The sequence below is a fragment of the Rana temporaria genome, chromosome 10, assembly GCF_905171775.1.
Source record: "Rana temporaria chromosome 10, aRanTem1.1, whole genome shotgun sequence".
NCBI classification, from domain to species: Eukaryota; Metazoa; Chordata; class Amphibia; order Anura; family Ranidae; genus Rana; species Rana temporaria.
In genome coordinates, this window is record NC_053498.1 from 59,358,083 (window position 1) to 59,419,030 (window position 60,948).

The 60,948-nt window shown below is 45.0% G+C and overlaps 2 protein-coding genes across 2 annotated transcripts; both read left to right on the forward strand.

The window, feature by feature from the left end:
• The first annotated feature begins 25,632 nt into the window (after positions 1-25,632).
• Positions 25,633-30,877, forward strand: LOC120915113 (apolipoprotein A-IV-like). The gene is made up of 5 exons (XM_040325360.1): positions 25,633-25,734; positions 26,184-26,289; positions 27,115-27,241; positions 29,018-29,940; positions 30,435-30,877. Exons 2-4 carry the CDS (start codon positions 26,241-26,243, stop codon positions 29,937-29,939), a joined length of 1,098 nt encoding a protein of 365 aa, XP_040181294.1. The 5' UTR covers positions 25,633-25,734; positions 26,184-26,240; the 3' UTR covers position 29,940; positions 30,435-30,877.
• A 15,623-nt stretch (positions 30,878-46,500) lies between these two features.
• Positions 46,501-56,797, forward strand: LOC120915112 (apolipoprotein A-IV-like). Its single transcript, XM_040325359.1, has 4 exons — positions 46,501-46,602; positions 47,051-47,156; positions 49,150-49,276; positions 55,426-56,797. The coding sequence occupies exons 2-4, from the start codon at positions 47,108-47,110 to the stop codon at positions 56,351-56,353; spliced, it is 1,104 nt and encodes a 367-aa protein (XP_040181293.1). The 5' UTR covers positions 46,501-46,602; positions 47,051-47,107; the 3' UTR covers positions 56,354-56,797.
• Positions 56,798-60,948: the final 4,151 nt, after the last annotated feature.

The window sequence follows — 60,948 nt, forward strand, 5'->3', positions numbered from 1 at the left end:
AATAATTCAACACACAGCCATTAATGTCTAAACTGCTGGCAACAAAAGCGAGTACACCCCAAAGTGAAATGTTCATATTGGGCCCAATTAGTAATTTTCCCATACCAATGTCATGTGACTCGTTAGTGTTACAAGGTCACAGGTATGAATGGGAAGCAGGTGTGTTAAATTTGGTGTTATCGCTCTCACTCTCTCATACTGGTCACTGGAAGTTCAACATGTCACTTAATGGTAAAGAACTCTGAGGATCTAAAAAAAAGAATTGTTGTGCTACATAAAGATGGCCCTAGGCTATAAGAAGATTGCCAAGACTCTGAAACTGAGCTGCAGGACAGTGGCCAAGACTATACAGTGGTTTAACAGGAACAGGCCACACCATGGTTGACCAAAGAAGTCGAGTGCAGCATCATATCCAGAGGTTGTCTTTGGGAATTAGACGTATGAGTGCTGCCAGCATTGCTTCAGAGATTGAAGTGGTGAGCGGTCAACCTGTCAGTGCTCAGACTATACAGCGTACATTGCATCAAATTGGCCTGCATGGCTGTCATCCCAGAATGAAGCCTCTTCGAAAGATGATTTACAAGACAAGCCGACTAAGGACTAGTGTTGCTCACGAATATTCGCATTGCGAATATTCGACTCGAATATAGCATATTCGAGAAATCGCGCTATATTTCGAAATTCGCGGTGAATATTCGCAATTCCGAATATTCGATTTTTTACAATTTTTTTTTTGAATCAGATCACATCCTAGATATCTCCATCGACGTCTAAAAGCATTGCTGGTATCATTAGAGACCCTGGGCCGAGTAGCTGAAGCGTTCATTGAATTTTCCAGAAAGATCGCAATGCGATTATTCGGCAAACGCAATATCGCGCGATTATTTTCCTCGCCCCGATCTTCCGCATCAGAGCGATTTTTACAGTTTCATTTTTAAAACAGATCACATCCTAGTGATCTCCATAGACGTCTGAAAGCATTGCTGGTATGATTAGAGCCATTGGGCCGAGTAGCTGAAGCGATCATTTTATATTGCCGAATATTCGCAATGCGAATATTCGGCAATAGGAATATTGCGCGATTATTTGCTCCGCCCTTTTGCATCAGAGCCAATCAGAGTTCTCCTTCCACACTCGTCACAGGTTAGCAACCAATAGGAACCTGCCTGCATGGACATTATATAAGCTCACTCCCAGCACCATTTCATTGCAGATTCAGAAGCTTGCTATAGAGTGTGGAGGCTGTTTCTGTGTTCCTGGTTTCCTGGTTTCCTGTGTCTTTGTTCTTGATTGATTTAGATCATCACCAGCATTGCTATTTAGTGATTCCAGTGGATCTTTTCCAGTATATCAACTGCTTTTTTCAAAGCAATAGACCCAAGAGCTTTTTTCAAAGCTACGTTTTGTGCTGTTTTGTGCTGTTTTTTTCATTTGTGTTACTGTTTGATCCTGCAATCCTCCCTGTTCAGTTATATTTGCAAGAGATTTCAGAACACATATTGATCTGAGCTTTATAAAAGAGCTTTTCTAAAAGCTAAGTTTTGTTCATCTTGTGTTACTGTCAGATCTTGCAGGTTCACTGTTCAGTGATATTTGATAGGCATCTCAGTTCAAATTTTGTTTAGTTTTCCCTAAAGAGCTTTTATAAAAGCTAAGTTTTGTGTTCAGTTTAGTTAAATTTTGTGTAGTAAGTGTACACACTGTTAGTGTACATTTATTTCATCTAGCTTAGCTTAGTGTGTGTTTAGTGTCTGTGTTTTGTGTTTAAAAAAAAAAAAAAAAAAAAAAGTTAGTGTTTGTTTAGTGCTTTTTTTTTTTTTCTTTAATTTTGTAGTCCTTGTCTGGTGTACTACTTTTCTTATAGTTTAGTAGCTGTCTGTGTACGTCTTTGTCTGCGTGCCTGTCTTGTAAAAAAAACACAAAAACACATTTTGTTCACATTTTCCCCCCCAATAAAGTTTAACCCCCCCACACACATATCAGCAATTATGAGCGGCATCCGTGGCCGTGGCAGTAGGGGTAGGGGAGTTACTCCCAGTGCTGGATCGCTGCCAGCACGGGGTACCTCTCGTGCCCCTACTAGTGGTAGAGGATCGGGTGCAAGGGGAGTACGCCTGATCCGGGAGTTCTTCCCATCGGGCAGCCGCCCGATATTGCCATCTCAGGCTCAAGTAGTGGTGGACTACATGGGGCACAGCAGTGCCACTGAGTCGTCGGTCCCGACTCACAGTAGTACCACCATTACACCGTTGCCTGTACTACCCCCCCCCAGCCCCCAAGAGTCCAGCATCTTACTGTTCGACAGCGACAGTGATAGGGATCTCTTGGGGGAGGCCATGCATCAGGCAGACCTCCAGCTCTGTCCTGATGGTCAGGACCTTTTTGAAGGGATGGATGAGGAGGATGGGATACCTGCTGGCAGTATCCCAGAGACATCCCTTCAAACTGGTGCTGCTGTTTTGGTGCAGGAAACAGCAGCACCTAGTCAGACCCAGGCGTGGGTGAGGGGACAGCGGAGCCAGGCTAGAGGCTCCATGTCACGTGGTTCCCTCAGACCAACACATCTCAGCCCTTGGTCTGACATCTCTGGGGGCGAAGAGGGTGACCCATCATGGTTGCCATCTGACGCGTCGGCTCACTACGTCAGTGACGACGGGGAAGGTAGGCACCCTGGTGAAACGGTGCGCCAGGTCACCACCAGGGAGACCATCGTCAGGGTCTCCACTGGTGATGGCAGCAGGAGGTGTCAGGAGGAGGAGCAGCAGCAGCAGCAGCAGCAGCAGGCAGCTCCACCTGTGCGCACCGAATCCCAGCAGGTGCAAGTAAGCGTCACCCCATCTGACAGGAGGGCGGTGCTGAAGTCACCTGTCTGGAATTTCTTTACCCTGGTGGCAGACAACCCTACCGTGGCCATCTGCCGGATTTGTAAAGTGAGGGTGAAGAGAGGGAAGTGTTTGGCTCGGGTGGGTACCACAGCCCTGAACCAGCACCTCAGGATAAACCACTGGGCGTTGTATGAGGAGATGAAGCGTGGTGGTGGTAGCAGCGCCACCACCACAAGTGAGCAGGGTACAGCAGCCCCTGCCACATCTTCATCTGTTTCCAGCAGGTCATGCCCCCCCGCTCCCTCTAGTAGAGGTACTGGTACCGGCAGCCAGACCTCTACTTCCACAGCACCCTCCACGTCTGTGTCCCGCACTGCCGTCCGGCGCCAGGCGTCGATTTCAGACGCCTTTGACCGCACCACTCCCTTCCCCCCTGGAGACCGACGTGTGCGTTCCCTCAATGGGCTCCTGGCAAGGGTTATTGCCCAACATCTGCTGCCCTTCAACATAGTTGACAGCAACCCCTTCAGGCAGATGTTGGAGCAGGCCCAACCCCAATGGCGTGTCCCCAGCCGCCATTTCTTTGCCAGGACTGGTGTCCCTGCCCTACACCAGCACATTGTTCAGAATGTAACCCTGTCGCTGGATCACGCTGTCAGCGACAGGGTTCATCTGACAATGGATGGCTGGACCAGCAGGCATGGGCAGGGACGCTACATCAGCTTCACGGCCCATTGGGTTTCCCTCCGAGGCGTCGGTGAGGGATCGTCGGCAACCGATCTTGTGGTGCCGCCCCGGGGTGTCCAGGGGAGAACTGCTGGTCTCCCTCAAGCCACTGTCTCCGCAGCTGCTGAGCCTCCCAGCAAGCGCCCCCGTAGCTACTCAAGTGTGGGGCACGTGCGCTGTCAGGCCGTGCTCCAGCTTGTTAGTTTAGGGGACCGGAGACACACTGCAGAAGAAGTGCTGAAAGCACTTCAAGCTCAGGTCCAGAAGTGGCTGACACCCCGAAGGCTCCAGCCAGGTATGGTTGTCTGCGATAACGGCAGCAACCTACTCGCCGCCCTCCATGCTGGCAGTCTGACGCACGTGCCCTGTCTGGCACATGTCCTCAACCTGGTGGTGCAGAAGTTCCTGCGCACTTATCCAGGGTTGAGTGACATTGTGGCAAAGGCGCGTAGGATTGCCAGCCACTTCAGGCGCTCCCCAACCGCTACCGCGTCCCTGTCCAAATTGCAGCGGAAGTACAATCTGCCCCTTCACAGGCTGATTGTGGACAGTGTGACGCGGTGGAACTCCACCCTCCACATGCTGAAGAGGTTGTGGGAGCAGCAAAGGGCGGTGAGGGAGTACCTGATGGAACTAGGCACTCAGAGGGCTTCACCACAACTCCCTTTCATCGCCTGTGCGGAGTGGGGGCAGATAAACCAGGTCTGCCAAGTGTTGTCCTCCTTCGAGCAGGCGACCAAGATGGTCAGCAGTGAGCAAATTGGCCTCAATAGCGTGCTGCCAATACTGTTCATGCTGGAGAGGACACTAGATCGCCTGCTCGAGGCTGGGGAGAGTGCCTTGGTGGAGCAGGAGGAGTCAGCAATGCTCCACCGAGACCAGGGCCAGGACCAGGAGGAGGAGGAGGAGGAGGAGGATGATGATGAAGAGGAGGAGGAGGTGGTTGCTGGTGTCGTCCCGGAGTCAGGGCCTGGTCAGGAGGGAGAGCCGGTGTTGGGGGCACCGATAGTCCGGGGGTTGGGCATGTCTGAGTTTGACCAGCAGCGCCTCAGGGAAGAAGAGTCGCACCTCATTCACCTGGCCAGCATTGAGGAGTCACAGCGGGCTGTGCTCTTCCCCATGGCTGCCCACATGCTCAGATGCCTCAGGAGGGACCCCCGGGTTAAGACCATCAAGACGAGGGATGATTTCTGGATGGCCACCCTTTTGGATCCCAGGTGCAAGGGGAAACTGGAGCAGTTCATCCCAGCCAGCCGGAGGCAGCACCGGATGGAGGAACTGCAGGCAGCCATTGTCAGACGGTTGGAGCAGGCAACTCCCCGGCCTCCAGTTGTCCCCCCTCATCTCACCCAGCAGGTGGCTGCACCCAGCTGCAGCCGAGCAGGGGACCTAATGGAAGAGATGAGGATGTTCTTCCAAACCGAGCGACCCAGTACCACCACCAGCAGCAGCAGCAGCAGTCACCACCAGCGGCTGGCCCACATGGTGGCAGACTACATGGCGTCCGTCGGTGCTTCTGACAGTATGAGCACCGACGACCCCATGGAGTACTGGGTTGCCAGATTGGACACCTGCCGCGAGCTCGCTCAGTATGCGCTGGAGTTATTGTCTTGCCCCCCCTCCAGCGTACTATCTGAGCGGACATTCAGCGCGGCAGGTGGGGTGGTCACGGACAAGAGGACCCGTCTGTCCACAGAGTCCGTGGACAGACTCACATTCATAAAGATGAATGAGTCCTGGATCGGCGGTGACTTTCTGGCACCCGTCGTCGGTTCAGGGCGCTGAAGGGTCCCTTGCCATGCATTCCCTGATGAAGCCCCGGACCTGATGTATTTACAGTGCTGAATATAACTATTTCAACATCAGAGAAAATCAATGTTAATATTTGGTACAGTAGGCTTTCTTTGCAATTACAGCGGTCAAAAATTTCTTGTAGTTTTACACCAGCTTTGCACACACTGGAGGAGGGATTTTGGCCCACTCCTCCACACAGATCTTCTCTACATCAGTCATGTTTCTGGGCTATCGCTGAGAAACACGGAGTTTGAGCTCCCTCCAAAGATTCTCTATTGGGTTTAGGTCTGGAGACTGGCTAGGCCACGCCAGAACCTTGATATGCTCCTTACAGAGCCAATCCTTGGTTATCCTGGCTGTGTGCTTTGGGTCATTCTCATGTTGGAAGACCCAGCCTCGACCCATCTTCAAAGCTCTAACTCAGGGAAGGAGGTTGTTGCCCAAAATCTTGCAATACATGGCCCCGGTCATCCTCTCCTTAATACAGTGCAGTCACCCTGTCCCATGTGCAGAAAAACACCACCAAAGCATGATGCTACCACCCCCATGCTTCACATTAGGGATGGCGTTCTTGGCATGGTACTCATCATTATTCTTCCTCCGAACACGGTTAGTGAAATTATGATCAAAAAATTATATTATAGTCTCATCTGACCACATGATTTTCTCCCATGACTCCTTTGGATCAGTCAAGACAATTATGTCAGCAGTTATTTCACACCCTATATACTCTTATTAAGACTGCTGTACATCATGGCAACTCCTGCCCATGTGATATGACTCTGTATCAACTACTACTGTTAATACTACTACTGATGCTTCTGCTGCTGCTGCCGCCCAGTCAATACACCTATGTCAGCAGTTATTTCACACTCTATATACTCTTATTAAGACTGCTGTACATCATGGCAACTCCTGCCCATGTGATATGACTCTGTATCAACTACTACTGTTAATACTACTACTGCTGCTTCTGCTGCTGCTGCCGCCCAGTCAATACACCTATGTCAGCAGTTATTTCACACTCTATATACTCTTATTAAGACTGCTGTACATCATGGCAACTCCTGCCCATGTGATATGACTCTGTATCAACTACTACTGTTAATACTACTACTGCTGCTTCTGCTGCTGCTGCTGCCGCCCAGTCAATACACCTATGTCAGCAGTTATTTCACACTCTATATACTCTTATTAAGACTGCTGTACATCATGGCAACTCCTGCCCATGTGATATGACTCTGTATCAACTACTACTGTTAATACTACTACTGATGCTTCTGCTGCTGCTGCCGCCCAGTCAATACACCTATGTCAGCAGTTATTTCACACTCTATATACTCTTATTAAGACTGCTGTACATCATGGCAACTCCTGCCCATGTGATATGACTCTGTATCAACTACTACTGTTAATACTACTACTGCTGCTTCTGCTGCTGCTGCCGCCCAGTCAATACACCTATGTCAGCAGTTATTTCACACTCTATATACTCTTATTAAGACTGCTGTACATCATGGCAACTCCTGCCCATGTGATATGACTCTGTATCAACTACTACTGTTAATACTACTACTGATGCTTCTGCTGCTGCTGCCGCCCAGTCAATACACCTATGTCAGCAGTTATTTCACACTCTATATACTCTTATTAAGACTGCTGTACATCATGGCAACTCCTGCCCATGTGATATGACTCTGTATCAACTACTACTGTTAATACTACTACTGATGCTTCTGCTGCTGCTGCCGCCCAGTCAATACACCTATGTCAGCAGTTATTTCACACTCTATATACTCTTATTAAGACTGCTGTACATCATGGCAACTCCTGCCCATGTGATATGACTCTGTATCAACTACTACTGTTAATACTACTACTGATGCTTCTGCTGCTGCTGCCGCCCAGTCAATACACCTATGTCAGCAGTTATTTCACACTCTATATACTCTTATTAAGACTGCTGTACATCATGGCAACTCCTGCCCATGTGATATGACTCTGTATCAACTACTACTGTTAATACTACTACTGCTGCTTCTGCTGCTGCTGCTGCCGCCCAGTCAATACACCTATGTCAGCAGTTATTTCACACTCTATATACTCTTATTAAGACTGCTGTACATCATGGCAACTCCTGCCCATGTGATATGACTCTGTATCAACTACTACTGTTAATACTACTACTGATGCTTCTGCTGCTGCTGCCGCCCAGTCAATACACCTATGTCAGCAGTTATTTCACACTCTATATACTCTTATTAAGACTGCTGTACATCATGGCAACTCCTGCCCATGTGATATGACTCTGTATCAACTACTACTGTTAATACTACTACTGATGCTTCTGCTGCTGCTGCCGCCCAGTCAATACACCTATGTCAGCAGTTATTTCACACTCTATATACTCTTATTAAGACTGCTGTACATCATGGCAACTCCTGCCCATGTGATATGACTCTGTATCAACTACTACTGTTAATACTACTACTGCTGCTTCTGCTGCTGCTGCTGCCGCCCAGTCAATACACCTATGTCAGCAGTTATTTCACACTCTATATACTCTTATTAAGACTGCTGTACATCATGGCAACTCCTGCCCATGTGATATGACTCTGTATCAACTACTACTGTTAATACTACTACTGATGCTTCTGCTGCTGCTGCCGCCCAGTCAATACACCTATGTCAGCAGTTATTTCACACTCTATATACTCTTATTAAGACTGCTGTACATCATGGCAACTCCTGCCCATGTGATATGACTCTGTATCAACTACTACTGTTAATACTACTACTGCTGCTTCTGCTGTTGCTGCTGCCGCCCAGTCAATACACCTATGTCAGCAGTTGTTTCACACTCTATATACTCTTATTCCTACTGCTGTTCATCATGGCAACTCCTGCCCAAGTGATATGACTCTGTATCAACTACTACTGCTAATACTACTACTGCTGCTGCTGCTGCTGCTGCTGCTCAGTCAAGACAACTATGTCAAAAGTAATTTCCCACTCTATATACTCCTATTACCACTGCTGTTCATCATGGCACCTCCTGCCCAAGTGATATGACTCTGTATCTACTACTACTACTACTACTGCTGCTGCTGCTGCTCTGTCAAGACACCTATGTAAAAAGTTAATTCCCACTCTATATATACTCCTATTACCACTGCTGTTCACTGATACCACTGATAGTTAATTTATCCCTTAACTACCCCCATTTGTGAGGGTCGGGGTTTTCCTTTAAAGTCCCATGCAAATCAATGGAAAATGTATGTTCCCACATAACTTCTGTACGCCTGGAGATATTTCAATAATACCCGCTATACATATTACTTATATGCCAAATAAAAATATATAACAGTTAAATTAACCCTTACCAACACCCTTATATAAAAGATGGGTATATTTATATTACTATGATTTTCCTCCCCAAAAGGTTAAGATAGGAAGACCGGGCAACGCCGGGTATTCAGCTAGTAATAGTATAAAATGTTTTCGGTTATTATTAAGCTAGATGTGTTGATGTTGATGTTGATGTGTTAGATGTGAAGTTAGATGTGAAGTTAGATGTGTTTAAAAAACTAACAATTTCAATAAGAAATGAAACCTTTGCAAAATATAACATTTTTTATTAAAAAAAAAAAAAAAAAATTAGGACATTAACTTCTGAAGCTCTGTCACCTCATCCATGTTTTTCGCCAGTTGTTGCACCAGTTGTTGATTTTGGCGCATCAAAAACAGTATCTGCTGCTCATTTGCCATTACTCTCTTCGTGAGGTTTTTCATGGCAGCTTGCTTCACCTCTAGCTTTTTTAGAACTGTTAGGATATAAGAAAAAAACATTTGGATTTCAAAGACCGTTACGAAAGATTATTTTCAGCCATAAAAATAATAAAGTCTGACTTAAGAGACTCTATGAAAGAGGATCTGGCAGAGGCAATTCTCTTCCTTAGAACTCTACATTGCATTTATTTGCATTTGCTAAGCCTAGAACTACATTTCAAGATTAATATAAACCATTTCTAGGTTTTTCATATTTTTTTTTTTGGGTTCATTATAGATAAGCTTTGTTTTGGTTCTAAAACAGCCAAATAATGTGGTCTGTATTTTTGAACTGTTAAAGATCATGTTCCTGATGTTTAAGCCTGCTGCTACTATCCAGTCACTTGATTGTTTTCATTGTGTTTGTCTTTTGCTTAAACTGTGCAATACAGTAGACTGTTGGCTTCCCAGCCAGTAGTCCTGTGGTAGTTTGCGTTTCTTTCCCTCAAGGAATCTATAAAATACATTTGCATATTAATACAGAGGAGTCGGAGTCGGGGAGTCGGGGAGTCGGAGTCTGAAGTACATAAAACTGAGGAGTCGGAGTCGAAAAATTTATCTACCGACTCCACAGCCCTGCTTTAAATGCTGTCCATTTTTAGAGCTACATTTTATTGTTGAAATTTTATTAATATATGTGCACATATTTACCCTCCTGATTGACGGTATAATTAACCGTCTCATCCTGCTCCTCTTCCTCGTCACCCACTACTCCACCAGAAGTTTCGGGGGGGGGGTGCAGCTCCTCCTCTTGCTCCTCCACAGGAACTGGGGGTGGTGATGTGGATGGCCCTGGCTGCTCCTCCTCATCCCTCTCCTCCTCTTCCACATCCTCCTCCTGCTCCTCCTCTGCGGCCTGTCGCCTTGTGCGCTTGGGGCGCACAGTTGGTAGCGGAGCTCCTATAATAACACAATGTTCATATATTATAAAAATGTTTTCTAATGACGTATGCAAATTCTGTGTACTCTACTGTATTGTATATGAATACAAATTAATTTATATAGACAGTTAACCAATGGGACAATGTTATATTAAAGGGTCTTGTGGGCACTACAGGGGACTGAGCGTGAGCTGGGCTGCCACCATGGTAAAATGAGCTGTTTTTGTCTCCTTTGTTTTGTTCAGACGATCTCATGTTAAAAAAAAGTACTTGATGGAGTACACAGGATTACTATAACAACCCCACGCCTAACACAGGAATTTAGTGGGAATCTATATATATAAAACTCAACGTGTGTGTGCATGTATGTATGTATGTTCCACCATCACGTCCAAACGGCTAAAGATATTTACATGAAACTTGGCACACAGGTTACTTATATGTCAGCCACAAATATAGGATTGGTGGTTTAACCCATACCCACCCCCATTTGCCTTGGTCAGGGTTTTTCTTTAAAGTCCCATTCAACTCTATGGGAAATACATGTTATTTCATAACAGCTGTAGATATTTCGATAACACTTGGTCACATGTTATCTATACGTCCACTTAAAGTATAGGATCGTTAATTTATCCCTTAACTAACCCCATTGGTGAGGGTCGGGCTTTTTGTTTAAAGTCCCATGCAAAGCAATGGGAAAAGTATGTTCCCACATAACTTCTGTGTTCCTGTCTGCTGTCCCATGTTTTTTTCCAACAGTACTATGAATACCTTGGCTGGTGGTGATATATGTTACAACAACATGGCGTCTTGGTTAACAACATCTGACCTTACATTAATTACATATGACCTTCCATAACTGTCCCCAAGGGACCCGGGCTGGCTCAACGCGATTGCCACTGCGCTGACAAGCCATTCACCTCTGCAGCTAGGGGTTCGGATCCCGCTCTCGGCTACATGTGAATTGAGTTTGGTGGTCTCAGCTCGGCCCCCGGTGGGTGTGCTATGCGAGGTAAGCCTGCGCTTAGTATGCCCACCTCCCTCCCACAAAAACCACCACACTTACACACGCACTCGCAATTGGGTTAACATGCACGCACTCTGACCATGCGGTCTCTAAAAAGAGAGGCGAAGGACTAACGGGGCTGGTTGAGCGGGCAAATCCTCTCACTCCCTTATAGGGAGTCCCTCTGCCCCGTGGGGCTTCGAAGCGGAGCAGGTAGGACGGTCTGTGTGGGAGGACCCCCTCACACCCGCCATTGCCACCCGGGGCATGGAGAAAGGTGGCAGATTACCTCTGGGGGAGGCCTGCCTACTCCCAACTCCTGCAGTCCGGCTCCTCTCTCGAGTACACGCACAAAATACACTTTAGGGAAAAAAAAACATAACTGTGACCAATAACTTACCAGGATGATATTTATTCCGGATACGCCTGACCCGGTTCATCTGGCGCCTCTTCAGGTCGGACCACTTTTTGAGGATCGCCATGCGAGTGTGTTCTTCGCCTAGTTCCTCAATCAGGGAGCTTATAACTCCCTGTTTTTCTTGCTGCCTCCGCAGCTCATCGTATCCTGTTTCCAGGAACTTCTGCAAGATGAAGAACAAAGTATATTGTAATACTTTTGTTGACAGCCTTATGGATATATGACATAAATGTATGCTATTCAACAATTGGAAGCATTCTCGCCTTATTAATCAATGACAGGGGTAACATGACAGATTTTATATACTGCCATTTCCGTCGCCACCTTTTTTACATAAATATAGCAGCCATTATCATTTGCATAATTATGAATATATACTAACTTTTAAACTAGACTAAAATGCAGTTGAAGATAATGAAATAACAGTGGTCAAAATACTTACACAAATCAGCAACTTTTCCTCAGATACAGTGAAATTACTTCCAACCATCTTGCTCTGCGATTGCGTTGCGATCATAAAGTTGGAAACTGGCAAGGGTCCAGGAAATGGTCGCGTGTTGTTCGCGTGTTGATTGCGCTGCTTGGACCGAGATGGGTCCATATGGCTTCGGCTGTATGGACCACAGTAACTCTTTTCCCTGTCAGGAGCCTAACGCCCCGGGGGGTCAGAGACGGGACCTTTTCGGAGGACCACTGACGTATGCAACCGTCGCAGTTTTTTGTGATGTCACTCTTTAGGTGTGTGCAAATTTTTCCTTGCACCGGGTGGAGTTTTTGGGTTGTGTTTTGCACGCCACAGGCTTTTCAACAGAAAATAACCAGCTGGAGGCAGAATGGTTGCAAAACACTACGGGTTTGTTACCTAACTCTGGGTTTCAAGACCAGTCCACCTCCAGCTGTTGCAAAACTACTACTCCCATCAGCCACGGTCTTTCAGTGCATGCTAAGAATTTTACTTTTGCTGCATCTAGGGTGCCACAGTTTAGAGACCCGTGCATAAAGGCCTGAAAAATGTGGGCCTGCAGAACTTACAATACTAGAAGTGCCAGCATTCCCAGGCATGCTGGAAGTTGTAGTTCTGCAACATCTAAAGGGCAATATGTATTCGAACGTCCTTGGGCCTTGAGGACACTGAAGTCAGGACGTTCGCATACGTCCTATGTCCAAAAAAATTTTAAATTCATTATGCTAAATAACAAGGAAAAGTGCCTAAATACACATTTGCCAACCAGGGTGTCTGCAGCTGTCCAGGCATGCTGGGACTTGTAGTTTTGTAAAAGCAGGAGACACATTTTTGGTTAAATACTAATATCTGATCATATATACTAACTTTTAAACTAGACTTAAATGCAGTTGAAGATGATGAAATAACAGTGGTCAAAATACTTACACAAATCAGCAACTTTTCCTCAGACTTTGAGAAATTGCTTCCCACCATGTTGCTGTAATATTGGGAAACTGGCAAGGCTCCAGGAAATGGTCGCGTGTTGTTCGCGCAATTGCGCATGCGCGATCGAAAAATCGCAATCGCAATATGTATTTTGGTTAAAATATCATACATATTCGATTTCAGAGTGCTGCTACAGCAGTTTTCGAAATATCTGCAATAAATTTCGCATTCGCATGTTGCGATATTTCGATAAAATATCAGGAATATTCTGAGCCAATCAGAGCGCTCCTCCAGCATATCTCGAAATTGCGCAATAAATATCGCATTCGCATGTTGCGATATTTCGATAAAATATCACGAATATTCTGAGCCAATCAGAGCGCTCCTCCAGCATATCTCGAAATTGCGCAATAAATATCGCATTCGCATGTTGCGATATTTCGATAAAATATCACGAATATTCTGAGCCAATCAGAGCGCTCCTCCAGCATATCTCGAAATTGCGCAATAAATATCGCATTCGCATGTTGCGATATTTCGATAAAATATCACGAATATTCTAAGCCAATCAGAGCGCTCCTACCGCAGTTATTAAAAAATCGCAATTATTTTCGCATTCGCAATAGCGAAAAATCGCATTCAATTAATTTCGATAAAATATCACGAATATTCGAATTTAGCGAATATATCTCGAATATTCGAATATATATTCGAGATATATCGCGAAATCGAATATGGCATATTCTGCTCAACACTACTAAGGACATGGATTACTGGAACCATGTCCTGTGGTCTGATGAGAGCAAGATTAACGTATTTGGTTCAGACGGTGTCAAGCGTGTGTGGCGGCAACCAGGTGAGAAGTACAAAGACAAGTGTGTCTTGCCTACAGTCAAGTATGGTGGTGGGCAGGGGCAATGCCCAAGGGCCCCAAGGCCACTATGGGGCCCCATCAGGGTGGCCAGCCTCAGTATGTAAGAATCTGTGTATTTTTACATCTGTCCCTGAAATGTCCCTTGCTCACATAATTTTGCTCTGAAAATCCAGAGGCTATAGTTGCCCCGCCTCTGCACTGCCTCTTCAGTCAATGGGAACACAGTGTACACGCCCCCTTCCCATCTGCGGCTCATTTGATTTCAGAGCAGGAGATGACAGCTGGAGGAGAGGAGAGGGAGGAGAAGGACACAGCCTGCAGTGTGGGAAGGCCTGCAACCTGCTGGAAGGTAAGCTTGCTGAGCTCAACTGAGTGTATTTTTGTCAGTGGCTTACCCTGATGAGCAGTGGGGAGGGGGAGGATGTGTTATTGCTCTAGCATGGCTCCTTCTGTCTCTGAAGCTGTTAAATCGGTTTTCTGTGTGAGAAGTGTACTGCTTCTGGAGGGAGGACAAGTTCTGAACTTCTTCCGCAATCTCTGCTACCCTGCCTACTCATTACTAGGGATGAGCCCAATGTTCGAGTCAAACGTAAGTTCTATTTGAACATGCTTAAAGTGAAACAATAAAAGTTAAATATATCCTTTAAATTTCATACCTGGGGGGTGTCTATTGTAAGCCTGTAAAGTAGCGCATTTTTCCTGTGTTTAAAAAAGTCCCTGCAGAAAAATTACATTTCTTGATCATACATCACGGGACAAAGAGCCTTAATTACTTAATGGGTTATGTAGTCACCACAGGTGATTGGACACTGGCAAACCCAATTAAAATTAAGTTCCTCCCCTATATAACCCCTCCCAAATGGAGAGTACCTCAGTTTTTTAGCCAGCGTTAAGGTGGTTGGTCACGTTCAACATGTGCTAAGAAGAAAAATGCTCTTTTGATGGTAAGGCTGCGGAGACCTAGGAGCTATAACCAAATCCATTCCTCAGGCTGATATCAAAGGCCTAAGATGGTTGGTACCCGGGTCTCGTGTAAGAAGAAACAAGGTTTGCCTGTAATGTCTCTCTGCGGAGGTCTGGGCTCTGGGATCCAGACTTTGGAGTGCTAATACATCCGTGGCACGAAAAATTTCTGGCAGAGTCTTCTACAGGTCCTGGTATGAGGTTTTCTCTAATAAAACCCTTTGCAAACCTGAAGGTTGGCACAACTTGCCTGCCGTGATGGGTGAAAGCTGGAACTACTTTGGGTAGCTTTCCTGCGGCATGGATCAGGTAAGAAGAAGATAATTTTTATTTATGTATTATCTTCTTGGAGTAGGATGTCTTTCCTGGTTTTCACCACTAGAGGGAGTAAGTGCAACCTGGTGTTTTCTTACATAGCCTTCCAGGACATGCTCAGTGAAGTCGGTCAAATACAAACCCTACTCACCTCCTTCCGCTGCAGGCTCTGCCACAAACACATACAGGGGTCCACAAAGATGCCCCCCAGTAATCTCTCCCCCCTCTTCCTCATCTCTCCTGGGCGCCGCCATGACAGCGGCGCATGTGCCTGCGCTGGGAGCGTGCTTTTAACTGTCATACAGAGACATGGATGGGGAGGACCAATGTAATTGCTAGTGCCCGTGCGCAATGCAGGACACCTGTGTGCAGGCGCCAAGAGGCTTGTTCAAAAGCCCAGCACACCAGAGCCTTCTGTAAGCTGCATGGACACAGAGCAGTGGGCTGTAAGCATCCCTGTGGATTGAACCACTCCTACTCGGCATCAGGTTGTGCAGTGAGCTGATATGTTTTGTGTATTGTAAGACTATAGCACAACTGTGATTGCATTTGTATTTGTGGATAGTACCTTTGCTTTGCAGTAAGGACCAGGGATGAGCCGAACACCCTCCTGTTCGGTGTGCACCAGAACCTGCGAACACACCAAACATTCGTGTGAACTTTAGAACCCCGTTAAAGTCTATGGGACTCGAACGTTTGAAATCTAAAGTGATAATTTTAAAGGCTAATATGCAAGTTATTGTCCTAAAAAGTGTTTGGGGACCTGGGTCCTGCCCCAGGGGACATGTATCAATGCAAAAAAAAAGTTTTAAAAATGGCTGTTTTTTTGGGAGCAGTGAATTTAATAATGCTTAAAGTGAAACAATAAAAGTGAAACATTCCTTTAAATTTTGTACCTAGGGGGGTGTAAAGTATGCATGTGAAATAGCGCATGTTTCCCGTACTTAGAACTGTCTCTGCACAAGTGTCATTTCTGAAAGAAAAAAAGTCATTCAAAACTGACTCGCGGCTATAATGAATTGTCGACTCCCGGGAATTCAGAGAGAATTCATTCATAATCATTTTTTTTAAAAAGCTTGGTTTCCCCCTAAATTCAATTACCAGGCCCTTCAGGTCTGGTATGGATATTAAGGGGAACCCCACCGTCAATTTAAAAAATAAAATTACGTGGGGTTCCCCCCAAATATCCATTCCAGACCCTTCAGGTCTGGTGTGGATTTTAAGGGGAACTCCACCCCAAATTTAAAAAAAATGGCGTGAAGTTCCCCCAAAAATCCACACCAGACCCCTTATCCGAGCACCTAACTTGGCCGGCCGCAGAAAAGACCCCCCCCTCCTGAACCGTACCAGGCCACATGTCCTCAACATGGGGAGGATGTCCCCATGTTGATGGGGACAAGGGCCTCATCCCCACAACCCTTGCCCGGTGGTTGTGGGGGTCTGCGGGCAGGGGGCTTATCAGAATCTGGAAGATCCCTTTAACAAAGGGGACCCCAGATCCTGGCCCCCCCCAATGTGAATTGGTAATGGAGTACATTGTACCCCTACCATTTCATGAAGGAAGTGTAAATAGTTGTAAAAAAACACACCGTGGAAAAAAAAATCCAGCGGTGGTAATCCACTCTCAGTCCCGGCTCCCCGCTCCAACATTGTCGGTATCCAGAGATGGGTGATCTCCTCTCCAGGGATGAGAAGATCGTCCGGGATCCAGAGCGCAGCATCGCCGGCCACCTGTCTCCACCGGAGACAGCCCGGCGAATGACGCTGCTGAAGCTAGTGACATTTCTTATATTGGTGAGGCGGAGCCACCCGTCATGTGACCCTGCCCCCTCTGACGCAAGGGGGAAGCCTGGGCTTCCCCAGTGACGTAGCAGAGGGTGCGTCAGAGGCGGACGTTTTTAAAACTTTTTTTGCATTGATACATGTCCCCTGGTGCAGGACCCAGGTCCCCAAACACTTTTTAGGACAATAACTTGCATATTAGCCTTTAAAATTAACACTTTAGATTTCTCCCATAGACTTTAACAGGGTGTTCCGCGGCTTTTGGAATTTGCCGCGAACACCCCAAACTGTTCATTGTTCACCGAACAGGCGAACAGGCAATGTTCGAGTCGAACATGAGTTTGACTCAAACTCGAAGCTCATCCCCAGTAAGGACTATGTCTCCTAGAAGAGGGTCTAGGGCGAATAAAAAAGGCATCACAAAATCCCCACGTATGGCTAAGGATTCTGAGCTTGCCTGCAGTTTACCACCCCCTCTGTTAGCCTGATAGCAGCCTCACAGGTTGAGCCCCTGTCTGGTTTTGCAGCTTCTTCTATGGCAGCTCCTGTATACGTCATTGAGGACGCTTTAAAAGTTGCTATGAATGGCCTGGAAGGAAGGATTGCTAATATTGTCGCAACCTCCTTGAGAAATAGCAGAAAACGGGGTAGATCCCTTTCATCTGCCATTGGTGTATGTCAGTTCCTCAAGGAACAATTAAAGCAGATGATTAACCTCCTCCCTTCAGAGGAGATTGAGGTTTATGAAGACCTTCCTAAGGCCTTGTGCTTTGTGATTGATGCGATTATGGACTCTGTTCAGCAAGCATCTCGCTTGAACCTTCTGCAGGTACACATGCGCAGGTCCCTTTGGTTAAAGCATTTGGAGGCCGAGGCTATCTGCAAGAAATACTTGGCAGCATTCCTCTTTGGGGGAGAACGCCTGTTTGGAGATGACCTGGATAAATACATCCAAAAGATTACCGGTGGCAAGTCTACTCTATTGCCGGTTAAAAGAAAGAGTAAGCGTCCCTCATTTAAACGTACTCTTTCTCCAGCCCCTGGAAACTCAGTCTCCAGGCAGTGGCGACGGCCGCCCCAGTCTAACACTAGGGGTAAAGCCCAGAGCCCAAGGGCAGAAAAGGACTTGGGGTTCAAAGTCTAAACAGACCCCCAAAGCTTCCCTATGAAGGGATGCCCCCGCTCAGCCGAGTGGGGGGAAGGCTACTGCATTTTGCAAACGCCTGGCGGAACGAGGTTCAGGACAAGTGGGTCATCGCCACAGTGTCCATCAGGCTACAAGCTAGAATTCAGAGAACTTCCGCCACCAAGGTTTCTGAGATCAAGAATTACCAAAGATCCAGAAAAAAGAAGGCTTCTACTGTTGGCCTTGGAACACCTGTTGTGCCAAGGGGTGATCTTGGAATTAGCCCCAGAGGATCAGGGGTCAGGATTCTATTCAAACCTGTTTACGGTTCCAAAACCAAACGTGGGTGTCAGACCTATCCTAGATCTAAAGAGTCTGAATCAGTTTCTGAACATTCGCTCCTTCCGCATGGAGTCTGTTTGTTCAGTTGTTTCCACCCTTCAGGGAGGAGAATTCCTGGCACATCCTAGACATCAGAGATGCATATCTACATATGCCAATATTTCCCACTCACCAAAGATTTCTAAGGTTTCCGGTGGATCAGTGCCACTTTCAGTTTGTGGCCCTTCCTTTCAGGCTGGCTACAGCACCTTGAGTGTTCACGAAAATACCCCCCGGCCCTGGCAAGGTTAAGTGCACAAGGCATAGCGATAACAGCCTACCTGGACGACCTGTTGATCATAAATCAGTCCACCGCACGCTTGGGCCACAATGTACACAGCACAGTGGAATATTTAGAGTACCTACAGTAGGTGTTTGCGATATTGTGTTTTTAGCACGACAGCATCGCGCTGATTCTCGGCGACATGGTGCCGAGATCTCGCCGACATCTCACACTCACTGGAATAGTGACAGCACATCCCAGCAAGCGCGTCATAGAAGCGACGGGAGATCCGACTTGGATTCCCGCCAATTGTACACGTGTGCGGCGTTTGTTATGAATCCTGAGGGGGAAGTCCCCGCCGGATTTTAAATAAAAATCCAGCATGGGTTCCCCCTCAGGAGCATACCGGGCCCTTAGGTCTTTTATGGGTTGTAAGGAGAGCCCCCCTACGCCGAAAAAAACGGTGTAGGGGGTCCCCCTACAATCCATACCAGACCCGTATCCAAAGCACGCCACCCGGCCAGCCAGGAAGGGAGTGGGGACGAGCGAGCGAGCGCCCCCCCCTCCTGAGCCGTACCAGGCTGCATGCCCTTAACATGGGGGGGTTGGGTGCTCTGGGGCAGGGGGGCGCACTGCAGGCCCCCCCACCTCAGAGCACCCTGTCCCCATGTTGATGAGGACAGGGCCCCTTCCCGACAACCCTGGCCGTTGGTTGTCGGGGTATGCGGGCGGGAGGCTTATCGGAATCTGGGAGCCCCCTTTAATAAGGGGGCCCCCAGATACCGGCCCCCCACCCTAAGTGAATGAGTATGGGGTACATCGTACCCCTACCCATTCACCTGCAAGAAAAGTGGTAAAAACACAAATAAACCCCACAGGGTATTAAAATATTTTATAAGTCTGCTCCGGAGGTCTCCCCTGTCTTCTTTAGCTCTTTTACCAGGGTAGGCTTCTTCTTCTGATTTCCGGGGGTCTTCTCCTGCTCTCCGGGGTCTTCACCGCTCTTCTGTGACGTCTTCTCCGCTCCGGGGGTCTTCTCAGCTCTTCTGTGACGTCTTCTCCGCTCCGGGGGTCTTCTCAGCTCTGGGGGGGTCTTCTTCTATATTCGCCACTCTCCGCTCTTGACTCGGCGCACCCCGGTTCTTCCTCCCGCTGTCCGGTTCCTTCTCCTTCAGGGCTGGCCGCCGCTATACTGGCGGCGGTCAGTCCGCTCTTCTGTAACGTCATCTTCTTCTCTTCTCGTCTTCCGTCTTCTCCAGATGTTGACATGCCGGCCGGCCGGCTCTTCTCGCTGCAATGACGTGTGCCCGGCTTGCGTCGGATTTATATAGGCCTCACAGTCCCATCATGCTCTGTACCTACCCATGTGATACCTACCCACGTGGGTAGGTATCACATGGGTAGGTACAGAGCATGATGGGACTGTGAGGCCTATATAAATCCGACGCAAGCCGGGCACACGTCATTGCAGCGAGAAGAGCCGGCCGGCGTGTCAACATCTGGAGAAGACGGAAGACGAGAAGAAAAGAAGATGACGTTACAGAAGAGCGGACTGACCGCCGCCAGTATAGCGGCGGCCAGCCCTGAAGGAGAAGGAACCGGACAGCGGGAGGAAGAACCGGGGTGCGCCGAGTCAAGAGCGGAGAGCGGCGAATATAGAAGAAGACCCCCCCAGAGCTGAGAAGACCCCCGGAGCGGAGAAGACGTCACAGAAGAGCGGTGAAGACCCCGGAGAGCAGGAGAAGACCCCCGGAAATCGGAAGAAGAAGCCTACCCTGGTAAAAGAGCTAAAGAAGACAGGGGAGGCCTCCGGAGCAGACTAATAAAATATTTTAATACCCTGTGTGGTTTATTTGTGTTTTTACCACTTTTCTTGCAGGTGAATGGGTAGGGGTACGATGTACCCCATACTCATTCACTTAGGGTGGGGGGCCGGTATCTGGGGGCCCCCTTATTAAAGGGGGCTCCCAGATTCCGATAAGCCTCCCGCCCGCATACCCCGACAACAAACGGCCAGGGTTGTCGGGAAGGGGCCCTGTCCTCATCAACATGGGGACAGGGTGCTCTGAGGTGGGGGGGCCCGCAGTGCGCCCCCCTGCCCCAGAGCACCCAACCCCCCCATGTTGAGGGCATGCAGCCTGGTACGGCTCAGGAGGGGGGGGGGCGCTCGCTCGTCCCCACTCCCTTCCTGGCTGGCCGGGTAGCGTGCTTTGGATACGGGTCTGGTATGGATTGTAGGGGGACCCCCTACACCGTTTTTTTCGGCGTAGGGGGGCTCTCCTTACAACCCATAACAGACCTAAGGGCCCGGTATGCTCCTGAGGGGGAACCCATGCCGGATTTTTATTTAAAATCCGGCGGGGACTTCCCCCTCAGGATTCATAACAAACGCCGCACACGTGTAGAATTGGCGGGAATCCAAGTCGGATCTCCCGTCGCTTCTATGACGGCTCTGTCTCCATCGCGGCAAGCCAGCTTGGCGCTGGCTCCCGCGATGGGGCTCGTAGGTGCTCAATCTCGCCGAGAAAGGGAGCGAGATTGACACAATATCGCGTTCACCTACTGTAGGCTGGGTCCTCAGTCTGGAGAAATCTTCCTTGCAGCCTCAAAAAAGGCTAGAGTACTTGGGCATGATTGTAGACACATCCCTAAGCAAGGTATGACTTCTCAGGCCAAAGGCAGAAGCCATAGGAGACTTGGTCCGAGTGGTAAAGGCAAAAAGAAGGCCTTCCATCCGTCTATGCATGAGATTGTTGGGAAAGATGGTAGCCTCATTCGAGGCTGTCTCTTACACCCAGTTTCACTCAAGACCGTTACAGGGCAGAATTCTGTCAGCTTGTAACAAATATGTTCAGGCCCTGGATCTTCCTATGATCTTATCTCCAGAGGTTCGCCAGAGCCTCAATTAGTGGTTGATCCCCCAAAATCTGTCAGAAGGGAAATCCTTCACTCCAGTTTCCTGGAAAGTGGTGACCACAGATGCCAGCCTTCTGGGCTGGGGGGCAGTGCTAGAAGAAGCATCTGCCCAGGGAAAGTGGTCCGGGGGCCGAAAAGCTCCTAACCATCAACATTCTGGAGATTCTGGCAATTCATTTGGCCCTCAAAGTTTGGTCTTGCAGACTACAAGGCTGGCCTGTTCGGGTTCATTCCGACAATGCTATGGCCGTAGCCTAAATCAATCACCAAGGAGGCACCAGAAGTCTGAATGCCCAAAAAGAGGTGAATCACATCTTGGCCTAGGGCAGTAAGGCATATTCATCACCTATCTGCGGTCTTCATTTCAGGGGTAGAAAATTGGCAGGCGGATTTTTTAAGCCGCCAGCAACAGAGTCCAGGAGAATGGTCTCTACCCCCTGACATGTTTTAAATCATATGTCAAAAATGGGGAACCCCAGATGTGGACCTGTTGGCTTCCAGGTTCAACGCAAAACTGGACAGGTTTGTGTCAAGAACAAGAGATCCCTATGCTCAAGGCTCAGATGCCCTGACAATCTCATGGGATCGGTATTCCCTGATTTATGCGTTCCCTCCAGTACCGCTCCTCCGGCGATTCCTTCAGAGAGTCAAGAAGGAAGAAAAGTTTGTGATTTTGGTCGCCCCGGCTTGGCCCAGGAGACCCTGGTACACATAAGTCGTAAGGATGGCAGTAGGAAGACCTTGGATTCTTCCATTACGCCCAGACCTACTATCGCAGGGTCCAATATTCCATCCTGCCTTACAAAGTCTAAAATTGGCGGTTTGGCTGTGGAGACCCACATTCTGAGGAAACGTGGGCTCTTAGGGCCAGTCCTATTCACCCTGGCTAATGCTATGAAGCCGGCCTCCATGCTCATCTACTACAGAATCTGGAAGGCATATGTTTCCTGGTGTGAACCCAGAAAGTGGCATCCTAGGAAAATTTGCCATTAATAGGATTCTTGCCTTTCCTCAGTTGGGCTTAGATATAAGGTTGGCCTTGAGCACTATCAAGGGCCAAATCTCCGCTTTGTCTGTATTTTTTCAAAGACCGCTTGCCTCTCATCCCCTAGTTAGGGCCTTTGTTCAGGATGCACTGCGGTTAAATCCGCCGATTAAGTCTCCCGTGTGTCCATGGGACTTGAATTTGGTATGGTCTGTTTTACAGAAGCTACCTTTTGAACCTTTGCACCAGGTTTCTCTAAGTCTATCCAAGCACGCAACCTGGCAGGCTGCAGGAAAAGAGGGGGGATGAGAGGATGCCCCCCTCCTGAACCGTACCAGGCCACATGCCCTCAACATGGGGAGGATACATTGGGGTCCAAAGCACCATGTCCCCATGTTGATGGGGACAAGGGCCTCATCCCCACAACAATTACCCGGTGGTTGTGGGGGTCTGCGGGTAGGGGGCAGTAAAATAGATCCGGCATCAATGGACACCCCATTGACAATAGATCCACCCCAGCAACAATGAACTCCCAACAGCCAGCATCAATAGACCCTCCAGCAGCCAGCAACATTAAACCCCTCCCTCAACAGTAGATCCCTCTCAGCAGCGATTGACCCCCTGCAACATAAAACTCACCCCCAGCAACAATAGATTCCCACAAGCAACAATAGACCCCACTGCAAAAATAGATCCCCTCCAGGAACAATAGATTACCCAGTAGCAAGCATCAATAGACCCTCTAGCAGCCAGCAACATTAGACCCCTCCCCCAACAGTAGATCCATCTCAGCAACGATTGACCCCCTGCAACATAAGACCCACCCCAGCAACAATAGATCCCCCACCAGCAACAATAGACCTCTCTGGCAGCAATAGACCCCCCTGCAAAAATAGATCCCTTACCGCAACAATATATTCCCCAGTAGGAAGCATCAATAAGCCCTCCAGTAGCCAGCAACATTAGACCCCTCCCTTAACAGTAGATCCCTCTCAGCAACTATTGACCACCTGCAACATAAGACCCATCCCAGCAACAATAAATCCCCCATGAGCAACAGAAGACCTCCCCAGCAACAATAGCACCTCTTTCTCGATAAAAATAGATCCCCTACAGCAACAATAGATTCCCTAGTTGCCAGCATCACCCTTTGCCATTATATATATTCAGTTTTGGAGGTGCCGGAACTGCGTTCCCCCACGTTCCTGCTGAAAAAATGCCCTGATCCTTTGTAGGAAAAATGTATACACTCTGACTCGGTGGGGTGATGTGATCTGGCTCCCTTGTGTCAGCCAGTGACAGCTGCAAGGGAGAGGAGAGAGAACTCAACTCAACGGCTATTAATGCCTGGAGTGGTGACATCACCCTTAGGCCGCGTACACACCATCGGTCCAAACCGATGAAAACGGACCGAAGTTCAGTTTCATCGGTCCAAACCGTCCGTGTGTATGCCCCATCGGTCTTTTGTCCTTTGGACAAAAATTAGAGAACTTGCTTTAAAATCGAACCGATGGACCGCTAACCGATAGGTCCAAACCGATGGTTAGTACACAAAAGCATTGGTTCAAAACCCGCGCATGCTCAGAATCAAGTCGACGCATGCTTGGAAGCATTGAACTTCGTTTTTTTTCAGCACGTCGTGTGTTTTACGTCACCGCGTTCTGACCCGATCGGTTTTTGGAACGATGGTGTGTACGCACATCAGACCATCAGTCTACTTCAGTGGTGAACCGATGAAAATGGTCGGTGTGTACACGGCCTTAGACTCCTATGGCCCATCCTTTGTCTGCACTTCCTTCGTTCCCCTGCAGCCACCACTGACAAACACAGAGGAGCTGGTTCATGTGACCATACCAGAGCATAAAATATGAAAATAGGTATAATAAGTGTACACATATCTCTTACACAGGTTAGTCAGCATAGGTGTAAGCTGGAATTCTACTTTGATAAATCAAACCAACTTAAAGCAGAAGTATAGCCAAAGCTATTTTGGCTGTACTTTTACCATGGATCACAGAACTGCAGTTCATTCGGTCCAGGCTCTGAAAAGATCCCAACCAAATAGTTGGGATCTACCCAGATGTCTCGACTTCACAGCCCAGCACTCCCGTGAGCCTTGGAGGGCAGAGAAGAGGGTGACTGACAGGTACCAGCTCTCAGCAGGTTAAAGACCGAGATCTGAGCGATCAGTGCTCTTTGATTGCTCAGTTCTCAGTCTTAGAGCCAGCGGGGGATAGATGCTGCAGGCATCTAGGTATGTATGAATGTTGTTTTTTTTTTAAGTGGCAGGGTCAAAGAAACAGCAGACCTCTGATACCTTCTAAATGAGTTAGCAATGTCAATCCAATCCTGGAATTCTACTTTGATAAATCAACCCAACTTAAAGCAGAAGTATAGCCAAAGCTATTTTGGTTGTACTTCTACTATGGATCACAGAACTGCAGTACGTTCTGCACTCCCACAACCCGCTGACTGCTGAGGTCACAAAAACAGTCCAGGCTCTGAAAAGATTCCAACCAAATAGTCTAGATCTACCCAGATGCCTCAAGCAGCAGCTGGCTCAGCCTCTCAGTAAGCTGCTGAAAGCATGAGGGTGCTGTTCCTCCCCCTGTACAGCCTGGCGCTCCAGGGAGCCTTGGAGGGCAGAGAAGAGTTTCAGTGACTGACAGTTACCAGCTCTCTGCAGGCTAAAGACTGAGAGCGGAGCGATCAGTGCTCTTTGATCAATCAGTTCTCAGTCATCGAGCCGGCAGGGATTGATGCTGCAGACATCTAGGGGAGAATGAATGTTTTTTTTTTTTTTAAGCAATACTTCTCTTTTAAGTCATAGGTTTAAATAAACAGCAAACCTCGGCTACTATCTAAATTAGTTAACAATCTCAGGGGTCCCATTTTCTTTAATTGTGGCTTAATAAGGGCCTTTCACTAAGTAAATACAGATTCTTTCCAATTAAATCCAATTATTTGACCTCAATTGTCTCCAAACTTTTTTTTAGCTGAGTCTTTAAGTATATTTCAAAATAATCTATGTCACCAAGTGTAAGCTTTAGTAGTCATACTTGTTGTTTCACTGTTAGCTGCAATAACTAAATGATAATGGTTGTGAGTCCACACTGACCAGTCCTCAATGAGCTCATCAAACTTCCAGAATCTCTCTGAAAACAATGACACGTCAGGAACTCCACGTTGTAAAGCTGATCTAAAGTTCAGCAGGCTGAATAGTCATAGCATGGGGAACGTCCAATATAAAGGGCAGATTAAAGCATCAATATCAACATCAATCCCAAGTACCAGGCTACAGGTAAGGGGAAAGGAAGTCTAGTCCTGTTACACAGGGGGAAATCTCATCTTCAGAAATTATTAGAGAAGAAATTATTTGTTACCTGAATGTTTTTGAACATTTAATGGGGGGGGGGGGGGGGCGCATTATTTATTATTTAATTATTGCATTATTCTATTTGTTTAGTATCGAGTTAAACTCTTTTCAGAATATGAAACTATTATATTGTACTATTAATACACATGGTCACATTTTAGTTTACTAGTTCTGACTGTTATCTCCCAGAGATACATAACAGCAAACCTTGTGTTTTGAGTAACACTGGTTTCCACATCGTAAAAATGATGCTAGACTTTTGAAGAGGGTAACATAAAATAGGGTTAGCTTGTATACGGCTTTGAGCCTTTATTTCATTGTATAATATATACACAAATCTTAATTGTATGACATTGATATTTTTCTTTATATAGATTTCAATTACTGGGGATCCCTTGGCTGTCTCTTATTGACCTTCTCAATCACTCAACATGTGGGTAAAAGTTGCAGCACTCGCACTTCTTGTGTGCGCAGTCACAGGTCAGTAAAATCAGTATGTTACCAGGGTCATGTCTTCGAGAAGACAAGGTGAAATCTTATCTAAGATAACACATTTTAGGTGAAGCATGAGATGATATCTTCATCTAATGGCATCTGTTCTTTTTGATACACTGGTAATGTAATTTATCACATTGTTTCCACAGTATTTACACTGGTACATATGGTCACAATTAAAAGGTGATGGAATTAACTACAGGGGAAGGACAAAAGTACTTGGCAGCACTTTAGAAAAACACTCCTGATGCCCAGGCCAACACACCCAATATCTGTAACTATAAGCTGAAAAAGCAAAACTGATCTGTACTGTTGTTACATAGACGTCATAGTAATAAAACTCCAGTGTATATACGTATTCATTCCTAAAGACCTTATTGCCACTACAGTACCAGTTCTACAGCTGTGGAATGCATGGTGCAAATATGTCAGTGGGGGCCTTCTGACAGACAGTATCTATTTAGAGGGGTTTTCTCAAAATTAGGATTACTGGAAGCCTTTACATAAAAATAAACTGCATATAGAGAACTGCTGATCTTACTACATGGTGAATAATAGGGTTTAAAGCCCAGATTAATTAAACCTCTGGCTCCGGTGCCTCAGCACGAATAACCACCTCTCTACTTCTAATACTGATCATTTTATACATTTACATACATTAAACAAACAATCTTCTGGCCCCCTTTTAAGATGTTTTATAGTGCAGTGACCTATAAAAAACAGTCTCTGTATACGCTAGCTTTGTAAGTAATATATAAGCCAATTCAATGTGACATTCTATGTCTGATGATTGGCTCTTCTCTCCCTTAGGATCTCAGGCAGAAGTCAGCACTGACCAGGTATCTGATGCTTTCTGGAAATACTTCACTCAGCTGACCACTGGCACAAAGGACACTGTAGATCAGATCCAACAATCTGACATCAGCAAACAGCTAAAGTAAGTGAAAATAACTGTAACAGCATAAAAGTCATAGTCAAAGTCAGTAGAACCTACTGGATAAGTTATTTTTCTTCTTTTATTCTTCTTATACGCCGCGTAAGTTCTAGGATGCGCTGTCGTATCTATGTGCCGTATTCTTAAAACCAGATACGCCTAAATTCTGGCTCCATCCGACCGTCGTAAGTCTCCTACGCCGTCGTATCTTGGGTGCATATTTACGCTGGCTGCTAGGGGCTTCCATTGATTTACACATCGAATATGTAAATGACCTGGATACGCTGATTCACGAACATACTTGTGCCCGTCGCAGTAAGCTACGCCGTTTACGTAAGGTGTACGTCCGGCGTAAAGTTATCCCTCATAAAGCAGGGGGAAGTCATGTTAGGGTATGGACGTCGGAACAGCCGTCGGATTTTACGCCCTATGCGTAAGTCGTACGTGAATGGGGCTGGGCGTAGGTTATGTTCATGTCGTACGCATTGAGCCGTCGTATCTTAGGGAGTATATGCGACGTGATTCTGAGCATGCGCGCGCATGCGCCGTTCGTTCGGCCATTCATTTACATTAAGGGTCACGGTTAATTTTAATACAACACGCCCACTACCTTCCAAATTTGAATTAGGTGGGCTTACGCCGGCCCATTTACGCTACGCCGCCGTAACTTAGGGAGCAAGTGCTTTGTGAATACTGGCCTTGCCTCTCTATGTTACGTCAGCGTAGCGCATATGAGATGCGCTACGCCCGCTCAAACATACGCCACTGTCTGTGAATCTGGCCAAATGCGTTTATCATCTCTTTGCAAAAAAATAAGCTACCTTGCCCATCAGCATTTCCTGTTATACAGGGTTGCAAGGGTTCTGACAAGTAGGGTTTATCTTGTAATTTTATTGGGGTACAGTATCGTTGGTGACATGGTATGTGACTTGCCCTACTGCAGGCATCCACTAGTGACAACAAATTTTGCAACGGCAATTTTGCCTCTGGTCATTATAAATAATGAACCTGTAAATACTCTGTCCTCTAAGGATTGAATCTTTACCCAACTTATGCCCCGTACACACGATCCGAATATCGTACGGCAGATCGCACGACTTTTGCTTAATAGTCGCAAGTAGAAATTAAATAGGTTATTAAAGTCACGAAAATTCTCGTACAAAATAGGAAGTGATGTCATGTGTTCTAATGTATTTGTATTGTATTTTCGGACGTCAACTGTACTGACTAAACTAAACCGCACGAAAAAAAATTTCGTGCATGTCCAATAAAATAATATCGGATGAACTGTCATGATCGGTTCACGAAAGCTCTATACTAACGATACGATTATCGTACAATTCTTGGGGCCAGACAACTCCCGCACCCCCCCCCCCCGGGCCACCCAAGCCCCTTCTCTCCCTTCCCTAGCCACTAGCCGTTTTACTTTATTAGAGTAGAACGGCTGGTACTGGTATTCTTATAGGCAGTACCAGTGGGGAAGCTAGACATTATTTCTCCCGGGGCAAAGAATGAGTTTGGTCCCCCCCTTATGGGACAAGATTAGGCAGAAGTGAGAAACTCCCAAACTCTTAAAAGCTGTGAAGAAACCTTTCCGTATTTGGAGGTGAAATCTCTTTTCCTCTAGACGTAAATAGTGCCCCCTTGTCCTCAGTGTTGACCGTAAAGTGAATAACTCAACACCAAGTTCACTATACACACACACACAATAGATGAAATAGTGAACACATTTGATCTAGGTAAATGTGGTATTTGATTGCTATTTTTTTCCACCCACAGCACTTTAATTGAAGAAAACCTGAAGAGCGTAAATGTGTATGCAGGGGAACTACAGAAACAACTCATTCCTTTTGCCAAGCAGATACAGGAGAAATTAACACAGGACCCAGAAAAAGTAAGAGAACAAATTACAACTGAATTGGAGAGGCTGAAAGTGAAGATCTCCCCATATGCAGATGAGTTGCACAAGCACCTGAACAATAATGCCAAAGAACTTCAGATTAAGCTGGCTCCATATGCAGAAGAGTACAAACTGGACAAAAATGCCCAGGAATTCAGCCAACAGCTAAAGTCTGTGACCAATGACCTGGAAGCTAAGTTTAAAGAAAATGCAGACCACATACAGGCAACACTGGCCACATACTCACAAGAGTTTCAGGTCAAGGTAGATGAGAATATGGATCAATTGAGGAAGCAGGTAACACCGATCACAGGAAAAGTAAAAGAAAACATTGATCAGCAAATACAGGAGCTGTATAAAAGTCTGAATCCCTATGCAGAGGATGTTCAAGATGAGCTGAAAAAACAGATCCAGAACATGGAGTTTCAAATGAGAAAAAATGTAGATGAGCTGGAGAACAGAGCTCTGGAGCTCACGGTACAACTCAGGGAACAACTCTACCCTTATGCCAATGAGTTAAGAAACAAGGTCAATGGAGATATGGCAAATGTCAAACAGATGCTGGAACCCTATCTGACCCAAGTAAACCAGCAAATTGACCAGAAAATTACAGAATTTAAAGGCACAATTACACCAGAAGTGGAGGCTCTCAACAAGGCTCTGGTACAGAGAGTAGAGGACATGAAGAAGAAGTTGGGAGAGTACACTGTGACTATGCAAGATCAGGTGGAGTACATACAGAAAGATGTTCGGGACAAAATCCATGAATTCATAAATCAGGGTGTTTCTAATGACAACTGAGGCCCCATACACACAAGAGGATTTATCCGCAGATACGGTCCAGCGGACCGTATCCGCGGATAAATCCTCTCGAGGATTTCAGAGGATTTCTATGCGATGGCGTGTACACACCATCGCATTGAAATCCCCGCTGAAATCCTCTGCCGATGACGTGTCGCGCCGTCGCCGCTATTATGACGCGGCGACGGGCGCGACGCTGTCATATAAGGAATTCCACGCATGCGTCAAATCATTACGACGCGTGCGGGGAATCCCTTTGGACGGATGGATCCGGTAAGTCTGTACAGACGAGCGGATCCATCCGTTGGAATGGATTCCAGCAGATGGATTTGTTGAGCATGTCAGCAAATATCCATCTGCTGGAAATCCATCCCAGGGGAGATTTATCTGCGGATAGATATCCGACGGAGTGTACACACCATAGGATCTATCCGCAGAAACCCATTTGATGGGATTTATCTGCGGATAGATTCTATGGTGTGTATGGGGCCTGAGTTTTCCTTAGTCAAACTCATTTTCTGAATAGCAATATCGGAAATAATACCTACACAGCACTATACACAAAATGTGCTGTTCTTCATCAAGAATCCCAAAAAATACTTTCCACTCAATACATTTACACTTAGCACTATCTGTAGCATGTATTTATAATGTTTTTCCAGCAATCCTCGATTCTTCCTCAGTATTATTTGCCTAACACTTTATCTGTAGCTTTTCAAGGAATACTGAACTGCACTTACCGATATTTCCATAGTTGAGCACATTAATGATGCTGAAATTCAGCTTGTGAGTTCCAACATTCTCTGAAATAAAATATGAAACAATTACCACACTTACCAACAATGATGACATTTTTTTAAAAACAATGGCCAGGATTCACAATGATTCCTTTTTATAGATTGCATTAAATATCTGAATGCAGTTTTGTAAAAAAAAAAGCAATAAAAAATGCACAGAAAATGTTCCTTTCTGCTTTTAATGTTTAGGATATAGATATATAGATATATATACAGAAGGCAATATGAATTATAGTATTAAAAATGTAAATGACCCTGGGGGACAACGCATTACCGGTCCCCCTACAGTAACTTCTATGTTTAGAGACTTCTTTGCTGACTTGTACAAAATGGCGGCCCCCACCGAGGCAGAATCGATGTCCCTTTTTTTGCTTTGCTTTCCCGCAACTAACCAGGGAACAGGTGGAACTTCTGGAGGCACCCCTTACCATAGATGAAATCTCAGCGGCTATCGTAAGCTTTGCCAGGTCTAAATCCCCAGGGTTGGATGGGCTCCCCATTGAGTTCTATTCCCAATTTGGCGAAACTCTCACTCCTAAACTACTAGCTTTATATAACCACCTATTTGAGTCTGGTGTACTACCTCCATCCATGACAGAGGCTACAATAGTCCTCATTCCCAAACCTGGGAAGGATCCGGGTTACCCAGAATCGTATCACCCCCATATCCCTATTACAGGTTGACATTAAAATATTAGCCATCAGGCTCAATCAGGTCATTTTGTCTCTAATACACGTGGACCAGGAAGGTTTCATGCCTGGCCATAACACATAATTTAATCTTAGGAAATTATATATAAACATACAGGCCACACATGAGGAGGTTGGGTCTCGAGTCGTAGTGACTCTGGACACAGCAAAAGCCTTCGATTCGGTGGAGTGGAGAAATTTTTGGAAATGCTTGGAGGGGTATGGCTTCGGTCCCAAATACATTAAGTGGGTTCAATTACTATACCAGGCACCCAGGGCCAAGGTGGTAGCCAACGGATGGCCTTCCCAAATGTTCGACTTTAGTAGAGGCACGAGGCAGGGCTGCCCCCTATCCCCACTGCTATATGCTCTTGCGGCAGAGCCTCTGGGGATGTCTGTCCGGGCAAATCCGGAGATCAGGGGTCTAAGACTGGGATCCCTCACTAAAAAAATCAGTATGTACGCTGATGATACGCTGCTATATTTAGCTGATTCGGGCCCATCTCTGCATACAGCACTCCGCACGATCGAACAATTTGGGATATTCTCAGGGTTGAAGATCAATTGGGACAAGTCCCAAATTCTTCCCATAGACAGCTTCCCACCCCCCGAATCCCAAGCCAGTTTACCATTGTGTAGAGTCGATGTCATTAAATACCTGGGGGTTCATATATCTCGGTCCCCTGCGGACTACATTTCCCTCAATATAGTACCCCTTATCTCCCTCGACTTCCACTTGGAATCTGGGGCCGCATAAATTTAATTAAAATGGTCTTACTCCCTAAGATACTGTATGTAATGTGGCACACCCCAGTTTATCTACCCTTAAAACATTTCAAGTCTATGGAGGCCCTTCTTAAGCCCTTTGTGTGGGGAGCCAATAGACACTAATTAGCATGGCAAACTCTTAAGAACCCGACTGATCTTTGTCGGCACGGCTCTTCCTGACTTGAATTTATACTACATTGCAGCACAACTGTCACAGTTGTTTCACTTGGATAAGATAGACAGAGATAGATTCCTCACCTTTTTATGTCCAAGGTGGGCACAGCACACCAGGCTCAAGGGGGGCTCAAGGGGGGGCGTAACCGGGTACAAATAGGTACACCATGTTATATCACTACAGGAAAATATGGGACTTAGCTTCTTCCAAACTCAGTACCCCGCAATACAATGACTACACACCGCTATGGCATAATATGACTCTTACCGAGTTCGCTAAGATACAAGATGCAAGAATGTGGTCCACACAAGGGGTATTTTATCTCCACCACCCCTAGAAAACGGACGTCTGAAAACCTTTGATTGCCTCAGAGAAGAATTTACACTTCAAAACCGAATGTTTTTTAGATTTTTGCAACTCCGTCACGCGACACAATCACAATTTCCTGACTCTGCCCCGCACCCTACGCCCAATGTAATTATGGCAGTAATTAAAAGCACAGACCCCCGCAAACTGATTTCAGAATTCTACAACAGGCTTCCCACCCCTCTTTCTACTAAAATAGCGTACGATCTAAAACCCAGATGGGAGAGGGAGGTGGGGCCAATAGAAGATGAGGAGTGGGGCGAGGCACTGGAGTCCTGTAAAGCGGTGTCTCCCAAGCTATCCAATCGACTCTCACAACTTTATATTCTACATAGGGCATACCTCATACCCCTCAGAGTGGCAAGGTGCAAACGTACACACTCTACAACATGTTTGATGTGTGGGCAGGAGATAGGCACCTTTTTTTTAATCTAATCTGGGCATGTCCTAAGATACAGGGGCTGTGGAAACAAATCGTAACATTTCTACATGACAATATGGGTTCCCCCTTGGCACTAGACACCAAACACTGCCTTCTCTGGATATTACCAGATGCACTGGATAAATATACACAAATATTTTTCCATGAGACACTGTTCTCAGCCAGGAAAATTATTGCTAAAAAATAGATGCGACAAACACCTCCCAAAATAGTAGAATGGAAAATGGAAAAGTGAATAATACCCTGCCTTATAAGAAATGTATATATATCAACAGGGGTTGCCCTAACAAATATAACAAGATATGGGACCGCTGGCTTCAAGAGTCTAATACCTGTACATGACAAACTATACCAGTCAGGAATGAATACTCAGACACATGTTTCGTTGTTTAGTTCTCGGGTGTTCAATGTATTCTTATAAAGCGTGCTCATAAGGCAATGACAATTTACCTGTTCCCTTGCTACCTAATGTATGACTTTGTTGTTTCAGTTACCAAGTTTCTATGCAAAGTATGCTTAACATGTATGCACCTTTTAATCAATAAAACTTTGTTCAACGTTAAAAGTGTAAATGTACACTGTGAAGTCTGTTAAATAAAAAGCAACTTGGCAATGCATAATTTGTCCTTGTTCTACTTTTTGTTGAAGTGCTTGTAAACAACCACCTTGTGACCCTTATCGGAGCACGCAACCTGGCAGGCCCCCCTCCTGAACCGTATCAGGCCACATGCCCTCAACATGGGGGGGATGCTTTGGGGTCCAAAGCACCATGTCCCCATGTTGATGGGGACAAGGGCTTCATCCCCACAACCCTTGCCTGGTGGTTGTGGGGGTCTGCGGGTGGGGGGCTTATTGGAATCTGGAAACCCCCAGATCCCGCCCCCCCTATGTAAATTGGTACCCCCTATTTCACAAAAAAAGTGTAAAAAATTGTAAAAAAAAAACACAGGAGACAGCTTGGGACAAGTCCTTTATAAAAAAAGAAAAAAAAATTCCAGTGATCTATATCCATTCTCGACCAGAGGATAAGGGGGGAAAAAACCCCTGACACGATCCGCCTTCATGGGAGGTTCCCGTCGATCGACACTACACCCACCGTGACAGCTCTTAAATAGCTGAGGGCGGGGCCATCTGTCACATGCGTGGGCGACCCGGCTCCACCCCTGACGCCATGGGGGTTTCCCGTGGCTTCAGAGGGGGCGGGGTCTCCCATGATGCCACGGGGAAACCGAAGGAAAACACTGTTGTGTCAGAGGGGGCAGGGTAACCCGTGCACGTGACAGGTCACACCGCTCTCATTTACTTAAGAGCTGTCGCGGCGGGTGTAGTGTCGTTCGATGAGAATGGCCTGGTACGGTTAAGGAGGGGGCGCTCTCTCATCCTGCCCCTCTTTTGCTGTGGCCTGCCAGGTTGTGTGCTCAGATAAGGGTCTGGTATGGATTTTTGGGGGGAACCTCACACCATTTTTTTTTTATTTTGGCATGGAGTTCCCCTTAAAATCCAAACCAGACCTTTAAGGTCTGGTATGAATTTTGAGGGAAATTCCTACTTCATTAAAAAAATGGCGCAGGGTTCCCCTTAATATGCATACCAGACCTGAAGGGCCTGATATGGAATTTGGGTAGACCCCCACGCAATTTTTTTATTTATTTTTTGGTTCTGGGTTTGGTTCGGGGATGTTTTTTTCAATTACTTTTATCTGTATTGCCGGGGGCCGGTAATTCATTATAGCCGCGAGCAGTTTTAAATTACTTTTTTCCTTTAGAAATGTAATTTTGCTGCAGGGATTTTTCTAAACACAGGAAAAATGCGCTACTCTGCAGGAATACTATAGACACCTTTCACTTCTATTTTTTCACTTTAAGCATTATTAAAATCACTGCTCCCGAAAAAACTTTAGTTTTTAAAACTTTTTTTGCATTGATACATCTCCCCTGTGGCAGGACCCAGGTCCCCAAACACTTTTTATGACAATAACTTGCATATTAACCTTTAAAATTAGCACTTTTGATTTTTCACATTCGTGTTCGTGTCCCATAGACTTTAACGGTGTTCGTGTGTTAGAACAAATTTTTTGTCTGTTCGCATGTTCTGCTACGAACCGAACCGTGGGGTGTTCGGCTCATCCCTACCCATTACCTGCCTGCCAATACACAGTCCAAGTCCCCTCCTCTCCTGTATTACCACCTAATGTATCTGTGAGCTGCTGGGGCACTACAAGTCCCTGCATGATAGGAGATGGGGGCAGCAGCAGTGTGTTCTATCAAGATGATTTTTGGGAGAAAATTGCTGGTGTGTGTCTATGGGGGTTATTTACGAAAGGCAAATCCACTTTGCACTACAAGTACAAAGTGCACTTAAAATTGCACTGAAAGTGCACTTGGAAGTGCAGTTGCTGTAAATCTGAGGGGTAGATCTGAAATGAGGGGAAGCTCTGCTGATTTTATCATTCAATTATGTACAAGCTAAAATGCTGTTTTTTTTTTTTTTTTCCTTGCATGTGGTGTGGTGGGTTCCTTAAGGGACCAGGACGGGAACAGTATTACTGACCCAAGACAAGTTGCTGCTGGATTTCAGCAATTCTATACCAACCTTTATAAACTCCACAGTACATACCGCAAAGGGAAATACCGTCCTACCTGGCCACGATACAGTTTCCCTGACTTAATCAGGAACAGGCTAAAATTCTTGATGCGCCCATTACAGTACATGACATTCCAGAGGCGATTGATAAGTTGGCCAAATCTAAAGCACCTGGGATGGATGGACTGCCCTTAGAGTTTTTTACAACTTATTCCAAAACACTAGTTCCCAAACTGGAGGCCCTCTATAAATCTATATTTGACCTGAATGCCCTTCCAGAATCTATGCAGGAAGCCCAAACCGGGTAAAGACACCCACTACCCTGAATCGTACCGGCCTATTTCACTGTTGCAGGTAGATATTAAAATTCTAGCTAAAATACTGGCCTCCAGGTTGAATGTGGCTATACTAACGCTGATTCATCCGGATCAAACGGGGTTCATGCCAGGGAAAAATACAGCCATGAATATTAGGAGACTGTATATGAATATCCAGGCACGACTGTTCTGTCTCAAGGACATTCAGCTAAACCTTCTTATCCCATAAACTTCAGATACCATATTTTTTTATCTCAGTTTATTACAACAAGCTAGATGAAAGTTCTCTAAGGGGTGATGGCAATGGATTGAGCAAGACATGTCCTGCTCCCTGCAGTGTCTTCTCAGAGCATGGTGGCTGTTCACTTCCTGTGAAGATTCTTCCCAGAATTCCCTGCTTACTAACAACTTCCTAACTAAACACACAGTGAATTAAATAAACAGAACTGAAGCAATACCAAAAAAGGACACTAAATGGAGCCTACACTCCACATATGATTGTCCTATGTAAATCACAAATCTTAAATGTTATCAGAATATAAGTCTGGTGGACAGAACACTCCCCGCCTGACGTCAAGTGACGTCACTAACAGAGTCCTCCTTAGAAAGCAACAGAACAAGTTCGGTCACTGGTCTTAAAAATACTTTATCCTCATTCTGTTGGAAGATCTTGACCTCAAACTTACGGACACGGTTATCCTTGCTTGGCAGTACTTTGGTGACCAGACCTAAAGGCCACATATTCCGTAGTGTCTGGCAATCTTTCATGAGCACAACATCACCAGGTTTAAGGTTAGGTTTTTCAGTGTGCCACTTTCTCCTTACTTGTAGAGTAGATAGATATTGTTTCCTCCACCGACTCCAGAAGGTATTGGCAAGGGTTTGTACTTGTCTCCATTGACGTTTGTAAAGGTCCTTCTCACAAAACTCTCCAGCTGGAGCACTGACAGGACCAGTCTTCAGTCTTTAGTCTTCAGAGTCACTTGAAATTGATGTCAAAGGTCTGGCGTTAATGATAGCTGTAACCTCTGCCATAAATGTCACTGAACCTTTGTGAGTAAGCTTTACATTTCCTACTTGTAGGAAGATAGAGTCAAGAATTCTGCGAGCTATGCCTATCATCCTCTCCCAAACACCTCCCATGTGAGAAGAGTAAGGTGGGTTGAAGATCCACGTACAGTCTTGATCACTCAAGTATCTTTCTACACTGAGAACGTCCAAGTTAGAAGGAATTTCAAGTTCTTTCACTGCTCCTACAAAGTGTAACGCCACCGCCGTTACACTATGCAGAACGGGCGCAGCTGTACCTATTCCCGAACAGCTGCGCTCCGTTCTACAATGCGCTAGCGTCACTTCCGGTGCGCGGACGTCTGCGTTCCAAGCTGGAACGCGGAAGTCGTCCTAACTTTCCGCGGCTCCTCCTCCTGACATCCCTGGCTATTTAAACGCCCAGGGGTGACTGCAGGTCCTTCCACTATTCTCGTTGGACGCCTGCCGCCACCTGGGACCACGGACCCTGTCTCCTAAGGACATCTCCTTCCCTGTTGAACCAGAGACCGGACCTCCAGCTTCCTGTGCAGCCCCTGTCACTCCTGGATAAACTCCAACAAGTTCCTTGACAAACCACCTGTTGATACAACAAAACCGCAAGTACTCTGACATATATGTAGCAACCAGTTATTGTTTATAGTCTGTGGAGTATGCCAAATGTGACCTAGGAGCTTCTGTCGCCTACAAGTCTGCAAAGTATCCCTTTCAATGATATGAACTCTGCCTGTGACTAACAACAGCTATTTAAAGTCAAGCATACTTGTATTTGTTACCATAGTTTGGGAACCCTGCCACACTAATACATTATCCTGAGAAACATCCATGTGCAGCTCAGTATAGTAGCCCCTTTCACTCACGTGGGACACTTTATTACTAAATTTGGACTTCCAATGCTTATGATGGAATAAGCATTCCTCAATTCTTATTTTTGTTTTCAATTGAGGCTGTGATGACCTAACCCCAAAACTCTCTTCAGAGATTGAGAAAAATGCGCTACTCTGCAGGAATACTATAGACACCTTTCACTTCTATTTTTTCACTTTAAGCATTATTAAAATCACTGCTCCCGAAAAAACTTTAGTTTTTAAAACTTTTTTTGCATTGATACATCTCCCCTGTGGCAGGACCCAGGTCCCCAAACACTTTTTATGACAATAACTTGCATATTAACCTTTAAAATTAGCACTTTTGATTTTTCACATTCGTGTTCGTGTCCCATAGACTTTAACGGTGTTCGTGTGTTAGAACAAATTTTTTGTCTGTTCGCATGTTCTGCTACGAACCGAACCGTGGGGTGTTCGGCTCATCCCTACCCATTACCTGCCTGCCAATACACAGTCCAAGTCCCCTCCTCTCCTGTATTACCACCTAATGTATCTGTGAGCTGCTGGGGCACTACAAGTCCCTGCATGATAGGAGATGGGGGCAGCAGCAGTGTGTTCTATCAAGATGATTTTTGGGAGAAAATTGCTGGTGTGTGTCTATGGGGGTTATTTACGAAAGGCAAATCCACTTTGCACTACAAGTACAAAGTGCACTTAAAATTGCACTGAAAGTGCACTTGGAAGTGCAGTTGCTGTAAATCTGAGGGGTAGATCTGAAATGAGGGGAAGCTCTGCTGATTTTATCATTCAATTATGTACAAGCTAAAATGCTGTTTTTTTTTTTTTTTTCCTTGCATGTGGTGTGGTGGGTTCCTTAAGGGACCAGGACGGGAACAGTATTACTGACCCAAGACAAGTTGCTGCTGGATTTCAGCAATTCTATACCAACCTTTATAAACTCCACAGTACATACCGCAAAGGGAAATACCGTCCTACCTGGCCACGATACAGTTTCCCTGACTTAATCAGGAACAGGCTAAAATTCTTGATGCGCCCATTACAGTACATGACATTCCAGAGGCGATTGATAAGTTGGCCAAATCTAAAGCACCTGGGATGGATGGACTGCCCTTAGAGTTTTTTACAACTTATTCCAAAACACTAGTTCCCAAACTGGAGGCCCTCTATAAATCTATATTTGACCTGAATGCCCTTCCAGAATCTATGCAGGAAGCCCAAACCGGGTAAAGACACCCACTACCCTGAATCGTACCGGCCTATTTCACTGTTGCAGGTAGATATTAAAATTCTAGCTAAAATACTGGCCTCCAGGTTGAATGTGGCTATACTAACGCTGATTCATCCGGATCAAACGGGGTTCATGCCAGGGAAAAATACAGCCATGAATATTAGGAGACTGTATATGAATATCCAGGCACGACTGTTCTGTCTCAAGGACATTCAGCTAAACCTTCTTATCCCATAAACTTCAGATACCATATTTTTTTATCTCAGTTTATTACAACAAGCTAGATGAAAGTTCTCTAAGGGGTGATGGCAATGGATTGAGCAAGACATGTCCTGCTCCCTGCAGTGTCTTCTCAGAGCATGGTGGCTGTTCACTTCCTGTGAAGATTCTTCCCAGAATTCCCTGCTTACTAACAACTTCCTAACTAAACACACAGTGAATTAAATAAACAGAACTGAAGCAATACCAAAAAAGGACACTAAATGGAGCCTACACTCCACATATGATTGTCCTATGTAAATCACAAATCTTAAATGTTATCAGAATATAAGTCTGGTGGACAGAACACTCCCCGCCTGACGTCAAGTGACGTCACTAACAGAGTCCTCCTTAGAAAGCAACAGAACAAGTTCGGTCACTGGTCTTAAAAATACTTTATCCTCATTCTGTTGGAAGATCTTGACCTCAAACTTACGGACACGGTTATCCTTGCTTGGCAGTACTTTGGTGACCAGACCTAAAGGCCACATATTCCGTAGTGTCTGGCAATCTTTCATGAGCACAACATCACCAGGTTTAAGGTTAGGTTTTTCAGTGTGCCACTTTCTCCTTACTTGTAGAGTAGATAGATATTGTTTCCTCCACCGACTCCAGAAGGTATTGGCAAGGGTTTGTACTTGTCTCCATTGACGTTTGTAAAGGTCCTTCTCACAAAACTCTCCAGCTGGAGCACTGACAGGACCAGTCTTCAGTCTTTAGTCTTCAGAGTCACTTGAAATTGATGTCAAAGGTCTGGCGTTAATGATAGCTGTAACCTCTGCCATAAATGTCACTGAACCTTTGTGAGTAAGCTTTACATTTCCTACTTGTAGGAAGATAGAGTCAAGAATTCTGCGAGCTATGCCTATCATCCTCTCCCAAACACCTCCCATGTGAGAAGAGTAAGGTGGGTTGAAGATCCACGTACAGTCTTGATCACTCAAGTATCTTTCTACACTGAGAACGTCCAAGTTAGAAGGAATTTCAAGTTCTTTCACTGCTCCTACAAAGTGTAACGCCACCGCCGTTACACTATGCAGAACGGGCGCAGCTGTACCTATTCCCGAACAGCTGCGCTCCGTTCTACAATGCGCTAGCGTCACTTCCGGTGCGCGGACGTCTGCGTTCCAAGCTGGAACGCGGAAGTCGTCCTAACTTGCCGCGGCTCCTCCTCCTGACATCCCTGGCTATTTAAACGCCCAGGGGTGACTGCAGGTCCTTCCACTATTCTCGTTGGACGCCTGCCGCCACCTGGGACCACGGACCCTGTCTCCTAAGGACATCTCCTTCCCTGTTGAACCAGAGACCGGACCTCCAGCTTCCTGTGCAGCCCCTGTCACTCCTGGATAAACTCCAACAAGTTCCTTGACAAACCACCTGTTGATACAACAAAACCGCAAGTACTCTGACATATATGTAGCAACCAGTTATTGTTTATAGTCTGTGGAGTATGCCAAATGTGACCTAGGAGCTTCTGTCGCCTACAAGTCTGCAAAGTATCCCTTTCAATGATATGAACTCTGCCTGTGACTAACAACAGCTATTTAAAGTCAAGCATACTTGTATTTGTTACCATAGTTTGGGAACCCTGCCACACTAATACATTATCCTGAGAAACATCCATGTGCAGCTCAGTATAGTAGCCCCTTTCACTCACGTGGGACACTTTATTACTAAATTTGGACTTCCAATGCTTATGATGGAATAAGCATTCCTCAATTCTTATTTTTGTTTTCAATTGAGGCTGTGATGACCTAACCCCAAAACTCTCTTCAGAGATTGAGAGTGATCTGGTGGTTCAGACCTGAGAAGCCTCTGCAGCTGAGATCCAAACATATTAAATATTCAGACAGCAGTGTCTTAACACAAAGTCAGACCCTCTCTCAGAGCGAATGAGTTTCACTGGGCCTCTGATTGCAATGAAACGTCTAAGAGCATTAATGAAACTTGGAGTGTCCATTGACTCAGCTTTTTGAATTTCTAGGTTTGTCTGTTGCAATTAGTTCAACTAGCTCTGTAGCCAATACTGCAGCACAAAGTTCCAGCCTGGGTATGGTGTGTTCAGGAAGTGGTGCAAGTTTTTCTTTCCCCATTACAAACCCTATGTGGCATTGTCCTTTAGTGTCTATGGTTTTCAAGTAAGCTACAGCAGCAATTGCTTTAACAGAAGCATCCGAAAACACAGTCTTTGCATCTGAACGTCTGTAGATGGCAGAGGAACATATAGGCTTGGAATTTTAAGGTTGGATAGAGATGTTAGTGAGTCCTTCCACTCTAGCCATAGGTTCTTCCTGTCGGTGGGGAGAGGGTGGTCCCAATCTAACGACTCACAGGTTAAGTCTCAGAGTAGTGCCTTACCCTGGATGGTAACAGGTGCTGCAAAGCCTAAAGGATCATACAGGCTGTTTATGGTAGACAGGACATCTCTACGGGTAAAGGGTTTTTCTTCTGTGTTTACTTGGAAAGTAAAGGTGTCAGATCTTATGTCCCAAAGCAAACCAAGGCTGTGTTGCATGGGAAGTGAGTCTGTGCCTAGATCTAAGTCCTTTAACTCGATAGAATGATCTTGGAAAGGAAAAACTTCTCTACTGTTGGAAGCAATATTGTGGAGTCTTAAGTTGGAACAAGCAAGCATTGCCTGAGTTCTTTTGAGGAGACTGATTGCGGCTTCATTTGTGGGTAGTGATTTAAAGCAATCAGCTACATAGAAATCCTTGTCCACAAATTGTCTGACATCTGACCCATACTCTGACTCTCCCACTCTAGCAGAGTGTTTGAGGCCATATATAGCAACTGCATGGGAAGGACTGTTGCCAAATATGTGCATCCTCATGCGGTATTCTGTGAGGGGTTGTTGTCCCTGAACCAGAGAAACCTCAGAAAGTTTTGGTGTTCTTCTTTAACAAAAAAAAATAGAAAATTTGCTGTATGTCTGCCATGAATGCGACTGAATCTTTGCGAAAGCAGAGAAGTAAACCTAATAGTCTGTTGTTCAGGTCAGGGCCAGAGAGAAGGACATCATTTAGAGAGACACCCTCATGCTTGCCACTGGAATCAAACACCACTCCAATCTGCCCTGGCTTCTTGGGGTGATAGACCCCAAATTTGGGTAACTACCAACATTCCTCTGAGTCTTTGAGGTTTGGGGCTATCTCAGCATGACCATTCTGGAATATTTTCTCCATGAAGGAAAAGAAAAGTTCTCCCATCTCTGGTTTCCTTTAAAGATTGTGTCCTAGGGAGGTGAAACGTTTATATGCTAGTTCTCTGTTGTTAGGCAAACGTTGTTTTCGTGGCCTAAAGGGAAGAAGTGCAACCCAGCTATTAGTCACGTCTTTCTCCATACTCCTTTCCATAACTTCTAGGAAGAGCATATCCTCAATAGACATTGCTACCTGGTTATCTTCCTTTGTTCTCTTGAACACTGTGCTTCCTAAGTCGCTTTGGTCGTCGTCATAGGTATTGCTGTCACAGAGGGGACTTAGGAAGGGAAGAGGTACAGGGTTGTTGTGTGGTAGCTCTTTTATAAGAATGTGATTTTGACAGGGTTGGAAAAAAGAAGGATGACCATTCTCGAGAGTACTAGTGAGCAGGTTATTAACAGATGCTGGTTTGTGTGTACCTCCCAGGGAAAAATCACCTATAATGACCCACCCGAGATCCAGTTTTGGGGCATATGGGGTGTTTTGAGGACTGTTGATTAGTTTTCTTACTTTGTGGACTTGCAAGATATCTCTCCCTAGGAGTAAGATTATCTGAGCCTGATCATCTAGTTCTGGTATGAGATGTGCTATATGATTCAAGTGAGTCTGGTGAGCTGCTGCGGGTGGTGTGGGAATCTCTGATATGTTGTCTGGCATCTGGTTGCACTCTACAGTATTATGTTCGGTAAGGGTAAGCATGTCTTACTATCCAAAGATTTAATTTGTAGGCCGTCAGCTCTTCTCCCCGCCGTTTCCACTGTACCTGAACAAGTCCTAAGGGAGTAAGGGCTGCTGGGGCTTTTAAGGTTTAGAATGTCAAAAAACACAGATCTGTCTAGTGACTTATTACTCTGATCATCCAAGATGACGTAGAGCTTGACTGCTTTGTCTCTGCGTCCTTTTGGGTAAACTCTCACTAGACAGATTTTAAAACAGGATTTGCCACCTGTACTTCCTTTGCAAACTTGAAGTGATTGCTATGGCGTCTGTACTAGAGTCTTTGGTCTCCCTGCCTTGCTCCTTGTCACCATCTGACAGAGTTCCGGACTATCCAGTCTCAACCATCTAGGGGCAAGAGCAGATTTGGAGACCTTTCCAACAGAGTATCCACTGGGTTACTGGGTCTTGAGGATGGACCACTGGCCAGAACTTGCTAAATATGCAAGCTACTGGCCTGTCCTGCATCCAGCGTTCTTTCTGAACACACATTCAGTGCTACTGAAGGTTTTTTAATGGATCATAGGGTGCACCTGTCCACATATATAGGCTCACATTCATAAAAATGAATCAGTCTTAGATCAGCAGCTATCAAGCTATCAAGTAACCAATTTAATTTTCTATGGATGTGGGATTCCTTGAAGACTGCCTATGCTGAGTGACTATCCTATTCCTACTCAATGTTGATGATATTAGCTTCTAAGAATATTTTTGTTTAGGGCACAACCCACCACTTTCTAAGGCCCAATTTTTCTGCCCCTGTTTAACAGGGGGTATGTAATTAACATTTTTGATCCAATATTTCACAGAAGGGCCCGTTCCTGCGCCCAACAAGATTATCTGTGAGGAGTTACAGTGTTTTAGCACCACCACCACCACACCCAAGGCCCAATTTTTCTGCCCCTGTTTAACAGGTGCATGTAATTAAAAATGTTGATCTAATATTTCACATCAGGGCCAGTTTCTGCGAACAACAAGAGTATCTGTGAGGGGTTACAGTGTTGTGGCACCACCACCACCATACAAGGCCCAATTTGTCTGCCCCTGTTTAACAGGGGCATGTAATTACAATTCTCAATATAATATTTCACAGCAGGGCCTGTTCCTGCGCTCACCAAGAGTAACTGTAAGGGCTTACAGTGTTCTGGTACCACCAACACCTAAGGCCCAATTTTCTGCAGAGTATATAGAGCAGGCCGTATAGTATATATACTTCTGTTCAGAGTATATAGTGTCTGGGAGCCCCCACGCCATTTTTTTAATTTGTGTGCGGGGTTCCCCCTAATATCCATACCAGACCCAAAGGGCCTGGTAATGGACTGGGGAGGACATGTTCGTCCCTGTCACCATGCCACTGCCTAAACCTGCCCCGCTGTCATCACTTTAGTCGTTTAGGGGGGCGCTGTTCTGACACCCTCCAATGTGTGGCCCCCCCTACTTGGTACACCACTGGTGGTGAGGTTTCACTTTGTAAAGGATGCCCAGTCACTTGCGAGGGGAAAAATAACAGCTTGTGCATGATTTGATGATGGAAGTCAACAAAGTTTCACCTCATTCAATAAGCTCTGGGGCAAATCCCCTATCAAAACATAATTTCCCTTGCAATGTGAACAGCCTATTTGTCTTTAAAGTAGAATTCCAAAATAAACATAATTAGTATTAAAAATGCAGCCCCCCACCACCTACGCTGACTAACCTTTCTAGGAAGGATGTATACACTCTGACTCGGTGGGGTGATGTGATCTGGCTCCCTTGTGTCAGCCAGTGGCAGCTGCAAGGGAGAGGAGAGAGAACTCAACAAGGGCTATTAAAGCCTGGAGTGGTGACATCACACTTAGACTCCTATGGCCCATCATTTGTCTGCGCTTCCTCCTTTCCCCTGAAGCCACCACTAACTAACACAGAGGAGCTGGTTCATGTGACCAGACCAGAGTGGGCTGAAAATAGGTATAATATGTGTATACATTTCTCTTAAACAGGTTAGTCAGCATAGGTGTAATCAGGGAGCATGTTTAACCACTTCCCTATCCGCCCATAGTCATATGACATCCACAGATGGGATCTCCCATCCTGGGTGGACGTCATATGACGTCCTGGGCTTCTTGGCCGCCTAGGGGGTGCTCGCGCATTTTTTTAGCACTGTTCGCTGTAAAAATGACAATGGCCCCAAAATAGTGTCCAATGTGTCCGCCATAATGTTGCAGACGCGAAAAAAATCACTGATCGCCACCATTACTAGTAAAAAATAATTTTTTATAAAAATGCCATAAAACAATCCCCTATCTTGTAAACGCTCTAACTTTTGCGCAAACCAATCAATATACGTTTATTGCGATTTTTTAACAAAAATATGTAGAAGGATATGTATCGGCCTAAAATGAGGAAAAAAAAAGTTTTTTTATTTAGGGGATATTTATTATAGCAAAAAGTAAAAAATATTTTTTTTTTTTCAAAATTTTCGCTCTGTTTTTGTTTATAACGCAAAAAATAAAAACCGCAGAGGTGATCAAATACCACCAAAAGAAAGCTCTATTTGTGGGGAAAAAAGGACTCCAATTTTGTTTGGGAGCCACATCGCACGAGCAATTGTCAGTTAAAGCGACGCAGTGCCGAATCGTAAAAAGGGGCCAGGTCCTTTACTTGCATAATGGTCCGGGTCTTAATCGGTTAAATCAAAAACGAAAAAACATTGTGTTTTTTTTCAAAATTTACGTTCTTTTTTTGTTTAAATAAAAACCGCAGAGGTGATCAAATACCACCAAACGAAAGCTCTATTTGTGGGAAAAAAAGGACATCAATTTTGTTTGGGTGTAACGTCTCATGACCGTGCAGTTGTCAGTTAAAGCGACACAGTGCCGAATCACAAAAAGTGCTCTGGTCAGGAAGGGGGTAAATGTCACAGGTAAACCTATGTCACCAAGTGTAAGTTTTAGTAGTCATACATTCTTGTTGTTTCACTGTTAGCTGCAATAACTGAATGAAAACAATTACACAGCAGTACCCTTCTACCTAGGGTTGTGAGTCCACAGTGACCAGTCCTCAATGAGCTCATCAAACTTGCAGAAACTCTCTGAAAACAATGACACGTCAGGACTTCCACGTTGTAACGCTGATCTAAAGTTCAGCAGGCTGGCTTGGAATAGTGTCATAGCATAGGGAAAGTCCAATATAAAGGGCAGACTGTAGCGTCGGTATCAACATCAATCCCAAGTACCAGGCTACAGGTAAGGGAAAGAAAGTCTAGTCCTATTACACAGGGGGAAATCTCATCTTTGTTCACAAATTATTTGAGAAGAAATTATTTGTTACCTTAATGTTTTTTAACATGTTTTTAAGTTTCAAGTGGGGGCATTATTCATTATTTTATTATTGCATTATTCTACTTGTTTAGTATCAAGTTAAACTCTTTTCAGAAATTGAAACTATTATATTGTACTATTAATACACGTGTTCACATTTTAGTTATGCTAGATTATTGAAGAGGGTTGGTTAACCCCTCCTCAGTTCAGAAAGGTACAAATGCACAATAAGTATTACTTTAAGGTTAAAATAACAACTGTAACTTTATAACATAAAATAGGGTTAGCTTGTATACAACTTAGAGCCATTATTTCATTGTATAATATATACACAAATCTTAATTGTATGACATTGCTATTTTTCTTTATATAGATTTCAATTACTGGGGATCATTTTGCTGTCTCTTATTGACCTTTTGAGTCACTCAACATGTTGGTAAAAGTTGCAGCACTTGCACTTCTTGTGTGCGCAGTCACAGGTCAGTAAAATAAATCAGATTCAGAATGTGACCAGGTTAATTTTTTTGAGAAGACAGGGTAAAATCTTATCTAAGATAGCATCTGTCCTTTTTGATACACTGTTAATGTAATTATCACATTGTTTCCATAGTGTTTACACTGCTACATATGGTCACAATTAAAAGGGGATGGAATTTACTACAGGGGAAGGACCTAGTCCTCATGGGTGGGGCTAATAGCAAAAGTACTTGGCAGCACTTTAGAAAGAAACACTCCTGATGCCCAAGTCAACACACCCAATATCTGTAACTATAAGCTGAAAAAGCTAAACTGATCTGTACTGTTGTTACATAGATGTCATAGTAATAAAACTCCAGCGTATATACGTATTCATTCCTAAAGACCTTATTGCCACTACAGTACCAGTTCTACAGCTGTGGAATGGAGGGTGCAAATATGTCAGTGGGGGCCTTCTGACAGTATATATATATATATATATATATATATATATATATATATATATATATATATATATATATATATATATATATATATAGAGGGGTTTTCTCAAAACTAGGATTACTGGAAGCCTTCACAATAAACTGCATGTAGAGAATTGCTGATCTTACTACATGGTGAACAATAGGGTTTAAAGCCCAGATTAATTTAACTAAAACAAATCTGGTTTCAGTGCCTCAGCATTAATAACCACCTCTGTACTTCTAATACTGATTATTTTATACATTTACATACATTATCCAATCTTCTGGCTCCATTTTAAGATGTTTTATAGTAGTGCAGTGATCTATAACAACCAGTCTCTGTATAAGCTAGCTTTGTAAGTATATAAAAGCTGATTTTTTTTTTTTTTACATAAGTACATATGGTGGCAGCAAAATAAAAGATCACATATATGTTAAAAATATTGAGTTGTAGTTCCAACATAAACTAAAGGTAGTTTAACTAAAACAATTTTGGCATTGTTCGAACTACTCAAAAGATTACATCATACATTGTATGAGAAAGGATAAAACCAACTTAGACCAGGTTAATATAAGATGACCTCATTTATTATAGAATCTAAAATATTATACTACATATTGGAACTATGTACAATTGGTATAATGATAACAAAGGAAATAAATGTTCTGCTACCAGAACTATATAAAGAGTACCGTATATACTCGAGTATAAGCCAAGTTTTTCAGCACATTTTTTGGTGCTGAAAATGCCCCCTTGGCTTATACTCGAGTCACCTTTTGCGCCTCATCTCCCGGACTTTGGGGACCCGGTACCGGCCAAAGTTGGCACACATGTAGCCCCACTCTTCCTCTACAAGTGTACAAATTTTGTTGTCCGGGGGACCTACGGCCAGGGAGCAGCGATTTTTCAAAGCCGGGCACCCCTTCCATAGACTCCCATGTTAAACGGTCATTTCTCCAGTGACTTTGGGGACCCGGTTTTGGCCGGTCGTAGGTTTCCTGGACCCGAAACTTGGCACACATGTAGCCCCATTTCTCCTCTACAAGTGTGCAAAGTTTTTTTCTGGGGGACCTACGGCTGGGGAGCACAGAGGCATGGGCACAGTGAGGCATGGACACAGTGAGGCATGGGCACAGTGATGCATGGGCACAGTGAGGCATGGGCACAGTGAGGCATGGACACAGTGAGGCATGGGCACAGTGAGGCATGCACATGGACACAGTGAGGCAAAGTGAGGCACAGTGAGGCATGCAGATGGAACATCCTAGGCTTATACTCGAGTCAATACGTTTTCCCATTTTTTTGTGGTAAAATTAGGTGCCTCTGCTTATAATGAGGTCGGCTTATACTCGAGTATATACAGTAAATTGAAAGAGTAGAGATAGAATAGGGGAAAAAGTAGAAGAGAGAAATAAAATAAAATAAAATAAAAAGTAATGTAATGTAATACCTGATCTAGCCACTGCTTTATTATATAAGCCAATTTAATGTGACGTTCTATGTCTGATGATGGGTTCTTCTCTCCCTTAGGATCTCAGGCAGAAGTCAACACTGACCAGGTATCTGATGCTTTCTGGAAATACTTCACTCAGCTGACCACTGGTACAAAGGACACTGTAGATCAGATCCAGCAATCTGACATCAGCAAACAGCTAAAGTAAGTGAAAATAACTTTATAGGCATTAAAGTCATAGTCAAAGTCAGTAGAACCTACTGGATAAGTTATTTTGGCTTTAAAAGACTTAGCGTTTATCATCTCTTTGCAAAAAATAAATGATAGCTACCTTGCCCATCAGCCTTTCCTTTTATACAGGGTTGCAAGGGTTCTGACAAGTAGGGTTTATCTGTGAAATAATTCCTTGTAATTTTATTGGGGTACAGTATCGTGGGTGACATGGCATGTGACTTGCCCTACTGCAGGCATCCGCTATTAACAACAAATTTTGCAACAGCAATTTTGCCTCTGGTCATTATAAACAATGAACCTGAAAATACTTTGTCCTCTAAGAATTGAGGGCCAGATTCACAAAAGAGATACGACGGCGTATCTCCTGATACGCCGTCGTATCTCTGTGTTACGGCCGTCCTAACTATGCGACTGATTCATAGAATCAGTTACGCATAGCTAGCCCTAAGATCCGACAGGTGTAATTGAATTACACTGTCGGATCTTAAAGCGGGGGTTCACCCTTAGAGGGCACTTTTCCCCCTTAGATTCCTGCTCGTTTTTACTAGGGGAATCGGCTATTTATTTTAAAATATGTGCAGTACTTACCCGTTTACGAGATGCATCCTCTCCGTCGCTTCCGGGTATGGGCTGCGGGAATGGGCGTTCCTTCTTGATTGACAGTCTTCCGAGAGGCTTCCGACGGTCGCATCCATCGCGCCACGATTTTCCGAAAGAAGCCGAACGTCGGTGCGCAGGCGCAGTATAGAGCCGCACCGACGTTCGGCTTCTTTCGGCTACGAGTGACGCGATGGATGCGACCGTCGGAAGCCTCTCGGAAGGCTGTCAATCAAGAAGGAACGCCCGCTCCCGAAGACCCATACCCGGAAGCGACGGAAGAAGATGCAGCTCGAAAACGGGTAAGTACTGCTCATATTTTAATACAAATAGCCGATTCCCCTAGACCGAACGAGCAGGAAGCTAAGGGGAGAAATTTTTTTTTTTTATAAATGGGTGAACTCCCGCTTTAAGGATGCAATTCTAGGCCGGCCGCTAGGTGGCGAGGCCATTGCGGTCGGCGTAGAATATGCCAATGACTAGTTACGGCGATTCCTGAACGTCCGCGCTGCCCGTCGATCTAACTTTACGTTGTTTCCGTCGAGTTACGCCACGTAAAATTAGGGCTGAGCCCTAGTTGTTCTAAGCCATGTTAAGTATGGCCGTCGTTCCCGCGTCGAAATTTAAAAAACAACGTCGTTTGCGTAAGTCATCTGTGAATGACGCTGGACACCATTTACGTTAACGTCTAAACAAATCACGTCCGTGCAACGTCATTAAGCGCAATGCACGTCGGGTAATTTACCCGACAGGAGCATGCGCAGTACGTTCGGCGCGGGAACGCGCCTAATTTAAATGGTGCCTGCCCCATTTGAATTGGGCGGGCTTGCGCCGAGCGCATTGACGTTACACCGCTGCAAGTTTACAGGTAAGAGTTTTGAGAATCAGGCACTTACGCTGTAAACCTGCGGCGGTGTAACGTAAATGGGTGATCAGCACTCAACAGGCTTGTGTAATGAATGGCTGGCTTCTGTTTTTTTCAAATTGTAATAATTTTTTATTAGAATCAGAACATTATTAATGCACAGCATAGCAGGTAAATCTACATAGATGTTGCACAAACAGGCACATCACAACTCTAATGAAGGCATAGAGTGCAATCAGTTTCAATGGAGTTGATTTAAAGATGGCAAATTGGCTGTTCAGTGAAAGTTGTTCTTCGCAAGGGAATTTTACCCAGAGCTTAGTCACTGTAGTGAAGTTTGACTTTGGAAAGAATACCTAGTCACATGCAAGGAAAAAACTAAATTTTTGCCTGCATATGATTGGATGGTGAAAGTCAGCAGAGCTTCACCTCTTTTCGCTAAGCTCTGAGGGCAAACTCCCTTGCAATGTGCTACTTCCCTTGCAAAGTGAACAGTCTATTTGTCTTTAGTAATTCAACCCCAGTGAAATGTAAGCCTTCCTTGATCCCTCAAAGAAATGGGATATCTGGGAAAGGTATAACAATCTTTATCAATCACATATAGATTAAGAAACGGTAGATATCAGATAAAGATCAAAGAGATACAGGAAGCAAAATAAATCAACCAACTAGGTGTCATCATAATAAATGTTGTAGCCTTCAGAAGCCTTTCGATATACCGTATGCAGGGGCGGACTGACAACTCATCGGGCCCCCGGGCAATAGAAGATTATGGGGCCCCCGGCTTACAGATGGCCAGGAGGCAGTGCAGAGGCGGGGCAGCTAAAATCTCTGGATTTTCACATCAAAAGCATGTCAGTTTAGGACATATTAGGGACAGATGTAAAAAAAACACAGATTTTTACATACTGTCCCTGGTTTTACTGAGCCTGGCAACCCCCTAGTGGCATGGGGCCCTTGGGCAGTATGTCATCTAATCTACCTATGTAATGATGTAGGACAGGTGTACTAAAGAAAGGTAGACATTGCTATTGCTGGCTCCTCCTCTTTAAAATACTAGCTGGTTGTTGAGTTGAATCTATAACTTTAGTACTTTCTGAGTCACTGGCTTGGGACAAATATAAGGTTCAGGAGTTCTGTCTTCACTCTCTTTCCTGGTTTGCATGCTTATCCCAGCTCAGTGACTCAGATGGTAATAAAATCTACGGCAGTCAAGCAGCTTGCATTTTTATAAGAAAACCAGCAATGACTACCTCCACATAAAGTACAGGAAAAAGTAAAACTCTAATAAAACTATAATAATAATAATACACATCCTAAAAGGTTTCCAAACCCCCAATTTTTGGGGGGTTTGGATAGAGTGGTAAGGGGTTAGGATCCCTGTGAATTTGTATATTGATATGTGTGATCCTGTTAGGAACATGTTCTCTTTTTATTCTGGTGAACACTGTCACTGGGACTAAAAACTGTGAAAATCCAAAACTCTGAGGCCCCGTACACACGTCCGAGAAACTCGACGGGCAAAACACATCGTTTTGCTCGTCGAGTTCCTTGTGAAGCCGCCGAGGATCTCGGCAAGCCAAGTTTCCTTATTGACTAACGAGGAAATAGAGAACATGTTCTCTATTTGGCTTGACGAGTTCCTCGCCGTTTTCCTCGGCCAAAAGTGTACACACGACCGGGTTTCTCGGCAGAATACGGCTCCGATCGAGTTTCTGGCTGAATTCTGCCGAGAAACTCGGTCGTGTGTACGGGGCCTCAGACCTCATCAGAACAAGAGTAGGGGGGGAAATCTTTTACTGGAGACACTTGTTCCAGAGATAAATGTTTCAGAGGTTATTTCTGTCACTTTGCCCTCAATTCTGGTTATGGTTATATGACAGCAGGTGAAGGGTAATCTACCCAAAGAAGCACAGAAAAAAAGAAATTGTTTGCCTTTAGATATACTTTAATTTTATTGATACATTTTTTATAAAATGTGCTAAAAACACATAAGTATAAGCTGAGCTGAATGGTTGCTATAGGTTAACATACATTGCAATAGTTATACAATAGCTTTTATTTAGTTTATTTGCAAACATACTGCAGTTTCTGCTTTATGATGGATACTCTAACGCACTTAAAGTGGAGGTCCGCCTAAGATTTTTTTTTTAATCAGCAGCTACAAATACTGCAGCTGCTGACTTTTAAAATAAGGACACTTACCTGTCCAGGGAACCCGCGATGTCGGCACCTGAGGGCGACCCGTCCATCGGTCCTCAAATGCTGCCACCGCCATCTTCGGTAAGGGAATCAGGAAGTGAAGCCCTGTGGCTTCACAGCCTGGTTCTCTACTGCACATGCGCGACTCGCACTGCGCAATCGAAAAGGTCCCTGATGTCTTCTGGGACCTATGTGTCTCCTAGAAGACAGAGGGGGGATGGGAAGTGGGGTAACCCCCATGGGGGTCTATGCCCAGAGGTGGGTGCAAATACCTGTATTATACAGGTATCTGCACCCCCCTTGCCCCTGAAAAGTGCCAAATGTGACACCGGACGGGGGAGGGTTCCGAAAAAGAGAGGTTGCATTTTTTGTGTGGACCTCCACTTTAAATGATATATATATATACTGTGTGTGTATATATATATATATATATATATATATATATATATATATATATATATATATACACACACAGTATCTCACAAAAGTGAGTACACCCCTCACATTTTTGTAAATATTTTATTATATCTTTTCATGTGGCAACACTAAAGAAATGACACTTTGCTACAATGTAAAGTAGTGAGTGTACAGCTTGTATAACAGTGTATATTTCCCCTCAAAATAACTCAACACACAGCAATTACTGTCGAAACCACTGGCAACAAAGGTGAGTACACCCCAAAGTGAAAATGTCCAAATTGGGCCCAAAGTCTCAATATTTTGTGTGGCCACCATTATTTTTCAGCACTGCCTTAACCCTCTTGGGCATGAAGTTCACCAGAGCTTCTCAGGTTGCCACTGGAGTCCTCTTCCACTCCTCCATGATGACATCACAGAGCTTGTGGACCTTGCGCTCCTCCACCTTCCATTTGAGGATGCCCCATAGATGCTCAATAGGGTTTAGGTTCAGAGACATGCTTGGCCAGTCCATCACCCTCAGCTTCTTTAGCAAGGCAGTGGTCATCTTGGAGGTGTGCCTGGGTTCGTTATCATGTTGGAATACTGCCCTGCAGCCCAGTCTCCGAAGGGAGGGGATCATGCTCTGCTTCAGTATGTCACAGTACATGTTGGCATTCATGATTCTCTCAATGAAAGGTAGCTCTCCAGTGCTGGCAGCCTCAGACCATGACAATCCCACCACAATACTTGACTGTAGGCAAGACACACTTGTCTTTGTACTCCATCTGAACCAAATAAGTTTATCTTGTTCTCATTAGACCACAGTACATGTTTCCAGTAATCCATGTCCTTAGGGCCCTTTCACACGGAGCGGATCCGTATTGACCCGCCCCGTGTGTGTCCGTCAGTCCGATCTGAGCACTGACAGGCTGACCCCCAATCCCTTCAACCTCTGCAGGAACGTTGTCAGCACTCATACATCTATTTCCCAAAGACAACCTCAGGATATGATGCTGAGCACATGCACTCAACTTCTTTGGTCGACCATGGCGAGGCCTGTTCTGAGTGGAACCTGTCCTGTATAGTCTTGGCCACCATACTGCAGCTCAGTTTCAGGGTCTTGGCAATCTTCTTATAGCCTAGGCAATCTTTATATAGAGAAATATTTTTTTTTTCAGATCCTCAGAGAGTTCTTTGCCATGAGGTGCCATGTTGAAGTTCCAGTAACCAGTATGAGAGAGATAACCACAAATTTAGCACACCTGCTCCCCATTTACACCTGAGACCTTGTAACACTAATGAGTCAGGCCGCGTACACACGGTCGAACATGTCCGCTGAAACTGGTCCGCGGACCAGTTTCCGCGGACATGTCCGACCGTGTGTACGGCCTAGCGGACAGGTTTCCAGCGGACAAAAGTTTCTTAGCAAGCTAAGAAACTTGTCCGCTGGAAACATGTCCGTCGGACATGTCCGATGGTTAGTACACCTAATCGGACATGTCCGCTGGTTATGACGTGTAATCAGCGTCTCAAAATCCCGCGCATGCGTCGAATTGATTCGACGCATGCGTGGAAGCATTGCACTTCCGTGTTTGAGAACATCGGTGTCTTCTACGTCACCGTGTTCTCTGTCCGCGGGGATTTTGGTCTGATGGTGTGTACACACATCAGACCAAAAGCTCCCAGGAGACATGTCCGATGAAAACGGTCCGCGGACCGTTTTCATTGGAAATGTCTCCTCGTGTGTACGGGGCCTAACATGACACTGGGAAGGGAAAATGGCTAATTGGGCCCAATTTGAAGTGTTATTTCTTCAGTGTTGTCACATGAAAAGATATAACAAAACATTTACAAAAATGTGAGGAGTGTAGTCACTTTTGTGAGATACTGTGTGTGTGTGTGTATATATATATATATATATATATATATATATATATATATATATATATAGATAGATAGATAGATAGATAGATAGATAGATAGATAGATAGATAGAATAGATGAAATAGTGATCTAGGTAAATGTGGTATTTGATTGCTATTTTTTCCACCCACAGCGTTTTAATTGAAGAAAACCTGAAGAGTGTAAATCTGTATGCAGGTGAATTACAGAAACAGCTCATTCCTGTTGCCAAGCAGATACATGAAAAATTAACACAGGACTCAGAAAAATTAAGAGAACAAATTAAAACTGAGTTGGAGAGGCTGAAAGTGAAGATCTCCCCATATGCAGATGAGTTGCACAAACACCTGAGCAATAATGTCAAAGAACTTCAGATTAAACTGGCTCCATATACAGAAGAGTTCCAAACCCAACTGGACAAAAATGCCCAGGAATTCAGCCAACAGCTAAAGTCTGTGACCAATGACCTGGAAGCTAAGTTCAGAGGAAATGCAGACCACATACAGGCAACACTGGCCACATACTCACAAGAGTTTCAGGTCAAGGTAGATGAGAATATGGATCAATTGAGGAAGCAGGTGACACCGATCACAGGAAAAGTAAAAGAAAACATTGATCAGCAAATACAGGAGCTGTATAAAAGTCTGAATCCCTATGCAGAGGATGTTCAAGATGAGCTGAAAAAACAGATCCAGAACATGGAGTTCCAAATGAGAAAAAATGTGGATGAGCTGGAGAACAGAGCTCTGGAGCTCACGGTACAACTCAGAGAACAACTCTACCCTTATGCCAATGAGTTAAGAAACAAGGTCAATGGAGATATGGCAAATGTCAAACAGATGCTGGAACCCTATCTGACCCAAGTAAACCAGCAAATTGACCAGAAAATTACTGAATTTAAAGGCACAATTACACCAGAAGTGGAAGCTCTCAACAAGGCTCTGGTACAGAGAGTAGAGGACATGAAGAAGAAGTTGGGAGAGTACACTGTGACTATGCAAGATCAGGTGGAGTACATACAGAAAGATGTTCGGGACAAAATCCATGAATTCATAAATCAGGGTGTTTCTAATGAAAACTGAGTTTTCCTTAGTCAAACTCATTTTCTGAATAGCAATATCGGAAATAATACCTACACAGCACTACACACAAAATGTGCTGTTCTTCATCAAGAATCCCATAAAATATTTCTACAACTTTCCACTCAATGCATTTACACTCAGCACTATCTGTAGCATGTATTTATAATGTTCTCTCAGCAATCCTCGATTCTTCCTCAGTATTATTTGCCTAACACATTATCTGTAGATTTTCAAGGAATACTGAACTGCATTTACCGATATTTCCATAGCTGAGCACATTAATGATGAAATTCAGCTTGTAAGTTCCAACATTCTCTGAAATAAATATGAAACAAATACCACACTTACCAACAAACCAACAATGATGATTTTTTTTTAAAACAATGGCCAGGATTCACAATGATTCCTTTTTAAAGATTGCATTAAACATCTGAATGCAGTTTTGTAAAAAAAAAAAAAAGCAAGCAATATAAAAATGTATAGCAAATGTTTAGGCTATATATATATATATATATATATATATATATATATATATATATATATATATATATATATATATATATATCCTAAACATTAAAAGCAGAAAGGAACATTTTCTATACATTTTTATATTGCTTGTTTTTTTTTTGTTTAAGATGTTTAATGCAATCTCTAAAAAGGAATCATTGTGAATCGCTGTGAAGGCAATATGATTGATGGTATTAAAAATGTAAATGTACAATGTGAAGTCTGTTAAATAAAAAGCAACTTAGCAATGCATTTTTTGTCCTTGTTCTATTTTTTGTTAAAGTGATTGTAAACGATTACCTTATAAAACAACCTATACAGTTAAAAATAGAAATAAAAGGCAAAACATGTGTGTATATATATACAAATGCATTATAAATACACTTTTTTTGCCCTTTTTTATAAGTGATCACATTCCCTCTGTTCTAAGCTGCACAGTAAATGGCTGTTCAGAGGGGGCATGTCAGGACAGGTCTGATCATTGGAGGAGAGTACACTGAGTTCCGAGCAGAGCTAGAGAACTGACCAGGGTGTGCTTGCTTTCTTGCTTAGTGTGGTCAGTTTTTAATAGGAAAGCAGAGGGACTGGAAGAATCACCAGGGATTTCACAAGGGAACAGGAGACTTTCTCATACGACTTTCTCATACAAGTACGTAGTACAGCAGGCACATATCAGGAATATGATGTTTTGGGGTAATAAATGAGTGATTGTTGGGTTTACAAGGGTTACTGAATTAAAAATTGAAGCGGATATGAAAAGGGGCATAAAATAAACAGGGGAAGATAGAGTACATACATATGCATGAAATAATCTGGTATACATATATGCTTTAAACAATAACAGTCTAGAAATATATTTTCTCTTAAGAAAAAGCTAAAAAGTATTCAACAACAACACCTGGGTTTTAGTATGCAAATTAAATATTTAAATATTCATAAGTATTTTTGAGACTATAAGCTATCCATTCACTGGCATGATCACTGTGTCTTAAAAAAAATGTGATTTCCTAGCATGCCGCAGATAGTTCTGACTGGGTACAGGGTTATTTCACCTTTTCACAAAACGTAAAGGTAAAGTAACTCACAACACCTTCCCTTCACCTCACACTTGAGCTTGAAAGTACTGGTGTCAGATGAGCATAAGGGTAGACGTCAGGTCACAAACCGAGTTCAGTAACAGCCAGGTTTATAAGTACCAAATCGCAAACAAGAGTCCAGGTCAAAAACAAGCAAGGGTTGGCCGTGTGTTTGCAGTGAGGCCCCGTACACACGACCAAACATGTATGCTGAAACTGGTCCGCGGGCCAGTTTCAGCATACATGTTCGGTCGTGTGTAGGCGCGAGCGGGCCGAATTCCAGCAAACATTTGCCCGCCAGGCCTTTTCCCAGCAGACAAATATTCCTGGACGTGTTTTAAAACCGTCCGCTGGAATCCTGCCCGCTCGGACATGTACGGTCGTCAGTACAGACCTACCGTACATGTCCGAGCGCCCGCCGTCCCTCGCATGCGTCTAATGACTTTGACGCATGCGTGGAAGCCTTAAAATGGCAGGCCCGCCCACGTCGCCGTGTCATCGCCGCGTCATCGTCGCGGTGACAACGCGGACACGCCCCGCGTAGTGTTTACGCGCGGACTTCTGTACGATGGTTAGTACAACCATCGTACAGAAGCCCTCTGGCAGGCATGTACGGTGAAAACGGTCCGACGGACCGCTTTCATCGTACATGTTTGCTCGTGTGTACCGGGCCTGAAATACAAAATCAGAAGGCAGAAATTTGTCAAACGTCCAGGCCAAGGTTGGTATCACGGATAAGCAGAAGACATAAACAGACAAGTGTCACGTACCTGATAGGAAACTGATATGACAAGGTCGTCCTCTCTTATATCTCTAGCCCTCTCCCACTTAGAGTGGAACAATGGGTACCGAGGGACAGAAGGAACCCGAGTGCCAGCAGGTGTGGATAGGAGATCTTGCAGCTGGAGTAGATCCTGGGAAAAAGGTAGACCATCAAGACAGGAACGGTACCTATGTTTACGAAACCAGCCAAGATTAAAGGGGCATTCCACTTGTGCTGTAGGTTCAGGACATGTGGCTTACTTGAATTCTCAGTGGAGTGTAGAGCAGGTGCAGTTGACAGCCAGGCAAACACTCGAGCAGGAATGACAGCCAGGATCGGTGGTATAATTGTGTTCACAGAAATGGCCAGAGTCATTTACAGGTGGACAGCGAGGTACCGAATTATAAGCAGAGCCAAAGTCAGGAACAGAGGTGGGGTGAGGGATAAAGGGGCAAATCAAAAGCAGTATCCAAGATCGGGTCAGGGGCAAGCCAGGTCAGCAATGAGGGAAACACACAGTAAGAATGCAGGATGCATGAAAGTCCAGTCAGCACTTAAGGATGAGCAGAAGCATCCTTAAATAGCAGCTTGGCTCCAACATGCACTGTGCGAATTCCTGTGCGCATACATGCATCTGCTCACTATTCCGCTAATAATTCTGTGCGCATTTTTGTGAGTCAAACGTCTCATAGTTATTCTCTAGCAGCAAGGGTAATCCAGAGAAGAGTCAAATGTAGTGGGGTCAGGAACAGAATCAATCAGGCTATCAGGACCACAGGCAATAAGGGAATACGTTAATGCATTTACCTGCATTGGATCATATGGTACAGTAGTACCAGTAGTACCATGCAATCCAGTTACTGTGCATCTTATAACTCTTGGTGTGGTCCAGCACAATTTCAGCCCATTCAAATTAATGGGCTGAAATTGTACTGGACCTGCAAAACATGAGAATCGCACAGGAACGCAGTGTAATCCTGTGTGATTAATCGTCTGAACCGGATGAGTCCTGGAGCCAAGTGATGGAAAAGGTTCCGCTACCTGGCTCCACTGACTTGCCTGGCAGGGCTGCAATAGTGTTGTCACCTGGGGCGATTGTCCTGCATGTCTAGAGGAGTGCTGTCAGGTCACCTGTGGCCAGGTGACAAGTGCACCCCGTTGGGGTCAGGGATGCACCAAAGGGTAGTGAAACCTATGACCGACTGCTGCGATAAGAGAAGAAGTGTGAACCCAATATCGCCCAGGGCATGGAGTCTAAGACCCAGCTTTGTGTTCACCAGAGCCTCTAGTGGTGAGGATGGCCTTCGCCGCAGCTGGATCCAGGTCACGACCCATGGGATCCCCTAGGTCACACTCCGCAGGGAGAGAGGGGAAGCAGCAAGCAGATAAGCCGTAGTGATGGGTAAGCCGAGGTCAGGGCAACAGGCAGACAGGGGTAACCGAGGCACAGGCAAAAGGTCAAGATCACAGGCAAACAGGAGAAGTCAAGGACGAGCCAAAAATGGTACACAGGAAGATAATCGTAGCACACTGCAGACAGGAACTAAAGAAAACAACACTGTTGAACAGCACTACAGGCCTGTAGTGCAACAGTTAATATTGACTTCCTGGGATGGCCTGGGTGGGGCCATACAGGAAGGAGAGGAGATAAGAAGGTAACCAGAACAGAGTCAGGCCTCTAATGGACAGATGGAAACAGGTAAGCTGCCAGACTATTGCATATCCATGACAAGTGCCCCAATTGTCCCCTGCATAGCAGCCAGCTTCTCTCTTTGAATCAGGGGTAGGGGAGAGGGTGCTGCATGTGCTAGAGGGCACTTTGGGAGGAGGGAGGACATGTGCTGGGGGGGTGGGGGCAGATGTTCCTAAAATGCCCCCTAGCACATGCAGTTCCCTCCCCCCCCCTCACACACAAATCAAGTATTTGTTTATATCAGCCCCCCCGTGCAAGTGTCATCTATAGTGTGTGATAGAAACAGACCTTTCGATGAAGCGGCACAATCACATGCACAGCAGCAGTGTATCGCCTTCTCCCCGGCTCATCCTCCAGTCTGTGTACACAGACGACGTCAGAGTGGAGGAGGCGTGGTAGGGGCGGGTTCATAGACCTTGCACTGTGTGCATTGCTAGTGAGAGAGGCAACCGGCAGGAAGTGATGTCGGCTGCCATTGCGTGGGACAGCAAACACCCCTCACAAGCTGCGGGATGTGCATGCCCACATTAGCGCACCCCCACAGGCAAGTCACTGC

Bases quoted from the DNA above. Each gene is read 5' to 3' on its own strand.
- LOC120915113 (XM_040325360.1), top strand. From the start codon at position 26,241: ATGTGGGTAAAAGTTGCAGCACTCGCACTTCTTGTGTGCGCAGTCACA. The intron at 26,290-27,114 runs GTCAGTAAAATC...TCTCTCCCTTAG, and splicing joins TCTTGTGTGCGCAGTCACAG to GATCTCAGGCAGAAGTCAGC. The intron at 27,242-29,017 runs GTAAGTGAAAAT...TTCCACCCACAG, and splicing joins GACATCAGCAAACAGCTAAA to CACTTTAATTGAAGAAAACC.
- LOC120915112 (XM_040325359.1), top strand. From the start codon at position 47,108: ATGTTGGTAAAAGTTGCAGCACTTGCACTTCTTGTGTGCGCAGTCACA. The intron at 47,157-49,149 runs GTCAGTAAAATA...TCTCTCCCTTAG, and splicing joins TCTTGTGTGCGCAGTCACAG to GATCTCAGGCAGAAGTCAAC. The intron at 49,277-55,425 runs GTAAGTGAAAAT...TTCCACCCACAG, and splicing joins GACATCAGCAAACAGCTAAA to CGTTTTAATTGAAGAAAACC.